Below are 72,089 nucleotides of genomic sequence, written 5' to 3'. Positions count from 1 at the left end.
TTCTATCACAGATCCGAAGGCAAGACATTCGCTGCTAAGAATGGATCCTTTCTAGAGAAGGAGTTTCTCTCGAAAGAAGTGAGTGGGAGGAAAGTAGAACTTGATGAGGTAACTGTACCTGCTCCCTTATTGGAAAGTAGTTCATCACAGAAATCTGTTCCTGTGACTTCTACACCAATTAGTGAGGAAGTTAATGATGATGATCATGTAACTTCAGATCAAGTTACTACAAACCTCGTAGGTAAACCAGAGTAAGATCCGCACCAGAGTGGTACGGTAATCCTGTTCTGGAGGTTATGTTACTAGACCATGACGAACCTACGAACTATGAAGAAGCGATGGTGAGCCCAGATTCCGCAAAATGGCTTGAGGCCATGAAATCTGAGATGAGATCCATGTATGAGAACAAAGTGTGGACTTTGGTTGACTTGCCCGACGATCGGCAAGCAATTGAGAATAAATGGATCTTCAAGAGGAAGACGGATGCTGATAGTAGTGTTACTATCTACAAAGCTAGAATTGTCGCAAAAAGGTTTTCGACAAGTTCAAAGTGTTGACTACGATGAGAGTTTCTCACTCGTATCTATGCTTAAGTCTGTCGAATCATGTTAGCAATTGCCGCATTTTATGAAATATGGCAAATGGATAAACAAAACTGCATTCCTTAATGGATTTATTAAAGAAGAGTTGTATATGATGCAACCAGAAGGTTTTGTCAATCCTAAAGGTGCTAACAAAATATGCAAGCTCCAGCGATCCATCTGTGGACTCGTGCAAGCATCTCGGAGTTGGAATATACGCTTTGATAAGTTGATCAAAGGATATAGTTTTATACAGACTTACGGTGAAGCCTGTATTTACAAGAAAGTGAGTGGGAGCACTACAACATTTCTGATAAGTATATGTGAATGACATATTGTTGATCGGAAATAATGTAGAATTATTCTGCAAAGCATAAAGGAGTGTTTGAAAGGAGTTTTTCAAAGAAAGACCTCGGTGAAGCTGCTTATATATTGAGCATCAAAATCTATAGAGATAGATCAAGACGCTTGATAAGTTTTTTTTCAATGAGTACATACCTTAACAAGATTTTGAAGTAGTTCAAAATAGAACAGTCAAAGAAAGAGTTCTTGCCTGTGTTACAAGGTGTGAAATTGAGTAAGACTCAAAGCCCGACCACGGCAGAAGATAGAAAGAGAATGAAAGTCATTCCCTATGCCTTGGCCATAGGTTCTATAAAGTATGCCATGCTGTGTACCAGATCTATTGTATACCCTACACTGATTTTGGCAAGGGAGTACAATAGTGATCTAGGAGTAGATCACTGGACAGCGGTCAAAATTATCCTTAGTGGAATAAGGATATGTTTCTCGATTATGGAAGTGACAAAAGGTTCGTCGTAAAGGGTTACGTCGATGCAAGTTTTGACACTAAATCTAGATGACTCTAAGTCTCGGTCTAGATACATATTGAAAGTGGGAGCAATTAGCTAGAGTAGCTCCGTGCAGAGCATTGTAGACATAGAAATTTGCAAAATACTTACGGATCTGAATGTGACAGACCCGTTGACTAAAATTATCTCACAATCAAAACATGATCACACCTTAGTACTCTTTGGGTGTTAATCACATAGCGATGTGAACTAGATTATTGACTCTAGTAAACCCTTTGAGTGTTGGTCACATAGAGATGTGAACTATGGGTGTTAATCACATGGTGATGTGAATTATTGATGTTAAATCACATGGCGATGTGAACTAGATTATTGACTCTAGTGCAAGTGGGAGACTGAAGGAAATATGCCCTAGAGGCAATAATAAAGTATTATTTATTTCCTTATATCATGATAAATGTTTATTATTCATGCTAGAATTGTATTAACCGGAAACATAATACATGTGTGAATATATAGACAAACAGAGTGTCACTAGTATGCCTCTACTTGACTAGCTCGTTAATCAAAGATGGTTATGTTTCCTAGCCATAGACATAAGTTGTCATTTGATTAACGAGATCACCTCATTAGGAGAATGACGTGATTGACTTGACCCATTCCGTTAGCTTAGCACTCGATCGTTTAGTATGTTGCTATTGCTTTCTTCATGACTTATACATGTTCCTATGACTATGAGATTATGCAACTCCCGTTTACCGGAGGAACACTTTGTGTGCTACCAAACGTCACAACGTAAATGGGTGATTATAAAGGTGCTCTACAGGTGTCTCCAAAGGTACTTGTTGGGTTGGCGTATTTCGAGATTAGGATTTGTCACTCCAATTGTCGGAGAGGTATCTCTGGGCCCACTCGGTAATGCACATCACTATAAGCCTTGCAAGCATTGTGACTAATGAGTTAGTTGCGGGATGATGTGTTACGGAACGAGTAAAGAGACTTGCCGGTAATGAGATTGAACTAGGTATCGAGATACCGACGATCAAATCTCGGGCAAGTAACATACCGGTGACAAAGGGAACAACGTATGTTGTTATGCGGTCTGACCGATAAAGATCTTTGTAGAATATGTAGGAGCCAATATGGGCATCCAGGACCCGCTATTGGTTATTGACCGGAGACGTGTCTCGGTCATGTCTACATAGTTCTCGAACCCGTAGGGTCCGCACGCTTAACGTTACGATGACAGTTTTATTGAGTTTTTATGTACCGAAGGAGTTCGGAGTCCCGGATGAGATCGGGGATATGACGAGGAGTCTCGAAATGGTCGAGACATAAAAATGATATATTGGACGACTATATTCGGACTTCGGAAAGGTTCCGAGTGATTCGGGTATTTTTCGGAGTACCGGAGAGTTACGGGAATTCGTATTGGGCCTTAATGGGCCATACGGGAAAGGAGAGAAAGGACTCAAAAGGTGGCCGCACCCCTCCCCATGGTCTGGTCCGAATTGGACTAGGGAAGGGGGGCGCACCCTTCCTTCTTTCTCCTTCCCCCTTCCCTTCTCCTACTCCCACAAGGAAAGGAGGAGTCCTACCCCCGGTGGGAGTAGGACTCCCCCCTATGGCGCGCCTCTCCCCTTGGCCGGCTGCCTCCCCCTTGCTCCTTTATATACGGGGGCAGGGGGGCACCCTAGAGACACAACAATTGATCCTTGAGATCTCTTAGCCGTGTGCGGTGCCCCCTCCACCATATTACACCTCGATAATACCGTTGCGGAGCTTAGGCGAAGCCCTGCGTCGGTGGAATATCATCATCGTCACCACGCCGTCGTGCTGACGAAACTCTCCCTCAACACTTGGCTGGATCGGAGTTCGAGGGACGTCATCGAGCTGAACGTGTGTAGAACTCGGAGGTGCCATACGTTCGGTACTTGATCGGTCGGATCGTGAAGACGTACGACTACATCAACCGCGTTGTGATAACGCTTCCGCTGTCGGTCTACGAGGGTTCGTGGACAACACTCTCCCCTCTCGTTCCTATGCATCACCATGATCTTGCGTGTGCGTAGGAAATTTTTTGAAATTACTACGTTCCCCAACACTTTTCATACCCAGTTTTTATGCATTAGTTCCAATCCTCAAAATTTGCATGATTAGGATGTGTTTAACTTGTGGGTATTGGGAAGTAGATGATGAGGTAGAACCTATTGCCCTGTTTATTATCAAACCTTGGGAGTTACTTCTACGTATGCTTATTTGCTATGTTATGCTCGTAGACGTGGTTTGGCTTGAGAGATCCATGACAGATGTGTGATTGTTAACTAATGGTTCAACTTAAGGTGGCAACTTTAATACACATCTGGGTGGATTGTTTGTGGGCACCTGAAGAATCCAGTGTTGTCCTAGGATATCCCGGAGTACCCGTATGATCATCCTACGGTTCGCCACCCAGGCTCAAAGGGATCATAAGATTATTCATGCCAGAAACTTCCGTGTGCAGCCACAAGCTATTATGTGCTCTAGCATAGTTGAGTATGTTGCATGACCTCTTCCAGTGGTGGGCTAGCAGATGTAGAGGGAAAGTAGGTGTAACTGTCTACCCGGGGTTAGAGTTAATGTTTCTGAAAGACTTTGTCTCGGTCATCCGTTTCTCAAACACCATGTAGTGCGAGAAATCCAACGGAGGAGATCGAGTCTTGTGGGGAAAAGTGCGCAAACCTCTGCAGAGTGTACAAACTAATCATGGTTAGCCGTGTCCTCGGTTATGGACATCTTGAGTATCTGGATTTTGGATTATCATATGGATCTCATCACTCTAAATTAACTTGTTGGGTTGATAATTACTTTTAATTTGGATTGAGTTGGAGGAACCTTCTCAATGATGTTTCAACTACCATGATAGTTAAATAAAATATATACCGTTGTTGTAGGAAAAAATTGGCTTTTCGCAAAAACAATATAGCCATAGAGCCTCCACCAGCCATATATGCATATAGTGGTAGCATTTGTCTGTTCATTACTCTACTGTGTTACATTGCCAGCATATTCCATGTGCTGACCCGTTTTCGGGCTGCAACGTATCATGTTGCAGACTTTTCAGACGAGGAATAAGGTTCGCTAGGCCGTTGTCGTGCACTCAGCTATGCCGTTGGAGTTGATGGACTCACTTTATCTTCCAAGCCTTCCGCTGTTACCATATTTAGATGGCCTTAAGCCATATTTATTGTAATAAGTTCTCTTTTGAAGACATTCGATGTAATAAGTGTGTGATTGCTACTCTGTTATAAATCCTTCGAGTACTGTGTGTGTCAGCATTACCGATCCAAGGATGACACTGAAGCACAGAGACTTGACCGTCTGAGGTCGGGTCACTACAAGATGGTATCAGAGCACACGCTGAATGTAGGACACCACCACTAAGAAAAACCATTGGTCACTCTTCTCTACTCATTTCCGACTCCTCTCCATTCTCTAATCTTTAGGATGGCGGACTCGAGGAACAAGTTTGCACAACCAGATGAAGACACACCTTTTGGACGACACTTGAAGGAAGTCACTAGGTACCTGAACATCGGAATACCAAGCTTCACCGGGACCTACACCGCCACTTTACCAGAAGAGGAGCGCTAGATGATTCGAGTTCAAGTTCCAGGAAGGACGTTTACGCCAGCCACTGAGCCCATAGAGTTTTCCTTTGATGCACCAACCTGGAGTCTAGGCAAAAGTATGGCAGCCCACATTGCTATGGGGCGTATTGGAGAAATCTACAAATAGGAGCTGAAGGACACTATCTACCAGATATGTGGGCGCCGAGATGAGCAATGGGAGATGATCAGCACCAGGAAGGACAGGTCCATTGCAACATTCATTCAGGAGTTAAACCAGCACATTCGACACCAGGAGAACCAGATGTGCGCTGGTATGATAGATTTGAAGAAGGCGATGACCAGGAACATGGAGCTAGAAGAGGAACTCAAGTCTACGCACGACGAATACGAGGAGGAAATCACAATACTATTGGAGAAGAATGACGACCTGATAAAGAAGATCGGAGTATTCATGGGAGATCCCGCGCCAGGAGAAGACGACGATCAGTCCAAAGACATTCGTTCTGAAGACTACATCATCATCGACGACACTGACCCCGACCCCGACAGTAGTGATGATGACTATGAAGACGAAGCTGGAGCAGATATCATGGAGTCTTCCACCGATCAAAATTTCTAGTAGACCACCGATCAAGTAGAATATTTCCCCCATGTATATAGTATAGTCTGAGCACTGTAACGATAGTTAGATTGATTGTATGCCCTTACTTGATTGATTGAGTGATATGATATGATTGTGTTTGTCTCATGTGCATATGGGTAGTGCTTTCTCATTAGACCCCATTCTATTCTAATATCTTCCCTCTAAACCCATCAGATGCCTCCGAGACATGATACCGGATTTGTCTTCCCACCGGAGCTCACTCAGTTGATCCAGCAGCAGAATGCCTTGATGCAGTTGTTAGTTCAGAACCAAGGCAACAACAACAACAACAACAACAACCCACCGCCACCACCTCCAGTTGACAACTTAGCCCGTTTTTTGAGGTTGCAGCCGCCGGTGTTTTCCAGTAGCACCGAGCCAATAGTTGCTGATGACTGGCTGCGTAGGATTGGAAGGGTGTTGACCACCGCAGGTTGCACAGATGCTGAGAAGGTGCATTTTGCCGCACACCAATTGGACGGACCAGCAGCCTCATGGTGGGAGAATTACACAACCACTTTCCCTATAGCCAATGTCACTTGGGAGCAGTTTCAGCAAGCATTCCGCACCGCCCACGTCTCAACTGGAGCTATGAGCATGAAGAAGCGTGAGTTTCCCAACTTACGCCAGGGGAACCGTACTATGGGGCAGTACGTGGATGAGTTTAGCAAGTTATCCCGCTATGCCCCAGATGATGTGGCCACAGATGCCATGAAGCAGGAGAAGTTTATGGAAGGACTGAATGATGAGATGAGTATGCAGTTAATGGTGGCAACATTTAACAACTACCAAGAGTTGGTAGATAAAGCTCTCATGATCGAAGGGAAGCAGCAGCAGATAGAGAGCCGCAAGAGGAAGTATGGACAAGGGAAGTATAATTCAGGAGCTCAGCAGAAGCCTCGTTTTACCCCGAACTCGGGAGGACTTACCCATAACCATGGAGGCCACACTCACAATGGAGGAAGTTCTCATAATAATAATGGCCCAAAGAATGGGAATGGGAATGGAGCAAGCAGCAATCAGAACCGCTCCAATCCAGCCACACCCGCCAAGAGGGACCTAAGTCACATTACTTGTTTCAAGTGCGGGAAGACTGGACACTATGCCACCGAGTGCCCTGAAGCGAAGAACGGAAATGGTAATGGGAGCTCTAGGAAGAAGCCCAATCCATTTAACAAAGGACAAGTGAACCACGTGAACGTGGAGGAGGTTGAAGAGCAGCCAGATGCAGTTATCGGTAAGTTTTTTTTGGTTAAGTCATTTACTGCAATCGTTCTTTTGATAGTGGTGCATCACATTCATACATATCAAGGGGATTTGTGGATAAGTATAAGTTGCCCACTAAAGTTCTTAGGACACCTATGCTAGTAACCTCACCCGGAGCTGAGTATATGGCAAGCAGTGGATGTTTTCAGATGCCATTAACCATAGGTAGTCATGTTTTCCCATCCGACTTGATAATTCTGGAGTCACAAGGATTGGATGTGATACTAGGCATGGATTGGCTATCGATGTATGGGGGAAACATCAATTGCGCCAGTAAGTCGATTTTGCTTACCACCCCGGAGGAAAAAATGATCAAGTATGTATCGAGGCATGCGCCAAGGAGAACCCATGTAAATTCCCTCTTAGGAGTTGTTCAGGAGGAAGTGCCTGTTGTAAAGGATTACCGAGATGTATTTCCAGAGGAGTTACCAGGCATGCCGCCAGATCGAGACATCGAGTTTTTGATAGAGCCGTTGCCAGGCACCCGGCCTATATCGAAGAGACCATACCGGATGCCCGCGAATGATCTGGAGGAGATCAAGAAACAGATTAAGGAGTTATTGGAGAAAGGTTACATTCGATGAAGTTCATCACCATGGGGAGCCCCAGTACTCTTGGTTGAGAAGAAGGATGGATCATTGAGAATGGTTGTAGATTATCGTGCGCTGAATGAAGTGACGATCAAGAACAAGTACCCGCTCCAATGATCAATGATTTGTTTGACCAGCTGCAAGGAGCTAAAGTGTTTTCGAAGATCGATCTGCGATCAGGATACCACCAATTGAGCTGCAAGGAGCTAAAGTGTTTTCGAAGATCGATCTGCGATCAGGATACCACCAGTTGAAGATTCGAGAGAAAGATATACCTAAAATAGCTTTTACCACGAGGTATGGGTTATATGAATATACAGTTATGTCATTCGGATTGACTAATGCCCCTGCCTATTTCATGAGTATGATGAACAAGGTGTTCATGGAGTTCTTAGATAAGTTTGTTGTGGTGTTCATTGATAATATCTTGGTATACTCAAAGAATGAAGAGGAACACAAGGAGCATTTGCATTTAGTTCTCGAGAAGCTCAGGGAGCATCAGTTGTATGCCAAGTTCAGCAAATGTGAGTTTTGGTTGAAGGAAGTTGGATTCCTTGGACATGTTATATCAGGAGAAGGTATAGCAGTAGACCCCACCAAGGTTAAATCAGTCACTGATTGGTTATCACCCACCTCAGTTGGAGAGATCCGCAGTTTTCTTGGACTAGTAGGATATTACCGGAGATTAATTGAGAATTTATCTAAAATTGCGAAACCCATGACGGAGTTGCTGAAGAAGGACACCAGGTTCAAATGGACAAAAGAATGTGAGGCCAGTTTTCAGGAGTTGAAGAAACGTTTGACTACAGCCCTAGTGCTAATTTTGCCGGATATACGCAAGGATTTCCAAGTGTATTGCGACGCATCTCGCTTAGGACTTGGAGGAGTACTTATGCAAGACGGAAGAGTTGTTTCATATGCCTCACGACAGCTTTGACCGCATGAGTTGAATTATGCCACGCATGACTTGGAGTTAGCAGCAGTAGTGCATGCGCTCAAAACCTGGAGACACTTTCTTATTGGAAACCGTTGTGATGTGTACACAGATCATAAGAGTTTGAAGTATATATTCACCCAGAAGGAGCTGAACCTCAGGCAGAGGGGATGGTTGGAGCTTATAAAGGATTATGACATGAAGATGCATTATCATCCAGGAAAAGCCAATGTCGTAGCAGACGCTTTGAGCCGAAAAAGTTATGTCAATACTCTCTTAATGGGAGGGATGCCAAAGGAGTTAGCCGAGGATCTCAGGGAACTTCGTTTGGAGATTGTTCCTAGAGGTTTTGTTGCAGCGATGGAAGTTCAGTCTACATTGTTGGGAAAGATTCGGGAGGCTCAGAAGGATGACAAGGAAATTGCCGAGATAAAGGAGAGAATGAGCAAAGGAAAGGCCAAAGGTTTTCGTGAGGATGAGCATGACACCTTGTGGTTTGAGGACCGCATTTATGTGCCCAATAATGCAGAGATCAGGAAGTTGATACTACAGGAAGCTCATGACTCACCATACTCGATACACCCCGGAAACACTAAGATGTATTTGGATTTGAAGGAGCGTTTCTGGTGGACCGGTATGAAGAAGGATATTGCCGAGTATGTAGCCGTATGTGATGTATGTCAGAGAGTGAAGGTAGAACATCAGAAGCCAGCAGGATTACTGCAGCCTATGCCGATACCCGAGTGGAAGTGGGATAAGCTTGGCATGGATTTTATCACCGGATTACCCAGGACCCGATCGGGATATGATTCTATCTAGGTAGTAGTGGATCGGTTGACCAAGGTAGCTCACTTTATCCCAGTGAAAACCACCTATACAAGTGCGAAGTTGGCAAAGATATACATGACCAGGATCGTATGTCTGCACGGAGTTCCGAGGACCATCGTATCAGATAGAGGAACACAATTTACTTCAAAGTTTTGGTATCAGTTGCACCAGACTTTGGGTACCAGGCTAGAGTTTAGTACAACTTTTCATCCACAGACAGATGGACAGACTGAGAGAGTCAATCAGATTCTGGAGGACATGTTGCAAGCTTGTGCACTATATTATGGATCTAGTTGAGATGACAACCTGCCCTACGCGGAGTTCTCATACAACAACAGCTATCAGGCCAGTTTGAAGATGGCACCGTTCGAAGCCCTGTATGGAAGAAGGTGCAGAACACCGTTGATGTGGGATGAAGTTGGAGACCGTCAGTTGTTTGGACCGGATTTGATTAAAGAGTCAGAAGAGAAGGTTAAGCTGATTTGAGATAGACTAAAGGTAGCTCAGTCCAGGCAGAAGAGTTATGCAGATTCAAAACGCAAGGAGGTAGTCTATGAAATCAGAGACAGAGCATATCTGCGAGTGTCGCCTCTGTGAGGAGTTAAGCATTTTGGAGTTAAGGGAAAGTTAGCCCCGAGATTTGTAGGACCATACCGAGTTTTGGAACGCATGAGAGAGGTTGCCTACAAGTTGGAGTTACCCGAAGGACTGTCAGGAGTTCATGATGTGTTTCACGTTTCCTAGTTGAAGAAGTGTCATGCAGAGATGGCCGATATTCCCCTGAGAGATACAGTGCCCCTGGAAGCAATTAAGTTGGACAGTGATTTGACATATGAGGAGAAACCTGTCAAGATCCTCGAGTTTGCCAGCCGAGTTACTCGCAGCAAGGTTATCAAGTTTTGCAAAGTTCAGTGGAGCCACCATACCGAGGATGAAGCCACCTGGGAACGAGAGGATGATCTACGGAAATACCACCCACACATGTTTTCTAGCCAACCCGAATCTCGAGGGCGAGATTCATCTTAAGGGGGTAGGTTTGTAACATCCCAAAATTTCAATTTGGAATGTTATACATAGGTCATTCATGCATATCATATTCTATTGCATTTCGTTTTGCGATCCTCGAAATTCTAAGCAACTCAAGGACCCACAGAGAGAGTTGGGGATCTCCTAGTTTTCATATTTGATTTTTTTCTCAAATATCGAAACAGGGATCATTTTGGTTTTAATAATTTTTCTCTCCGAAAATATTTCATACTAAAAGTATATGAGAGGAGATAATATGACTTCTCCAAAATAAATGAAATATTGGAGGAAAAATATTAAAATCAATTAATAAATTTTATTTGGATTTTATTGCAATTTTATTCGAATTAGGAAAAATTCACGTTTTCCAAAATTGCATTAGAGTCCCAAATAAATGTTCACTCTGTTCGGCATATTTTTAAAGGACGGGGAAAATTTATTTCGGGATTTTTGGAGTCCGTTTAGTATTTCTTTTCTTTGTTTTTCTCCGCGTTGGAATTTAAAAACAAAAAAAACAAACCGCCTTACCGGGCCGTGTCCGCCTGGGACACCGACCCGGCCGGCCCATTAAAAGGCCGAAGGCCCGAGGCGCCAGCCCCCACCCCCGAAAACCTAGCCGCCAGCCCCGCCGCCTGATCCGCCGCCGCCGCGACTCGCGCCCCGCCGCCGGACGCCGCCGCCCGCCAGAGTACACCGCCGCCGCCGTCCCGTTCCACGAGGTAGCCGCCGTTTTTTTAAACCGATCGGTTTTTATTTCGTAAACCTAGATCTCGTTTTCTTTAGAATCGGTTTTGTTTCGGTTTTCTCGGTTCGGTTAAATAGCGGACGTTCGTCCGTACGTTCGTTTTAATGAACATTGTTTGCCCGTTAGCCGCAGACAGCGAACGTTCGTTCGTTAGCCTGTTCGTCAGTTTTTCTTTTTCCAGGGTTTTTTCGCGATTATTTTCGATCGCGATTTCTGCCCTGATTTTCGTTTTAGTTTATCTTTTCGCTCGTTTATCGGAATCAGGCGATTCAAGCGCCTAGATCTTCGTCTCGAAGCCCTCTTTCTGTTTAACCAACTTGAACAAGATTTTGATACAGTAAAATTTGACTTTAGTCTAAATTAGTAATCGGATCTTGTTTCTTTTGTGGTTTGAGTTTCGTTGCTCCTTTTGATTTGATTCTTTTTGCAAACCGGAGTTCTTCAGTTGAATTTTCTGGTTAGATCTTCTTATTTGGGAGTTATCCGTGCGTCTTTGCTTGATTGCTTATGTATGCTATTGTTTGTTTGCGATAGAATTCCCGGAGTGCGAGGCGTGCTACTACGAGTCACTAGGTTTTGCAGATCGTTAGCAAGGCAAGTAACACATTGATCATACTCTTTTCATACCCAGTTTTTATGCATTAGTTCCAATCCTCAAACTTTGCATGATTAGGATGTGTTTAACTTGTGGGTATTGGGAAGTAGATGATGAGGTAGAACCTATTGCCCTGTTTATTATCAAACCCTTGGGAGTTACTTCTACGTATGCTTATTTGCTATGCTATGCTCGTAGACGTGGTTTGGCTTGAGAGATCCATGACAGATGTGTGATTGTTAACTAATGGTTCAACTTAAGGTGGCAACTTTAATACACATCTGGGTGGATTGCTTGTGGGCACTTGGAGAATCCAGTGTTGTCCTAGGATATCCCGGAGTACCTGTGTGATCATCCTACGGTTCGCCACCCAGGCTCAAAGAGATCATAAGATTATTCATGCTAGAAACTTCCGTGTGCAGCCACAAGATATTATGGGCTCTAGCATAGTTGAGTATGTTGCATGACCTCTTCCAGTGGTGGGCTAGCAGATGTAGAGGGAAAGTAGGTGTAACTGTCCACCCGGGGTTAGGGTTAATGTTTCTGAAAGACTGTGTCTCGGTCATCCGTTTCTCAAACACCATGTAGTGCGAGAAATCCAATGGAGGAGATCGAGTCTTGTGGGGAAAAGTGCGCAAACCTCTGCAGAGTGTACAAACTAATCATGGTTAGCCGTGTCCCCGATTATGGACATCTTGAGTATCTGGATTTGGATTATCATATGGATCTCATCACTCTAAATTAACTTGTTGGGTTGATAATTACTTTTAATTGGGATTGAGTTGGAGGAACCTTCTCAATGATGTTTCAACTACCATGATAGTTAAATAAAATATATACCGTTGTTGTAGGGAAAATTGGCTTTTCGCAAAAACAATATAACCATAGAGCCTCCACCAGCCATATATGCATATAGTGGTAGCATTTGTCTGTTCATTACTCTACTGTGTTACATTGCCAGCATATTCCATGTGCTGACCCGTTTTCGGGCTGCAACGTATCATGTTGCAGACTTTTCAGACGAGGAGTAAGGTTCGCTAGGCCGTTGTCGTGCACTCAGCTATGCCGTTGGAGTTGATGGACTCACTTTATTTTCCAAGCCTTTCGCTGTTACCATATTTAGATGGCCTTAAGCCATATTTATTGTAACAGGTTCTCTTTTGGAGACATTCGATGTAATAAGTGTGTGATTGCTACTCTGTTATAAATCCTTCGAGTACTGTGTGTGTCAGCATTACCGATCCAGGGATGACACTGAAGCACAGAGACTTGACCGTCTGAGGTCGGGTCGCTACACGTGTGTGCCTGCTGGGCACGCCGTGGATGCCGATCATACCACTTTTACATATTTTTGACAATAATTTATATTATTTTTATTTGTACTAACCTATTAACCCAGTACCAAAGGTTAGTTCTTGTTTATAATGTTTTGGCGGTTTTAGGTGAAAAATTCAAGGGGCTAGAATGCCCTAATTTTTTTGTGAAATTTTTGTTAGGATATCAGGTTTTTTGGCGCAAGAATCAATGCAAGACGAGGCCCATGGGCCCCACAAGGGCAGGCCGCACGGATATCCCATGGCCACGCCATGAGGGATTGTGTGGGATCCGTAAGTCGGATGGAGCCCTCCTTCGGCCGCAAGGAAGCTAATTTTGTGAAAAATAGTGTTAAAATTTCATCATGGTCGGAGTTAAGAAACTTCGGATATTTAGGAAACGGTGTTCAGCCAGAAAAAATACCGAAACAGAGAGAAAAACCTAGAGAAAAAGAGGAGGAGATATCCAATCTCGGAGGGGCTCCCGCCCTCCGGGGGCTATGGAGGCCAAGGACCAGAGGGGTGGATCCTTCTCCCATCTAGGGGGAAGGCCAAGCAAGGGCAATAAGGAGGGCCCCTCTCCCACCTCTCACCCGATGGCGCTGGAGTGCCGCCGGGGGAACCATCGTCACGGCGACAATCTCCATCAACACCGCCGTCGTCATCAACACCTCCATCACCTTCCTCTCTCTATAATCAGCGGTCAACTCTCCTGCAACCCGATGTAATCCCCTACTTGAACATGGTCTTTGGTGCTATGAATTATTATCCAATGATTTGTGTCATCATATTTTGTTTGAGTAGATCACTTTTGTCCTATGGATTGATTGGTGATCATGATTGGTTTGAGTTGCATGTTTTATTTTGTTGTTGTCCTTTGGTGCCCATTATATATGTGAGCGCACACGTATATGTATTATACTATAGGGTGGTGCAATATGTGATTAATTTGCTTATGATGGGTTACGGGAGTGATAGAAGCCTAAACACTAGTTGGTGAGTTATTTCATATGGGATGAAGGGGGACCAATTTTATCTTAATGATATGGTTGGGCTTGCCTTAATGGACTCGTTAGTAGTTGTGGATGCTTGCTAATAGTTACAATCACAAATGCATAAAATTTGGAGTAAGGGATGTCATGCTAGCAGATGCCTCTTTCACACATGTAACTGCAATGATGACGATCGGTCTAGTTATCAATTGACTAGGGACAATTTCACACATCCTACCACCACTTTTCCACACTTACTATATTTACTTTATTGTTCTTTATTAACATAACACTTAACTTTTATTTTTCACATTATTTATTATCTTGCAAACCTATCCTATTACACATATAGAGTAGTTTTATTTCTTGTTCTAGGTAAAGCAAATATTAAGTGTGCGTAGAGTTGTATCAGTGGTCGCTTGAACTTGAGGGAATAGTAATTCTACCTTTGCCTCATTGGGTTTGACACTCTTATTTATTGAAAGGACTACAACTGATTCCCTACATTGTGTGTTATCACCGACCACGATCGCATCAAGGTCGACGGCAATGGTCAGCCCGACGACCGACAAACTTCGTCCTCCCGTCCTCCAAGACCTCCCCTTAATTGGGCTCGATCCAAGCATAAGACAGCACCAGGCCCTGATACGTCCACTTTGCGTAATTATTTATTATTGTAATTTATCTTATTTTAGTGATATATTTCACATCATGGTGCAATTCTAATGCCTTTTCTTTCTTAAAATGCAAGCTATAGAAAGAGAGGGAGATTATTGGCAGCTGTAATTCTATATCTAAAATAGCAACAGAAGAGAAAGCAATTCTCCGGAGCTCAAAATGAAGCGTGAACTTTTGGAGAATTATTTTGAAATACATGAAGAATATTGGAGCAAAGAAGTACTAGAGGGGAACCACTTGCCAGCCACATGGACATGTGGCGCGACCTACCCCCCTGGCCGCGCCCCTTGTCCATGTGGGCCCCTGGAGGCTCTTCTCCCGATGCCCTTTGGCCATAAAAGTCCTATTTACCCTAGAAAAAATGACATACTTTTTGTGTGACTTTTCGCCGACGCCTGGGGGATGGAACTTGGGCGGAACACTTTTGCTCTCCGATGGAGCGATTATGTGGGAGAAAATTCCCTCCGGGAGAGGGAAATCAATGCCTTCTTCACTACCAACACTTCGTTCATCATGAGGATCATCATCTCCATCAACATCTTCATCAGCACCATGTCATCTCCAAATCCTAGTTTATCTCTTGTGCTCAATCTTTGTATCCAACCTCAGATTGGTACCTGAGGGTGCTAGTAGTGTTGATTACATCTTATAGTTGATGCTTGTTGGTTTAATTGGTGGAAGATTATTATGTTCAGAATGGTAATCATATATTTGTAACCACTAATCATGATCAATATGATGAGTTGTGAGTAGTTCCATTTGTTCTTGAGGACATGAGAGAAGTCTTGTTACTCGTGTGAAGTTGATGATCGTTCAATCTTTTGATAATATGTTGTGCAGTTCTTCCTCTAGTGGTGTCATGTGAACGTCAACTACATGACATTCGTCATCTTTAGTCCTTGGGGCATGAATTATGAAATTAGTTTGTGAATCATGGTTTGCGGGAGTGATAGAAACCTAAACCCTAATTTATGAATTACTCCGTAAGGGGTTATTTTGGATCCAACTCTTTATTGCTATGGTTAGATTTATCTTAATTACCTCTTGTAGATGCGGATGCTTGCATAGAGAGTATAATCATAAGTAGGTATTTGTTCAAGTTAGGACAATACCTTAGCTCCGGTCTAGCCACATAACACTTATCAAGGCAATGAATGTAAGTCGATGAATCAGGTTGAATGTAACTTGGCGATATTCCCGTGTGTCCTCAAGAGCGTCTTAATCACTATAAGAAGTATCGCCGGCTTGTCCTTAGCACAATTAAGGATTGGGACACTTGCTGCATCTTGCTACCTTGTTACTTGTTACCTTGTTATAAATTATCTTGCTATCAAACTATCTACCAAAACTATCTTACAACATTTGCAGTGAAATCCTTGCTAAAAATGCCTATCAATTGCTTCTACTCCTCGTTGGGTTCAAAACTCTTACTTATTAAAAGAACCATGATCGATCCCCTATACTAGTGGGTCATAATGCCCTCCTCGTCGAACACGCACCAGCGAGGCTGCTGAGAGGTGCGAGTCGGTCCCTTCGAGCTTCTCGCCAGGCTGCATGTGCTCTGGCTCGTGCATGTCCTCCTGGCCGCGTTTCTCTCAGCCGACGTGGCCACTTTGTACCTGATGACGTGACTGAAGGAAATATGCCCTAGAGGCAATAATAAAGTTGTTATTTATATTTCCTTATATCATGATAAATGTTTATTATTCATGCTAGAATTGTATTAACCGAAAACTTAGTACATGTGTGGATACATAGACAAACAGAGTGTCCCTAGTATGCCTCTACTTGACTAACTCGTTAATCAAAGATGGTTAAGTTTCCTAGCCATAGACATGTGTTGTCATTTGATGAACGGGATCACATCATTAGGGAATGATGTGATGGATAAGACCCATCCGTTAGCTTAGCACTATGATCGTTTAGTTTATTGCTATTGCTTTCTTCATGACTTATACATGTTCCTATGACTATGAGGTTATGCAACTCCCGAATACTGGAGGAACACTTAGTGTGCTATCAAACGTCACAACGTAACTGGGTGATTATAAAGATGCTCTACAGGTGTCTCCGATGGTGTTTGTTGAGTTGACATAGATCAAGATTAGGATTTGTCACTCCGTGTATCGGAGAGGTATCTCTGGACCCTCTCGGTAATGCACATCACTATAAGCCTTGCAAGCAATGTGACTAATGAGTTAGTTACGGGATGATGCATTACGGAACGAGTAAAGAGACTTGCCGATAACGAGATTGAACTAGGTATGAGGATACGGACGATCGAATCTCGGGCAAGTAACATACCGATGACAAAGGGAACAACGTATGTTGTTATGCGGTTTGACCGATAAAGATCTTCGTAGAATATGTAGTAGCCAATATGAGCATCCAGGTTCCGCTATTGGTTATTGACCGGAGATGTGTCTCGGTCATGTCTACATAGTTCTCGAACCCGTATGGTCTGCACGCTTACCGTTCAATGACGATTTGTATTATGAGTTATATGATTTGATGCCGAAGTTTGTTCGGAGTCCCGGATGAGATCACAGACATGACGAGGAGTCTCGAAATGGCCGAGAGGTAAAGATTCATATATTGGAAGGTTGCATTCGGACATTGGAATGGTTCCGAGTGATTCAGGCATTTTTTCGGAGTACTGGGAGGTTACCGGAACCCCCCGGGGAAAGATTGGGCCTACATGGGCCATAGGGAAGAGGGGAGGCAGCCCACAAGGGGCAGCCGCGCCCCCTCCCTATAGGGAGTCCGAATTGAACTAGGGAAGGGGGACTAGGGAAGGGGGCGCGCCCCCCTTTCCTTCTCCTCCTCCTCTCCCTTCCCTCTTTCCCCCTCTCCGGAAAAGGAAAGGGAGTCCAACTAGGATTGGGAGTCCTAGTTGGACTCCCCTCTATGGCGCGCCCCCTAGGCCGGCCGCCTCCTCCTCCCCTCCTTTATATACGAGGGAGGGGGGCACCCCAATGGCACAACAAGCTTCTCTTAGCCGTGTGCGGTGCCCCCCTCCACAGTTACACACCTCGGTCATATCGTCGTAGTGCTTAGGCGAAGCCCTGCGCCGGTAACTTCATCATCACCGTTCCCACGCCGTCATGCTGACGGAACTCTCCCTTGGCCTCAACTAGATCAAGAGCTCGAGGGACGTCATCGAGCTGAACGTGTGCTGAACGCGGAGGTGCCATACGTTCGGTACTTGGATCGGTTGGATCGCAAAGATGTTCGACTACATCAACTGCGTTACTTAACGCTTCCGCTTTCAGTCTACGAGGGTACGTGGACACACTCACCCCTCTCGTTGCTATGCATCTCCTAGATATATCTTGCGTGATCGTAGCAATTTTTTGAAATACTGCGTTCCCCTACAGTGGCATCCGCGCCAGGTCTATGCGTAGATGTTATATGCACGAGTAGAACACAATGAGTTATGTGCGATAATAGTCATACTGCTTAGCAGCAACGTCTTACTTTGATTCGGCGGTATTGTTGGATGAAGCGGCCTAGACGGACATTACATGACCGCGTTCATGAGACTGGTTCTACCGCCGTGCTTCGCACACAGGTGGCTAGTGGGTGTCTGTTTCTCCAACTTTAGTTGAATCGAGTTTGACTATGCCCGGTCCTTGTTGAAGGTTAAAACAACACATTTGACGAAAAATGTTGTGGTTTTTGATGCGTAGGTAAGAACGGTTCTTGCTAGAAGTCCGTAGCAGCCACGTAAAACTTGCAACAACAAAGTAGAGGACGTCTAACTTATTTTTGCAGGGCTTGCTGTGATGTGATATGGTCAAGACGTGATGATATATAAATTTTTGTATGAGATGATCATGTTTTGTAAAAGTTATCGGCAACTGGCAGGAGCCTTGTGGTTGTCGCTTTATTGTATGAAATGCAATCGCCATGTAATTACTTTACTTTATCACTAAGCGGTAGCGATAGTCGTAGAAGCAATAGTTGGCGAGACGACAACGATGCTACGATGGAGATCAAGGTGTCAAGCCGGTGACGATGGTGATCATGACGGTGCTTTGGAGATGGAGATCAAAGGCACAAGATGATGATGGCCATATCATATCACTTATTTTGATTGCATGTGATGTTTATCCTTTATGCATCTTATTTTGCTTAGTACGGCGGTAGCATAAAGATGACCCCTCACTAAATTTCAAGGTACAAGTGTTCTCCCTGAGTATGCACTGTTGCTACAGTTCGTCGTGCCGAGACACCACGTGATGATCGGGTGTGATAAGCTCTACGTTCACATACAACGGGTGCAAGCCAGTTTTGCACACGCAGAATACTCGGGTTAAAATTGACGAGCCTAGCATATGCAGATATGGCCTCGGAACACTGAGACCGAAAGGTCGAGCGTGAATCATATAGTAGATATGATCAACATAGTGATGTTCACCATTCAAAACTACTCCATCTCACGTGATGATCGGACATGGTTTAGTTGATATGGATCACGTGATCATTTAGATGACTAGAGGGATGTCTATCTAAGTGGGAGTTCTTAAGTAATATGTGTTGGAAATATGCCCTAGAGGCAATAATAAATGGTTATTATTATATTTCTTTGTTCATGGTAATTGTCTATTATTTATGCTATAATTGTATTGTCCGGAAATCGTAATACATGTGTGAATACATAGACCACAACGTGTCCCTAGTAAGCCTCTAGTTGACTAGCTCGTTGATCAACAGATAGTCATGGTTTCCTGACTATGGACATTAGATGTCATTGATAACGGGATCACATCATTAGGAGAATGATGTGATGGACAAGACCCAATCCTAAGCATAGCATAAAAGATCGTGTAGTTTCGTTTGCTAGAGCTTTTCCAATGTCAAGTATCTTTTCCTTAGACCATGAGATCGTGCAACTCCCGGATACCGTAGGAGTGCTTTGGGTGTGCCAAACGTCACAACGTAACTGGGTGACTATAAAGGTGCACTACGGGTATCTCCGAAAGTGTCTGTTGGGTTGGCACGGATCGAGACTGGGATTTGTCACTCCGTGTGACGGAGAGGTATCTCTGGGCCCACTCGGTAATGCATCATCATAATGAGCTCTATGTGACTAAGGCGTTAGTCACGGGATCATGCATTGCGGTACGAGTAAAGAGACTTGCCGGTAACGAGATTGAACAAGGTATTGGGATACCGACGATCGAATCTCGGGCAAGTAACATACCGATTGACAAAGGGAATTGTATACGGGATTGATTGAATCCTCGACACCGTGGTTCATCCGATGAGATCATCGTGGAACATGTGGGAGCCAACATGGGTATCCAGATCCCGCTGTTGGTTATTGACCGGAGAGGCGTCTCGGTCATGTCTGCATGTCTCCCGAACCCGTAGGGTCTACACACTTAAGGTTCGGTGACGCTAGGGTTGTAGAGATATGTGTATGCGGAAACCCGAAAGTTGTTCGCAGTCCCGGATGAGATCCCGGACGTCACGAGGAGTTCCAGAATGGTCCGGAGGTGAAGAATTATATATAGGAAGTCAAGTTTCGGCCACCGGGAAAGTTTCGGGGGTTACCGGTATTGTACCGGGACCACCGGAAGGGTCCCGGGGGTCCACCGGGTGGGGCCACCTACCCCGGAGGGCCCCATGGGCTGAAGTGGGAGGATAACCAGCCCCTAGTGGGCTGGGGCACCCCCCATGGGCCTCCCCCCTGCGCCTAGGGTTGGAAACCCTAGGGTGGGGGGGGGGGCGCCCCACTTGCCTTGGGGGGCAAGTTCCCTCCCTTGGCCGCCGCCCCTTGCCCTAGATGGGTTGTGGCCGGCGCCCCCCCTCCCAGGGGGCCTATATAAAGGGGGGGGGGAGGGAGGGCAGTAGGAACACAGCCTTGGGCGCCTCCCTCCTCCCCTTCAACACCTCTCTCTCTCGTATAAGCTCGGCGAAGCCCTGCCGACATCCCGCTGCATCCACCACCACGCCGTCGTGCTGCTGGATCTCCATCAACCTCTCCTTCCCCCTTGCTGGATCAAGAAGGAGGAGACGTCGCTGCACCGTACGTGTGTTGAACGCGGAGGTGCCGTCCGTTCAGCACTCGGTCATCGGTGATTTGGATCACGGCGAGTACGACTCCGTCATCCACGTTCATTGGAACGCTTCCGCTCGCGATCTACAAGGGTATGTAGATGCACTCCTTTCCCCTCGTTGCTAGTATACTCCATAGATGCATCTTGGTGAGCGTAGGAAAATTTTAAATTATGCTACGATTCCCAATAGTGGCATCATGAGCCAGGCCTATGCGTAGTTACTATGCACGAGTAGAACACAAAGCAGTTGTGGGCGTTGATGTTGCAAATTCTTCTTGCCGCTACTAGTCATTTCTTGTTTCGGCGGCATTGTAGGATGAAGCGGCCCGGACCGACCTTACACGTATGCTTACGTGAGACAGGTTCCACCGACTGACATGCACTAGTTGCATAAGGTGGCTAGCGGGTGTCTGTCTCTCCTACTTTAGTCGGAACGGATTCGATGAAAAAGGTCCTTATGAAGGGTAAATAGAAATTGGCAAATCACGTTGTGGTCTTACGTAGGTAAGAAACGTTCTTGCTAGAAACCTACAAACCACGTAAAAATTTGCAACAACAATTAGAGGACGTCTAACTTGTTTTTGCAGCAAGTGCTATGTGATGTGATATGGCCAGAAGATGTGATGAATGATATATGTGATGTATGAGCTTGATCATATTCTTGTAATAGGAATCACGACTTGCATGTCGATGAGTATGACAACCGGCAGGAGCCATAGGAGTTGTCTTTATTATTTTGCATGACCTGCGTGTCATTGAATAACGCCAGGTAAATTATTTTACTTTGTTGCTAAACGCGTTAGCCATAGAAGTAGAAGTAATCGTTGGCGTGACGACTTCATGAAGACACAATGATGGAGATCATGATGATGGAGATCATGGTGTCATGCCGGTGACGAAGATGATCATGGTGCCCCGAAGATGGAGATCAAAGGAGCATAATGATATTGGCCATATCATGTCACTATTTGATTGCATGTGATGTTTATCATGTTTTTGCATCTTATTTACTTAGAACGACGGTAGTAAGTAAGATGATCCCTTATAATAATTTCAAGAAAGTGTTCACCCTAACTGTGCACCGTTGCGAAGGTTCGTTGTTTCGAAGCACCACGTGATGATCGGGTGTGATAGATTCTAACGTTCGAATACAACGGGTGTTGACGAGCCTAGCATGTACAGACATGGCCTCGGAACACACGCAATACACTTAGGTTGACTTGACGAGCCTAGCATGTACAGACATGGCCTCGGAACACGGAGGACCGAAAGGTCGAGCATGAGTCGTATAGAAGATACGATCAACATGGAGATGTTCACCGATCTTGACTAGTCCGTCTCACGTGATGATCGGACACGGCCTAGTTAAATTCGGATCATGTATCACTTAGATGACTAGAGGGATGTCTATCTGAGTGGGAGTTCATTAAATAATTTGATTAGATGAACTTAATTATCATGAACTTAGTCTAAAATCTTTACACTATGTCTTGTAGATCAAATGGCCAACGTTGTCCTCAATTTCAACGCGTTCCTAGAGAAAACCAAGCTGAAAGATGATGGCAGAAACTATACGGACTGGGTCCGGAACCTGAGGATCATCCTCATAGTAGCCAAGAAAGATTATGTCTTAGAAGCACCGCTAGGTGAAGCACCAATCCCAGAGAACCAAGACGTTATGAACGCTTGGCATCACGTGCTGATGATTACTCCCTCGTTCAGTGCGGCATGCTTTACAGCTTAGAACCGGGTCTCCAAAAGCGTTTTGAGAAACATGGAGCATATGAGATGTTCGAGGAGCTGAAATTGGTTTTCCAAGCTCATGCCCGGGTCGAGAGATATGATGTCTCCGACAAGTTCTTCAGCTGTAAAATGGAGGAGAATAGTTCTGTTAGTGAGCACATACTCAGAATGTCTGGGTTGCACAACCGCTTGTCTCAGCTGGGAGTTAATCTCCCGGATGACGCGGTCATTGACAGAATCCTTCAGTCGCTTCCACCAAGCTACAAGAGCTTTGTGATGAACTTCAATATGCAAGGGATGGAAAAGACCATTCCTGAGGTATATTCGATGCTGAAATCAGCGGAGGTGGAGATCAGAAAAGAACATCAAGTGTTGATGGTGAATAAAACCACTAAGTTCAAGAAGGGCAAGGGTAAGAAAAACTTCAAGAAGGACGGCAATGGAGTTGCCGCGCCCGGTAAACCAGTTACTGGGAAGAAGTCAAAGAATGGACCCAAGCCTGAGACTGAGTGCTTTTATTGCAAGGGAAGTGGTCACTGGAAGCGGAACTGCCCCAAATACTTAGCGGACAAGAAGAAGGCTGTCAACACCAAAGGTATATGTGATATACATGTAATTGATGTGTACCTTACCAGTACTCGTAGTAGCTCCTGGGTATTTGATACCGGTGCGGTTGCTCATATTTGTAACTCAAAACAGGAACTACGGAATAAACGGAGACTGGCGAAGGACGAGGTGACGATGCGCGTCGGGAATGGTTCCAAGGTCGATGTGATCGCCGTCGGCACGCTACCTCTGCATCTACCCACGGGATTAGTTTTAAACCTCAATAATTGTTATTTAGTGCCAGCTTTGAGCATGAACATTGTATCTGGATCTCGTTTAATTCGAGATGGCTACTCATTTAAATCCGAGAATAATGGTTGTTCTATTTATTTGAGAGATATGTTTTATGGTCATGCCCCGCTGGTCAATGGTTTATTCTTGATGAATCTCGAACGTGATGTTACACATGTTCATAGTGTGAATACCAAAAGATGTAAAGTTGATAACGATAGTCCCACATATCTGTGGCACTGCCGCCTTGGTCACATTGGTGTCAAGCGCATGAAGAAGCTCCATGCAGATGGACTTTTGGAGTCTCTTGATTACGAATCATTTGACACATGCGAACCATGCCTCATGGGTAAGATGACCAAGACTCCGTTCTCCGGAACAATGGAGCGAGCAACCAACTTATTGGAAATCATACATACCGATGTGTGCGGTCCAATGAGTGTTGAGGCTCGCGGAGGATATCGTTATGTTCTCACTCTCACTGATGATTTAAGTAGATATGGGTATGTCTACCTAATGAAACACAAGTCTGAAACCTTTGAAAAGTTCAAGGAATTTCAGAGTGAAGTTGAGAATCAACGTGACAGGAAAATAAAATTCTTACGATCAGATCGTGGTGGAGAATATTTAAGTCACGAATTTGGTACACACTTAAGGAAATGTGGAATAGTTTCACAACTCACGCCGCCTGGAACACCTCAGAGAAATGGTGTGTCCGAACGTCGTAATCGCACTCTATTGGATATGGTGCGATCTATGATGTCTCTTACCGATTTACCGCTCTCATTTTGGGGCTATGCTTTAGAGACTGCCGCATTCACTTTAAATAGGGCTCCGTCGAAATCCGTTGAGACGACACCGTATGAATTATGGTTTGGGAAGAAACCTAAGCTGTCGTTTCTAAAAGTTTGGGGATGCGATGCTTATGTCAAGAAACTTCAACCTAAAAAGCTCGAACCCAAGTCGGAAAAATGCGTCTTCATAGGATGCCCTAAGGAAACTATTGGGTATACCTTCTACCTCAGATCCGAAGGCAAGATCTTCGTTGCCAAGAACGGGTCCTTTCTGGAGAAGGAGTTTCTCTCGAAAGAATTGAGTGGGAGGAAAGTGGAACTTGATGAGGTGATAGTCACCCCTTCTGAACCGGAAAGTAGCGCAGCGCGGGAAAATGTTCCTGTGGTGCCTACACCGACTGGGGAGGAAGTTAATGATGATGATCATGAAGCTTCAGCTCAAGTTACTGAACTTCGTAGGTCCACAAGGACACGTTCCGCACCAGAGTGGTACGGCAACCCTGTCCTGGAAATCATGTTGTTAGACAACGGTGAACCTTCGAACTATGAAGAAGCGATGGCGGGCCCGGATTTCGACAAATGGCTAGAAGCCATGAAATCCGAGATAGGATCCATGTATGAAAACGAAGTATGGACTTTGACTGACTTGCCCAATGATCGGCGAGCCATAGAAAATAAATGGATCTTTAAGAAGAAGACAGACGCGGATGGTAATGTGACCATCTACAAAGCTCGACTTGTCGCTAAGGGTTATCAACAAGTTCAAGGGGTTGACTACGATGAGACTTTCTCACCCGTAGCGAAGCTGAAGTCCGTCCGAATCATGTTAGCAATTGCCGCATACTATGATTATGAGATATGGCAGATGGACGTCAAAACGGCATTCCTTAACGGCTTCCTTAAGGAAGAGTTGTATATGATGCAGCCGGAAGGTTTTGTCGATCCTAAGAATGCTAACAAAGTATGCAAGCTCCAGCGCTCAATCTATGGGCTGGTGCAAGCATCTCGGAGTTGGAACATTCGCTTTGATGAGATGATCAAAGCGTTTGGGTTTACACAGACTTATGGAGAAGCCTGTGTTTACAAGAAAGTGAGTGGGAGCTCTGTAGCATTTCTCATATTATATGTGGATGACATACTATTGATGGGAAATGATATAGAATTCTTGGAAAGTATAAAGGCCTATTTGAATAAGTGTTTTTCAATGAAGGACCTTGGAGAAGCTGCTTATATATTAGGCATCAAGATCTATAGAGATAGATCAAGGCGCCTCATTGGTCTTTCACAGAGTACATACCTTGACAAGATATTGAAGAAGTTCAATATGGATCAGTCCAAGAAGGGGTTCTTGCCTGTATTGCAAGGTGTGCAATTGAGCACGGCTCAATGCCCGACCATGGCAGAAGATAGAGAAAAGATGAGTGTCATCCCCTATGCCTCGACCATAGGGTCTATTATGTATGCCATGCTGTGTACCAGACCTGATGTAAACCTTGCCGTAAGTTTGGTAGGAAGGTACCAAAGTAATCCCGGCATGGAACACTGGACAGCGGTCAAGAATATCCTGAAGTACCTGAAGAGGACTAAGGATATGTTTCTCGTTTATGGAGGTGACGAAGAGCTCGTCGTAAAGGGTTACGTCGACGCTAGCTTCGACACAGATCTGGATGACTCGAAGTCACAAACCGGATACGTGTATATTTTGAATGGAGGAGCAGTAAGCTGGTGCAGTTGCAAGCAAAGCGTCGTGGCGGGATCTACATGTGAAGCAGAGTACATGGCAGCCTCGGAGGCAGCACATGAAGCAGTCTGGATGAAGAGTTCATTACCGACCTAGGGGTGATTCCCAATGCGTCGGGCCCGATGACTCTCTTCTGTGACAACACTGGAGCTATTGCCCTTGCGAAGGAGCCCAGGTTTCACAGGAAGACCACGCATATCAAGCGTCGCTTCAACTCCATTCGTGAAAGTGTTCAAAATGGAGACATAGATATTTGTAAAGTACATACGGACCTGAATGTAGCAGATCCGTTGACTAAACCTCTCCCTAGAGCAAAACATGATCAACACCAGGACGCAATGGGTGTTCGATTCATCACAATGTAACTAGATTATTGACTCTAGTGCAAGTGGGAGACTGTTGGAAATATGCCCTAGAGGCAATAATAAATGGTTATTATTATATTTCTTTGTTCATGGTAATTGTCTATTATTTATGCTATAATTGTATTGTCCGAAAATCGTAATACATGTGTGAATACATAGACCATAACGTGTCCCTAGTAAGCCTCTAGTTGACTAGCTCGTTGATCAACAGATAGTCATGGTTTCCTGACTATGGACATTAGATGTCATTGATAACGGGATCACATCATTAGGAGAATGATGTGATGGACAAGACCCAATCCTAAGCATAGCATAAAAGATCGTGTAGTTTCGTTTGCTAGAGCTTTTCCAATGTCAAGTATCTTTTCCTTAGACCATGAGATCGTGCAACTCCCGGATACCGTAGGAGTGCTTTGGTTGTGCCAAACGTCACAACGTAACTGGGTGACTATAAAGGTGCACTACGGGTATCTCCGAAAGTGTCTGTTGGGTTGGCACGGATCGAGACTGGGATTTGTCACTCCGTGTGACGGAGAGGTATCTCTGGGCCCACTCGGTAATGCATCATCATAATGAGCTCTATGTGACTAAGGCGTTAGTCACGGGATCATGCATTGCGGTACGAGTAAAGAGACTTGCCGGTAACGAGATTGAACAAGGTATTGGGATACCGACGATCGAATCTCGGGCAAGTAACATACCGATTGACAAAGGGAATTGTATACGGGATTGATTGAATCCTCGACACCGTGGTTCATCCGATGAGATCATCGTGGAACATGTGGGAGCCAACATGGGTATCCAGATCCCGCTGTTGGTTATTGACCGGAGAGGCGTCTCGGTCATGTCTGCATGTCTCCCGAACCCGTAGGGTCTACACACTTAAGGTTCGGTGACGCTAGGGTTGTAGAGATATGTGTATGCGGAAACCCGAAAGTTGTTCGGAGTCCCGGATGAGATCCCGGACGTCACGAGGAGTTCCGGAATGGTCCGGAGGTGAAGAATTATATATAGGAAGTCAAGTTTCGGCCACCGGGAAAGTTTCGGGGTTACCGGTATTGTACCGGGACCACCGGAAGGGTCCCGGGGGTCCACCGGGTGGGGCCACCTATCCCGGAGGGCCCCATGGGCTGAAGTGGGAGGGTAACCAACCCCTAGTGGGCTGGGGCACCCCCCATGGGCCTCCCCCTGCGCCTAGGGTTGGAAACCCTAGGGTGGGGGGGGGCGCCCCACTTGCCTTGGGGGGCAAGTTCCCCCCCTTGGCCGCCGCCCCTTGCCCTAGATGGGTTGTGGCCGGCGCCCCCCCTCCCAGGGGGCCTATATAAAGGGGGGGAGGGAGGGCAGTAGGAACACAGCCTTGGGCGCCTCCCTCCTCCCCTGCAACACCTCTCTCTCTCGTATAAGCTCGGCGAAGCCCTGCCGACATCCCGCTGCATCCACCACCACGCCGTCGTGCTGCTGGATCTCCATCAACCTCTCCTTCCCCCTTGCTGGATCAAGAAGGAGGAGACGTCGCTGCACCGTACGTGTGTTGAACGCGGAGGTGCCGTCCGTTCGGCACTCGGTCATCGGTGATTTGGATCACGGCGAGTACGACTCCGTCATCCACGTTCATTGGAACGCTTCCGCTCGCGATCTACAAGGGTATGTAGATGCACTCCTTTCCCCTCGTTGCTAGTATACTCCATAGATGCATCTTGGTGAGCGTAGGAAAATTTTAAAGTATGCTACGATTCCCAACAATATGATTAATTGAACTTTAATTTACCATGAACTTAGTACCTGATAGTATTTTGCATGTCTATGTTGTTGTAGATCAATGGCCCGTGCTACTGTTCCTTTGAATTTTAATGCGTTCCTAGATAAAGCTAAGTTGAAAGATGATGGTAGCAACTACACGGACTGGGTCCATAACTTGAGGATTATCCTCATTGCTGCACAAAGGAATTACGTCCTGGAAGCACCGCTAGGTGCAAGACCCGCTGCAGGAGCAACACCGGACGTTGTGAACGTCTGGCAGAGCAAAGCTGATGACTACTCGATAGTTTAGTGTGCCATGCTTTACGGCTTAGAATCGGGACTTCAACGACGTTTTGAACGTCATGGAGCATATGAGATGTTCCAGGAGTTGAAGTTAATATTTCAAGCAAATGCCCAGATTGAGAGATATGAAGTCTCCAATAAGTTCTATAGCGATGGAGGAGAATAGTTCTGTCAGTGAACATATACTCAGAATGTCTGGGTACCACAACCACTTGACTCAACTGGGAGTTAATCTTCCTGATGATAGTGTCATTGACAGAGTTCTTCAATCACTGCCACCAAGCTACAAAAGCTTTGTGATGAACTATAATATGCAAGGGATGGATAAGACAATTCCCGAGCTCTTCGCGGTGCTAAAGGCTGCGGAGGTAGAAATCAAGAAGGAGCATCAAGTGTTGATGGTTAACAAGACCACTAGTTTCAAGAAAAAGGGTAAAGGGAAGAAGGGGAACTTCAAGAAGAACAGCAAGCAAGTTGCTGCTCAAGTGAAGAAGCCCAAGTCTGGACCTAAGCCTGAGACTGAGTGCTTCTACTGCAAAGGGACTGATCACTGGAAGCGGAACTGCCCCAAGTATTTGGCGGATAAGAAGGATGGCAAAGTGAAAGGTATATTTGATATACATGTTATTGATGTGTACCTTACTAATGCTCGTAGTAGCGCCTGGGTATTTGATACTAGTTCTGTTGCTCACATTTGCAACTCGAAACAGGGGCTACAGATTAAATGAAGTTTGCCTAAGGATGAGGTGACGATGCGCATGGGAAATGGTTCCAAAGTCGATGTGATCGCCGTCGGCACGCTACCTTTACATCTACCTTCGAGATTAGTTTTAGACCTGAATAATTATCATTTGGTGCAAGCGTTAAGCATGAACATTGTATCTGGATCTTTTTTTATGCGAGACGGTTATTCATTTAAATCAGAGAATAATGGTTGTTCTATTTATATGAGTAATATCTTTTATGGTCATGCACCCTTGATGAGTGGTCTATTTTTGTTGAATCTCGATAGTAGAGACACACATATTCATAGTATTGAAGCCAAAATATATAAGTTTAATAATGATAGTGCAACTTATTTGTGGCACTGCCGTTTAGGTCATATTGGTGTAAAGCGCATGAAGAAACTCCATGCTGATGGGCTTTTGGAATCACTTGATTATGAATCACTTGATACTTGCGAACCGCCTCATGGGCAAGATGACTAAGACTCCGTTCTCCGGAACAATGCAGCGAGCAACAGACTTGTTGGAAATAATACATACTTATGTATGCGGTCCGATGAGTGTTGAGGCTCGCGGCGGGTATCGTTATTTTCTGACCTTCACAGATGATTTGAGCAGGTATGGGTATATCTACTTGATGAAACATAAGTCTGCAACATTTGAAATGTTCAAAGAATTTCAGAGTGAAGTGGAAAATCATCGTAACAAGAAAATAAAGTTTCTACGATCTGATCGTGGAGGTGAATATTTGAGTTACGAGTTTGGTCTTCATTTGAAACAATGCGGAATAGTTTCGCAACTCATGCCACCCGGAACACCACAGCGTAATGGTGTGTCCGAACGTCGTAACCACACTTTATTAGATATGGTGCGATCTATGATGTCTCTTACTGATTTACCGCTATCGTTTTGGGGTTATGCTTTAGAGACAGCTGCATTCACATTAAATAGGGCACCATCTAAATCCGTTGAGACGACACCATATGAACTGTGGTTTGGCAAGAAACCCAAGTTGACATTTCTTAAAGTTTGGGGCTGCGATGCTTATGTGAAAAAGCTTCAACCTGATAAGCTCGAACCCAAATCGAAGAAATGTGTCTTCATAGGATACCCAAAGGAGACTGTTGGGTACACCTTCTATTACAGATCCGAAGGCAAGATATTCGTTGCTAAGAATGGATCCTTTCTAGAGAAGGAGTTTCTCTCGAAAGAAGCGAGTGGGAGGAAAGTAGAACTTGATGAGGTAACTGTACCTGCTCCCTCATTGGAAAAGTAGTTCATCATAGAAATCAGTTCCTGTGACTCCTACACCAATTAGTGAGGAAGCTAATGATGATGATCGTATAACTTCAGATCAAGTTAGTACTGAACCTCGTAGGTCAACCAGAGTAAGATCCGCACCAGAGGGGTACGGTAATCCTGTTCTGGAGGTCATGTTAATTACTTGACCATGACGAACCTACGAACTATGAGGAAGCGATGATGAGCCCAGATTCCGCAAAATGGCTTGAGGCCATGAAATCTGAGATGGGATCCATGTATGAGAACAAAGTGTGGACTTTGGTTGACTTGCCCGATGATCGGCAAGCCATCGAGAATAAATTAATCTTCAAGAATAAGACTGACGCTGACGGTAATGTTACTGTCTACAAAGCTCGACTTGTTGCGAAAGGTTTTCGACAAGTTCAAGGAGTTGACTACGATGAGACTTTCTCACCCGTAGCGATGCTTAAGTCCGTTCGAATCATGTTAACAATTGCTGCATTTTATGATTATGAAATTTGGCAAATGGATGTAAAGACTGCATTCCTGAATGAAGCCTGTATTTACAAGAAAGTGAGTGGGAGCTCTGTAGCATTTCTGATATTATATGTGGATGACATATTGTTGATCGAAAATTATATGGAATTTCTGGATAGCATAAAAAGATACTTGAATAAGAAATTTTCAATGAAAGACCTCGGTGAAGCTGCTTATATATTGGGCATCAAGATCTATATAGATAGATCAAGACGCTTAATTGGACTTTCACAAAGCACATACCTTGATAAAGTTTTGAAGAAGTTCAAAATGGATCAAGCAAAGAAATGGTTCTTGCCTGTGTTACAAGGTGTGAAGTTGAGTCAGACTCAATGCCCGACCACTGCAGAAGATAGAGAGAAAATGAAAGTCATTCCCTATGCTTCAGCCATAAGTTCTATCATGTATGTAATGCTGTTTACCAGACCTGATGTGTTCCTTGCTATTAGTTTAGCAGGGAGGTACCAAAATAATCCAGGAGTGGATCACTGGACAGCGGTAAAAACATCCTGAAATACTTGAAGAGTAAAATACACTCGTGGTCATTGGACTTATCGTATAAGCTCACTTTGGTCACTGTACTAAAAAATACGGTCAATATGGTCACTATATACGTGTTGAGATGATTATACGGTCACCGCAGATCGTATCGATCTGTATTTCATCTATTTGACTGGTCAAACTATCCGCATGTTGCCTCATCAGCTCATTTTCTCCGCGGGTCCTACCTGTCAGTGGGTGGGAGAAAGAAGTAGAGCGAAAAATAAAATGATGCACAAGCGTGGATTCGAGAACGCGAGACCACATGCTCGAGTGCCAATAGCCTAACTAGCTGCACCAGTGTCACTTTGTGGTTACCTAGTTTTAAGTTCCCTGTCAACGTGTACATGTATGCTCGCATCGATCAATCAACGGCCGGCCGGACCGGCGGAGCTTAGTTAGATGCCGATCCAACGATGGCAGCTATACGATGATTTACAGTTTGGATGGACCGGCTCGCGCCTCACGCAGGAGTCTAAACAAGGGGAGTACTTTTGAACTGATTAACAGCTAGCTCTTCTTATTAAGTACTAGCAGTATCTCTGAATCTGAGACGGAGCGGGTCCGTCCACCCCCATTGATCCATCTCGTTCGTCACATGCCATGCGCATAGCTGCTTCCCAATGCCTCGTCTGTTTGTTGAAATGGAATGAAAAAATGGAATCTCGTCAAGTAGCAGCTAGGTAGCTGCATCGCTGCACGACTGATCCACGCATGCATCACGCGCTTAACCGCGGTACTTAGTTCATTATTCAACTACTTCAACAGAAGCTGGAAGTTGTCATGTGAGTAGTGAACTACTGGGAGCATTTAACTCAACACGTATATAAAAAAACCTCAACACCTATATACTGGAAGCTTTTAACTCAACACGTATATATTTCAACTACTGGAAGCTTTTAACTCAACACCTATATATTTCAACTACTGGAAGCTTTTAACTCAACACCTATATATTTCAACTACTGGAAGCTTTTAACTCACGTGACAGTTTCCACGCAACAGGTAAAAGTTTTCACTAGCTAAAGGACAACCCGAGAGCAGTGCAGCTGGTTAGGCGGCTTGCACATATGCGAGAGCTCTGGGGTTCGAATCTCTATTCTTGCTTAATTTTATTTTCGCTCTGCTTATTTCTCCCACCCACTGACAAGTAGGACCCACATAGGGCTGAGAGAAAAAAAATGAGCTGACGAGATTGTTTGACTGGTCAAATATATGAAATACGGAGCTATACTATTTGACAGTGACCGTATAATCATCTCAACATGTATATAGTGACCGTATTGACCGTATTCTTAAGTATAGTGACCAAAGTGAGCGTATACGATAAGTCCAATGACCATCAGTGCATTTTGCTCATTCCTGAAAAGGACTAAGGATATGTTTCTCGTTTATGGAGGTGACAAAGAGCTCGTCGTAAATGGTTACGTCGATGCAAGCTTTGACACTGATCCGGATGACTCTAAGTCACAAACCAGATGTGTAATTATATTGAATGGTGGAGCTGTTAGTTGGTGCAGTTCCAAGCAAAGCGTCGTGGCGGGATCTACGTGTGAAGCGGAGTACATAGCCGCTTCGGAAGCAGCACACGAAGGAGTCCGTATGAAGGAGTTCATATCCGATCTAGGTGTCATACCTAGTGCATCGGGTCCAATAAAAATCTTTTGTGACAATACTGGAGCAATAGCCTTGGCAAAGGAATCCAGATTTCACAAGAGAACCAAACACATCAAGAGACGCTTCAATTCCATCCGTGATCAAGTCAAGGAGGGAGACATAGAAATTTGTAAAATACATACGAATTTGAATGTTGCAGACTCGTTGACTAAGCCTCTCTCACGAGCAAAACATGATCAGCACCAAGACTCCATGGATGTTAGAATCATTACTATGTAATCTAGATTATTGACTCTATTGCAAGTGGGAGACTGAAGGAAATATGCCCTAGAGGCAATAATAAAATTGTTATTTATATTTCCTTATATCATGATAAATGTTTATTATTCATGTTAGATTTGTATTAACCGGAAACTTAGTACATGTGTGGATACATAGACAAACAGAGTGTCCCTAGTATGCCTCTACTTGACTAGCTCGTTAATCAAAGATGGTTAAGTTTCCTAACAATAGACATGTGTTCTCATTTGATGAACGGGATCACATCACTAGAGAATGATGTGATGGATAAGACCCATCCGTTAGCTTAGCAGTTTATTGCTATTGCTTTCTTCATGACTTAAACATGTTCCTATGACTATGAGATTATGCAACTCCCGAATACCGGAGGAACACTTAGTGTGCTATCAAACGTCACAACGTAACTGGGTGATTATAAAGATGCTCTACAGGTGTCTCCGATGGTGTTTGTTGAGTTGGCATAGATCAAGATTAGGATTTGTCACTCCGTGTATCGGAGATGTATCTCTGGGCCCTCTCGGTAATGCACATCACTATAAGCCTTGCAAGCAATGTGACTAATGAGTTAGTTACGGGATGATGCATTACGGAACGAGTAAAGAGACTTGCCGATAACGAGATTGAACTAGGTATGAGGATACCGACGATCGAATCTCGGGCAAGTAACATACCGATGGCAAAGGGAACAACGTATGTTGTTATGCGGTTTGACCGATAAAGATCTTCGTAGAATATGTAGGAGCCAATATGAGCATCCAGGTTCCGCTATTGGTTATTGACCGGAGATGTGTCTCGGTCATGTCTACATAGTTCTCGAACCCGTAGGGTCCGCACGCTTAACGTTCAATGACGATTTGTATTATGAGATCACAGACATGACGAGGAGTCTTGAAATGGCCGAGAGGTAAAGATTCATATATTGGAAGGTTGCATTCGGACATCGGAATGGTTCCGAGTGATTCGAGCATTTTTTCGGAGTACCGGGAGGTTACCGGAACCCCCCGGGGAAAGATTGGGCCTATATGGGCCATAGGGAAGAGGGGAGGCAGCCCACAAGGGGCAGCCGCGCCCCCTCCCTATAGGGAGTCCGACTTGAACTAGGGAAGGGGGCGCGCCCCCCCTTTCCTTCTCCTCCTCCTCTCCCTTCCCTCTTTCCCCCTCTCCGGAAAAGGAAAGGGAGTCCAACTAGGATTGGGAGTCCTAGTTGGACTCCCCTCTATGGCGCCCCCCTAGGCCGGCCGCCTCCTCCTCCCCTCCTTTATATACGGGGGAGGGGGGCACCCCAAAGGCACAACAAGCCTTCTCCTAGCCGTGTGCGGTGCCCCACTCCACAGTTACACACCTCGGTCATATCGTCTTAGTGCTTAGGCGAAGCCCTGCGCCGTTAACTTCATCATCACCGTCGCCACACCGTCGTGCTGACGGAACTCTCCCTCGGCCTCAACTGGATCAAGAGCTCGAGGGACGTCATCGAGCTGAACGTGTGCTGAACGCGGAGGTGCCGTATGTTCGGTACTTGGATCGGCTGGATCGCAAAGACGTTCGACTACATCAGCCGCGTTACTTAACGCTTCCGCTTTCGGTCTACGAGGGTACGTGGACACACTCTCCCCTCTCGTTGCTATGCATCTTCTAGATAGATCTTGCGTGATCGTAGGAATTTTTTTGAAATATTGCGTTCCCCTACAGTGACCGTGCACCGTGTACCTCGTCGACTACGCCTGCTTCCGCACCAAACCCTGCCACCGCGCTCATCCCAGACTTCCGCATGGTGTTCGAGCACTCTTGCAAGTTCGCCTGCTCATGGGAGGGCTATAAGGATAGAAGCCCACCTCAAGCCCAACAACACCACCGCTAGGCTCCACCGTGCCACCGCCATTGTATCCATGGTAGACGGCAGGACCGGCCACAACACCCACAGGCTTGCCGCCACGTCGCTCGGAAGCTGCTCAAGAAAATGCCCAATGGGAAGAAGATAAACATTCACTCATTGACAAGTACCCCTCTGTAAAGAAATATAAAAGCTTTTAGATCACTAAAGTAGTAATCTAAACGCTCTTATATTTCTTTACAGAGGGAGTAGGACACACCTCTCATTTGCCACCTCAGTTGGTCAAAGTATTTGTGTTTGGTCTTTGTCACATCAGCCCAACAGGTGGGCCATACCTGGCGGATTCGCTGTTTTCACGAGCTCAAACGCAGTGGCGTTGCCAGGATCAGAAATCCGTGACGTCATTTCAAATCTATGATGTCAAATACCTGTGTTTTTATCAATTTTATATAAAAAGTTACATGATTTCTACTTATGTACTCCCTCCGTAAACTAATATAAAAGCGTTTAGAATACTAAAATAGTGATCTAAACACTCTTATATTAGTTTACAGAGGGAGTACAAAGGATTTGCCAAAAACCTGTGTAGTCAATTGACCACCCTCCTCTCAACGTGGCTTCGCCACTGCTCAAACGGCCATCATTGCTTTGATTAGCCTAAGAAATAGTGGTTCGCTGTGAGTTAACACAAAAGCGGCACCAATCTGTTATCCTAACCTCAACTATAATGGTTTTGAGTGATTACCTCGTCCAATGATAAAGAGCGGAGAAAATAATAACATGATAAAACAAAGTGCTGCGCTCGACCGGCACTAAACCTTGGTGACGTATGATTAATGCGCATATGTTTATTTTCTTTGTTCGTCGGCCAAAAGAAGAATATTCAGATATCAACATTGAATGGTTGGTGTACATTCAAGGGTCCATCAGCGGCGTTCCTTCCAACAGAAAACGACATATATAACAAAATAAGTGTGAAGAACCATCGTCGATCCAAAAAATTGAGAAGTATGTTGTATACTATACCAACATCCAGAGAACCTGTTGCATGCAGTTTTTCCCTCTAATTATAAATAAACCGGCCGCCCAGGCCAGGCATGCATTGCATGCATACTGGTTCAACTCATCTCAAAATATACAATTTCTTCTTGGACGCCAATATATAGCCAGCGACCGAGTTCGTCAACCATGATGGCATTTGCGAACGGCGAGATGGCAATTTCCAAAGCTGCCATGGCAGTTTATTTAACAGTTTAAATCGCGGGAGTTTTAGTTGTAAAACCGCCACCGTCCGACGGCTCTGGCGGCGAACGTTCACCGTAGCTATTCCGTTGTTTAATTAATCACAATTGGCACCGTGCTACGTACCATTGAACCCAGCGATGATTGATCAATTAATCGATGAGACCAAGCGGCAGGTGTTAGTTGGAATCCAATCCACATAAACAACGTCAGATCACCGGCAAGAAGCCGCCGTCCATGCAACCGCGTCGTGAACCGCCGGTTCCAGTGCCTACAAGAATAAGAAGCAAACCCACTCCAGCTGCATCTTCCATTGATTCCTGCTCCTCCTTCCATCGCTTCCTTGTTGTGCTAGCTATTACGTACTACCATATATCTTCTTGACTGGGAGATCACACGCTCGGTTTATTCGTTAGCAGGTTCGGTACAATCGATGTCGTCTGCCGTCTCATTGCAGTCGACGATGCGGCCGGCAGCCCCAGGACTTGGGCGCCAGCTCCACGGGTCGCCGCCCTGCCATGGTCCGGTGCTGCGACCGAGGAGTCCGCGGGCGGTGCCGACGGCGACGGTGCGTTGCAGCGCGTTCCGCCGGGACCACTACGGGGGCGCGCTGGCGGACGAGGGCATGACGGTGCTCCGGCGGAGGATCCGGGAGGCGCGGATGGCCGAGACCAACTACGAGGCGCCGCCGGGGTGGGCCGCCTGGGAGAAGCGCTACTACCGGGCGTATGTCTCCGATGTGTCCACGCTCGCCGGCGCTCTGCAGTTGCTGGCCATGGATACCAGGCCCGGCGTCGCGGCTGCTGTTGCCGCGCTGGTGCTCGCCGGAGTGCCGGTGTCCGCCGTCTTCGCGCTGCACCTCCTCGGGCAGGCGGCGGGTTCCGTTTTGCACCTCGTTTCTTGATTGACTATCATTCATTCGCCCGCAGTGTGTGCTATCTGTGTCTATAGATAATTAGATACACAGTGCAATGGAGATATGTAATTCTTTTGGCTTTAGCTTAGTCGATTACGCATACATGCAGATTAATAGTACTAGTACTTTTTTCTTGTTGCACTGGTTTCAGCGAGCTAATAAAGTCAATGAGACAGCTTGTCAAATGGCCTGCTTCAACGACCCAAAGTCTAATGCTTTGTGGAATGTGATAACAACACCAGGCTGATCACTGACTATTGGCTCGCTGAAACCAGTGCAAAGTATATAATGACCCATATATAGTGATTTCAGTGATTCCTATTTCATATTTTGTAAAAGATTGAGACCGATTATTTCAAAGGAGTGTCATACACATTTTTGTAAGTGATTCCAGTTTCATATTTCACAAATTTCAGTGAAACTAGGTATTTTAAGAGAGTGACTAGTCTAAAAAATTCAAATTATATCACATATTTGAAAAGAAAAATGATTTCAAAAGTGGTTATTTCCAGTATTTCATAGATTGAATTGCTAACTTCAGCAATTGTAGTAGGTTATTTCAATTATTTCACAGATTGGATCACCAATTTCACAAATTGAAATAACATTTTCGCACACTGCAAAACAAATTCCATCACATTCAATTTCACGAATTGTACTCCATCCATTCCCTTATATAAGCCCACTTCGTTTTTCGTGTCAAACATTGACTTATAATTTTGGTCAACAAAATATGGATTATATGTCATAAAAAATATAGCATCGGAAAGTTCTTTGAAATGTGCATTCAATGAAATAATTTTTGTGACACATAACTCACTTTTTGTTGGTAAAATTACTGGTTAAAGTTAGACATAAAAATATGAAGTGGCCTTGTAGATCTCCTCGACTATAGTCGCAAACCTCTTAGATGTGTTGACCGCCATGCTTTCTACACCGATGATCAGTGTATGACACATTAGTAGTATCATCATATTCCACAGATATTTTGTGCACTTGATATGCCCAACTGATTATCTTGTCACAAAGTGTAAGAATGCACACTTTCAATGATCACAACTTTATTTGTGAGTGCACAAACAATGCATTTTGGAAAGCTTCATTGACACATGTGATGCAACTTGAATTGATAATATAGCCTCGGCACTTCACTGCGGCGTATGTGATCTGTGGTGACACAATGGTGCCTTTGGCAAACATTTTAGTAGAGGTGGACACCTTCCGATGCAGTGTCATGGGCAACAACCTCAACGTTTCTGGTTAGTCTCCCTCCGTTCTGAAATATAGGTCGCTGGGGACCTTGTTCCGACTTGGTGAAAACATGCAAATTGACCTTAATACCAATCCGCCCCCATCTTCTTCCTTAGCCCGTCTTCTACCTCCGCCTCCGCCCTCCACCTCTAGTAGATGCATGTGTATGTAAAAAATCACACCAATATTTTACCGATCACAATGACACCTCACGCTATGATAAAAGTCTTACAAAATATATTTTGAGGCCATGGTTGAGCAAGAACAAGGAGGGGACAACATCAAAACATGCAAACATTTAGTAATATAGAAAGTTTTTTGGAAACTACACCGGTTAAAACTAGTCTCACACAGTTGCAAAAATTATTTTCTTTGTTGGGGGGGGGGGGGGGGGGGGGGGGGGGGGGCATTGCCCCCTAGGTTGAATGAAAGTTGTAGGTTATATAATAGTGCTAAAAAAATTCTCTCGTTGCTAGGTTTATATAATAGTGTTGGTCTTGAATGTGGGCAGTTTCTACATTGAGTCACCGGAAAAAAAGTGTGCAGGTGTAAGCCGTGAAACGGCTGATAGACCTCACGTCCTCGAGGCAATAGGCACAATTGGCATGTGCCAACCCTGCTATGCAGTCCGCTGGACCGTAAGCCGTGTAGGCAGTTGGAACGATCCCCGATCTCCTCAACTGCAGTGGCGAACTCCCGACATGTTCACCGCATGCTTGCTGAACAAGTAATGAGTGCACCGCACGATAACAATATCAGCCTATTCCGCTAATATCTTGTGGGCATGTGATGCCCGATTAATTATCTTGTCAAAAAGTTTAAGATTGCACACCATGTCAATGATGATCACTTATTTACGTGCCCACGGACAACATATGCCTCTTGGAGAGCTTCATTGATGCATGTGCTGCAAACTGGAAGTGTTCGTATCGCCTCTGCAACAACACTAGGGCGTATGTGATCTTTTCTGCCACAACGGTGTTCGTCCACCAATCTCTCTCCTTCCTCTGTTTTCAACCATGGGCCTCCTGATTTCCAATTAGCTGATGCCATGTTAGCCTGTAGGTTCTAATCCGTGACATTGAGTCCGTAAGTGTAGCATCTCTCTTACAGAATTTACAGAGGATACAATCCTCTGTAAGTCAAAATTTCTATTCCCATGTCTAGTAAATGTCATTTCTCTTCCCTTTTTCAAGAACCCCGTGAATCGGAATTTCTCCTTAAACCGTCCATACATATACCACGTACTTGCAGTATATCACGTTGGGTGGAAACCGTCTGGCTAAATGGCGCGTGAATTACTCACACAACGCGTCACACTTATTCACACCATGTGATCATCGTCAGAGGTGATCAAGTGGATATGAGAGCTGCAAATGGATGACTCGATTGATAGCAGCTGGTCGATATGGACGTCTCTGCTTGCCGGTGCTAGCTATATATCCCTAGTAGCATTAGACTTTTCGAGAGCTCTTTTTGGGCCGAGGACTAATTCGTGGATTGATCAATTAAAAAACCTAGAAAAGAGCCTCGAGGTAGCTGGGCGATGAGACGGTGACATATAATCAGAGAAAGAAAAATGATAAACCCACGTACAGTAGGTGATCGCTGGTTCCACCGGCGGCCAGCACACGATTTCTCGTGATGTACGCGATGATTAATTAATGTGCACGTGTTTATTGATATCTTCGTTGGCTGAAAAAAGAATTCACATCGATCCAGAATGCATAGCATCTTCTTCCAACAGTGCATCATATGAAGTCAAAATTGATCACTGAAAAAGCGTCGATAAATCGACGGGTTGGTATATATAGACGTCTCCGATGTGTTATCCTATGGTAGCTAGAAGCATTATACTCTCCCTCTATATCAAAATGTAAGATGTTTTTGATTTTGCATAGGGCATAAAAAACGTCGTGGTACATTTTGTTATAGAGAGCGTACTTTGCAATGCATGGATGAATGAACTAATTAGCCTTTTCTAGTAGGATACTTGGATGAATTATGATTTAATTAAATTCGAGGTACTACTGTACTTGTAGGATACTTGGATGAACTATGATTTAATTAAATTCGAGGTACCCTGTACCTCCGTCCTGGTTTATTAGTCTCACCCGTATCTAGGGTCATATTTTGACTATGATTTTAATTAATAAAATATAAGTTATACATAAAAAAAATAATATTGTCAAAAACTACGTTCAAATATAAATCCAACGATATATTTTTTGATGACATGTATTAATATTTTGATAGTTAAATATATGGTCAAATTTTGACATAAAATACGAAGAGACCAATAAACTAGGGTGAAGAAAATGACAGAATAGTTCAACCCAAGTGTTGCGACTCGACAGGCCCTATACGTTGGTGACGTATGCGATGATTATGATCATCTGCGCATGTATTCTTAGTCAATGAAATTTAGAATTCAGGTCGATGCAAAAAAAAAAAAGTTGGTGTATTCAGCATGTCCGGTCAACGGCGTTCCTTCCAACAGAAAGTGATAAAGGAAAAAAAATAATCAATCTTACTCTATATGAAGTCCGAAATCCATTGCGGAAGACCGGCGTCGTTGATCATACAAATTAATTTAGTAAGTGTATATACCCATCCAGAGAACATGTTGCTTGGACTTTTTTCTTAAAATTATTATCCCGCCGCCCAGGCCCCAGGGTGTCGAGGCACTACCAGTTCAACTCATATCAAAATGATATATACTCTTTTTAATTATCGAGGCCCTACCAGTTCAACTCATCGATGATTGATCATTTAATCGATGAAACTGAGAGGTGCGCGGTAGGCAGGCAGGTGTTAGTTGGAATCCTTCGTGGTTGCCGTGTTGTTGCTTAACGAGCTAGCTACGTGATTACCACAATTAAACAACGAGATTCCAAATCACCGGACAAAACCCGCCAAGGATAACCGTCCATGAAACCGCGTGAATTCTCTGTACCACTACCTATAAGACGCAACACCCACTCGACCTGCATCTCTCGCCATTATTCATTACTCACCTCCATTGCTTCCTGCTCCTAGCTCCCTCCGTCTCTTTCTTGGTGTCTCATCTTCTTGTGCGAGAGATCACACGTTCCTTTCATTCTTCAACCAATTCGATTCCATCGATGTCGTCTGCCCTCTCCTTACCGGCGACGGTGCGGCCGGCATCCTCCGGGCTTGGGCGCCAGCTCTACGGGTCGCCGCCGCGCCACGGTCCAGTGCTGCGACCGAGGAGGCCGCAGGCGGAGCCATGCCACGGTCTGCTGGCGCTGCGACCGAGGACGAGGCGCTGCGGCGCTTTCGGGCAGGACCACTACGGTGGCGCGCTGGTGGACGAGGGCATGGCGGTGCTCCGGCGGAGGATCCGAGAGGCGCGGATGGCCGAGACCAACTACGAGGCGCCGGCGGGATGGGCGGACTGGGAGAAGCGCTACTACCCGGCCTACGTCTCCGACGTGTCCGCGCTCGCCGGAGCGCTGCAGCTGCTGGCCATGGGCACCAGGCCTGGCGTCGCTGCGGCCGTAGCCGCGCTGCTGTTCGCCGGCGTGCCGGTCTCCGCTCTCGCAGTCCTGCACTTCCTCGGTCAGGCGGCGGAATCCGTTCTGCACCATGTTTCTTGATTGATTCATCATTCATTCGTACGCAGTGTGTGCTCTACGTGTCTCTATAGTTTATACATAGACAATGGAAAGGAGATACCCAATTCTCTAGGTCTATGGACCAAACTGACCATCCGCGTAAGTTTTGTGACCCTATTTATCCTCTTTTTTTGGCAGTGTGTAGTACCACTTTTTTTTTGAGACGATGTTTGACGCATGATTGGCCCCTACGATGCTGGGCTGGAGTACAGAAGTGGGCCGAACCCGAGGTACCACGACTTTCAGGCACTACGAGCAATATATTATATATATATCAGAAATCGCTAGTTAGAGGGTATTCCTCACAAACGTCACTCACACCTTCTATGATTGTGACAAGTGGCGCACTGCATGTGCGTCACTTGTGGCAACCTAGGAGTTTTGTCCATTTTCGTGTATTCATTTTTAAACATTTAATCTCTTGAACCACGTGTTCAAATCAGGAACCTTTTTCACTATTCAGTTTCCCGTGTCGAGATCTTCGAAACTATATCTCGTATTTTCTCGCAAAAAAAAACTATATCTGATGTTAATAAGTTTCGATGACTTTTTTGACAAAAAAAAAATAAATTAGAAAAAAAGAAAACCTGATTTTTTTTACAAAAAACTGAAGAAAAGAAAAACATAAAACAAAAGCCGTTGTGCTTTTCACTTTTTTGAGGAAGCAGAGACTGTGCTTCTCACGGAAGTATAGATTGTGTCTTTTCATTTTCGGGAAGCATGTTACTATGGGAATTGGTTCAGATATATTTTATTTTTTTTAAGTTAAAGATATATTTTAATTGATAATATCTTATGGAATATGGATGTTTAAATCAATAATATGTAGACAAAAATTGAAAATACATGCAATTCATTGTATTGTACTCACTCCGTCCCATAATATAAGATCGTTTTTACGCTAGTGTAGTGTCAAAAACGCTCTTATATTATGGGACGGAGGGAGTATTATTTTATAGGTGTAAACTATTTATTGAATATACCAAATATAATACTAGGGTGCATGTTGAGTTGTGGAGGTCATCCCTCATTTTTTTCCTTTAGTGGCTACTGTGGTTGTGCCAGAGAGAGACATATGACGGGCGTTGGGGTCAAACTCAGATGATTCTTCAATCTTCTTTGTATTTCTATTTCTTGGCTGGTGATCAGATGTGCAAAGGCTAAAGTCATGTTTTTTTTCAGTTTTGGCAGGTCGGTATGTACGTGACTTGTACAATGATCATTATGAAAAAATAATAATGAAATAAGGCCAATCGTTCCTGGCCCGTTGGGCCATTATTTTCAGGTTGTCTATCTGTGGTTGCAATACGTCATTATACCTCTAAGGCCATTTCTTGCCCGCTGTAAAACTTAACTCGTCCTTGCTTATTGGACCGGCCCAACACTGTAGTTTCGTGTGAGTTTTATTTCTATATGTTTTTCCTTTTTATGGGGTTTGCACTGCTTGCATAGGTTTTCTTCTGTTTATTTTTGGTTCCTTAGTTTTACTTTTTCTTTGATTTCCATGGTTTCTCCTTTTTTCAACACATGTCTACTTTTTTCATGCACATTGTACATTTTCCATAAAAATATGGAACATTTTCTATACACATTTCATATATTTCAAATACATAATTTATATTATTTCAAATATATGTTTGGATATCTACAGATATTGTACATTTTTCATATACATCTGAATCTTTATTTATGTACATATTTTTGGACATTTTTATGAATAGGCGTTAAACATTTTTCCGATATACATTGAAACAATTTTCTGAATAGTAAGATGTTTTTATAGCTACACAAACAATTTCGTACATTTTACAATTTTTAAAAAAAATCATGAACATATTATTTGAAATATGTGAATATTTTTAAATTTTAACATGCTTTTTCTAAGGGTATGCTTTTTAATTCCACTAAAAAATTCTTACATTGTGTAAGCATTTTTTTTAGTGCCACGTACAATTTTTTAAGTGCGTGAACATTATTTTCAACTGGACGATGAGCTCGGAGCAGATTGGGAGTGGAAGGCAAGCTAGGAGCGTATTGGGAGTGGTGGCACGGATGGGAGGGAGAGGGTGAAAATAGGAGTGGTTAGGGTTGAGGATCGCCGTTTGGCTTAAATAGACGGATTTGGCCCCTCAGGTGGCGTGCTGGAGCGGTAGCATGAATGCGTCCTCACCGGATTGATGAGTTTCGATGTGTGTATTGGTGGGCCTGCGATACGTCTCAAATTTATGTATAAATTTTTATTGTTGCCATATTTATATTAAATTAGCATACTTTTGGCATTAATTTAAAATTATTTTTTATTATTTTTCTGAACTAATCTTTTAATCCAGTGCTCAATGCCAGTTACTATTTTCTGTTGTTTTTGGATATGGCGGAGCAGCAGGTGTTGTGAGTCGGGCAGGCGTAGACATGAGAGATGGTGTGTCCGATCGTGGCTAGGAGTGCGTCGATGGGTGCGACAGGAGCAGAGGGCCGTCGATGAATGGTACGTGAGGTCGAGTGAGGAGCGACATGCAATGGGAGAGAGCCGGGCAGGCGCGGGGCACCAGCGCAGGTTTGTGGGTGGCGAAGTTAGAATGGGGAGACGGTGCACTTGAAGTTCTTTTTCACGTTAGTGGAGGCAGTTTTGCACGTGGAGCTACGGTGGTGGGAGAGGCGTGACGCGTGATTTTTGGCTAATGTGTTTTTTCAATTACGTGGTATATAGTGTGACGATTTGTTTTCTTATAAGGCGTAATTAAGGTGCAATAATTCCTACTTAAGGTGTTGTGAAGGTGATTAAAATTAATTAGTAATATGTGGATATGTGACCGAGATCCAATGTTTCTGCCTCAACTCACTCGTTTAATAGTAGTGGAGATGGAGATGGAGAAAAGTGGGTTAAACAGGTGCATTGGAGATAGACTACATGCTAGCTCACAATAACAGTTTAACCAATACTAATTTCCACACAAAATGGATATATAAGTGTATCACTAAATGGCTAATAGTCAATGGAGAGAGGGAAGTGTATGAAGTAGCAGTTTTAGGGTATCTAACTTTCCACATAATCTCTTCAGTCTTCAATTTTTTTTGATGGAAAGTCTTAATTACTTTTAAGGGCTGCCTTTTCGACAAGAATGTTTTCTAAGAAAAAGAAAAGGTGACCATCAGAAAAGAAAATAAATCCCTTGACTATAAGCAGGCACCAGAATTTTCCTTATTTGTCAATGGATTGAGCAATGGTCACACCTGAAAAGCCTAGAGATGAGCTTAAGAGGGTGACAACAAATTGTTTTTCATAACTTTGCCAATGGTACTTAGCCAAAATGTTTACAATGATCTTGAACTGCCCACATCACGCATGATGGAACAACGACCCCAAATAAAGGCACATCAGCTTTTATGCAAACCATACTGTTCTTCGAAAATTGCATTATAGTATGAGTGTTCTTAATTCATTCTTCTTTCGAATAATTTATGTTTTTGCATTTGTTTTACTTTGTCGAGTTCTTTTAATTTATGTTCTCATTTATTAATAAAAAATAAAAAAAATAATGATCTGAAAAGGAAATTCAGTCCTTTGAGTATTTGTCTACCGCAGGATTTTTCTTATTTCTTGCTCGATCAAGGAATAATAGTCACAGCGAAAAGCCTAGAGCTGAGTTTAAGATAGTGACAACAAATAGAGTGCGGACCTTTGGTACTCGACCACCATAGTGGATGGTATTTTCAAAAAATAAGAAAGCACATTTAAAAGTTTCAAGGAAATAAAAAAAAATCCGTGGAAACATATATGTGTTACGCTGTAGGCTGTACAAAAAAAATATTCTGGCCCAATAACATAAAATCCCGGCCCATTCAGAAATACGTATTTTATCTTTTTTTGTGTACGCCACGTGTGAAAATATAATGTTATGAAATTTTGCGTATACGTCATATACATGTGTATGTGTGTTAAAAAAATCTAAAATTTTCGCTTTGTGAAAATTTGTATTTTGAAATCGTCCACCATGGTGGTCGGTCACCGTTGGCATTTTCCTCAACAAATAGCCTTTTCATTACTTACCCATAATATTTACAGTGGTCAGGAATCACCCACGTAGCGGGACTGGACAACCCCATATAACAAACCATCAGCTTTTACATTGGAACCATACAGTCACTGAAGATAGTGACAACAAGTTAAGTAGACACGACCTTGCATATAAGCCAGCCAAAAATGCCTAGAGTCGTTGCCACTTAGTTTTGAGATTCCTATTGGAAAATGAGCGTAATCGTAACCAAGTCTAGGCCGTTGCTGGTCCGCCCGTCGACGGAGCAGTCGACGCCGACGACGCCCGACCACATCAAAGTCTCCTCCTTCGACAAGGCTCTCGCCTTCTCCGCGTTCTCGTCGTTCCACGTCTTCGACGGCGCCATCCACGAGCCCGCCGAGACCATAAAGAGGGCGCTGTCTCGAGCTCTGGACCACTTCCGGCTCATCGCCGGCCGCGTCGTCGTGGGAGACAACGGCAGCGAGCTCTACATCGCATGCACCGGCGAGGGCGTGGAGTTCGTGGCCGCGACGGCCAGCCGCGCCTTAGAGGACGTCAAGGTCTTCGACCCGCCGTTCGCGGGGCTGCTTAAAGACCTCGCCGTCGACTACCCGGAGGCCAGGTGCCGCGTGACCGACCCCTTGCTGCTCATGCAGGTGACCGAGTTCTCCTGCGGCGCGTTCGTCCTCGGTGTCACGTGGAACCACGTCGTCGCCGACGGCACGGGGATCGCGCTGCTCCTGCGGGCAGTGGGCGAGCTCGCGCGCGGGCTGGCTCGGCCGTCCGTCTCCCCGGTCACCTGCGCCGACCAGTTCATGCCGGACTTCCCGCCGTTGGCCGCCTCTATAGTGAAGGCCATGCTTGGCCAGCTGGAGCCCCAGGATTACCCCTACCTCGACATCACCGTGCCGATGAGCACCATCGGCCGCATCAAAGCGAAAATCGGCGACGAGCTAGGCGCGCCGTGCACCGTATTTGAGGCGGCCACGGCTGTCCTGTGGCAGTGTCGCTCCCGCGCCATCATGCCCGACGGCGACCCGGACAGCGCGGCGCCTCTCGTCTTCGCGGCGAACGCGCGCAGGCACGTCGGCGCCGGGGACGGCTACTACAGCAACTGCGTCACGACGCACGTAGTCGCCCCGCCACCGACGATCCGTGAGGCGGCACAAGGGGACATGAAAGACCTCGTTAAGCTGATCAGGAGCGGCAAGGATCAGGTACCTGGCACCTTGGCCGGAGAAGAAGTAGAAGGCGTGCCAGGCATGGAGACGCTGTTCGGGTACAATGCGCTGTTCGTGACGAGCTGGCGGAACCTGGGCTTCGAGGCGACGGACTTTGGCGGCGGGACGCCGGCGAGGGTGATGGGCCACGTGGGGCCGCGGTCGGTGCCGGCCTGTGTGGCGTGCCTGCCGTGCAGGGACAAGGACGGGGCAAACATGCTGTCGCGCTTCGTCAAGGAGGAGCACCGCGGCGCCTTCCTTACCGAGCTGGCCAAGTTCACCTGACCGCGCCGCGCAAAGCTAGCTAGCTGCTGCATGCTCTGGGGCATGTACACTCGAAGTTGCATTTTAGAGGATCCAAGTAGTACTTATTAGTATAAATAAACAAAACATAGCTTTGAGTTTGTAGTGAAGAGAATATTTATTGTAGTATGTGAGCACATTCACGTATTAGTCAGGTCAGGCGTCTGAAAAAAAAATCTTTTGCATCAATCAAATTTTGGGCCGTTGGATGGTGATCCAATGACCACTATGTATGTTCAACCTCAACCGCCAGCCCGCCCGATCGACCACACCTGCCGTCGCCGCCGGCAACCACCGCACCGCCGTACCCTCCACATCATCGTGTTGTTGCCGCCCCAGGCGATGACTCTGCACATGCCTCCGCCAACAAAACCACGACCCACGGCCAAACACAATCACTCCGTTTTGAGATAGTTTTTTTCTTAAACTCGATTGACACTCACATACATGTATATAAACTCCGCCTTGAGCTACTCTCACTTCTCACGAGTAAAGTCTGTTTTAAACCATAAGGTTGTAGAATTGGTAGCAAACAAACCCTTACCTTCAAATCCCTGAAGTTTGTACCCTGTATTCATTGATCCCGGTCAATCTCAACCCTGAATCTGTCTAGACCAGTTTGACGCTAGGAAACCAACTATCCTGGACGGGATCACACTCTAATGTCACTGGCTTCACGGGTCCACATGTCATATTCATCTTCTCTTCCCCAATCACTCTATGGGCGTGTTTGGTTGCCTACATATGGCCCAGCCTGGCCCGCGCGGGAAGAACTTGGCCCGTTTGCTTGCCTGCGTTTACTGTGCAGCCCGCATCGCACGAAACTTAAAGCACGTTCAGGCCAGGTGCAGGGGAAACGCCCGAATCGGCAGTAGCTCGCGAGCCTGGCTCGGGCAAGGTAGGGGAGGGCGACGCGCATCTCTCCTCGTGCGACCAGGGAGATGTCGCGAGCTCGCCCGCGTCGGCCAAAAATCGGCGGGAGGATTGCGGCTCACCTCCCGCCGAGTCCACCTCTATTTAGCCCCCTCCCTCACCACCCCAACTCCCGCCACCATTCCCCCTCCGTTCAAACTTTCCAGCTGACGCGCATCGGCACCGACGAGCAGGTAAGCGGCGCATCTTCATCGGCCGGCGGTCCACAGCGTCGGCGCTCCTTCACCGGCCGGCGTTGATCTTCCACGACCGGCAAATGGACGTACGGTTCGAAGGATAGTGGCTGGTCGACATGGACGTTTATGGTAAATTGTGTTATACTATCGACGAACTCATCTTTTGATGGAGCTACAACCCATGAATGGATTAATTACATAACCTAAAATAGCCTTGAGGTGGACGATATGGTTGTGTATATAAGTGTATTATGATGACGTAGAGGGTGTGATCAACCCTTTTTTTAAAAATATCGATGAGACGGTGACAGATAATTAGTTATAGACAAAGAAAAAAAAAAGATAAACCCAACTACGCGTGTGCTGCGCTTGATCAACCTGCCGGCGCACGTTCCAGAATTCGCCACTGCCATCTTCTACCATCCCAGTTTTAGGAGCGATCCATGCATTGGCCTTTCTAGGCCTTACCGATGATGACGCTGCCATGCCGCCATACCGTGCCACCGCCAGCGCTCTTCATGAAGTCGCAACCGTCGCCGCAACTCCTCTGCACCATGTTGTCAAGATCCGCTGTCGTCAACGCGGTATATATGACGCCACTCCACCTCCAACGGTCCAACCCAACACATGCCCAATCAATTCCTCCGCCGGAAACACCACCATCCAAGCTCCCCCAACAACATGACACTCCTTGATAAAAGTCATCAAGCACTCCACAAATGACGCCTCGAGGGAGGTAGTGATGTCGAGGGCAACACCGCCATCCAATCTGGCATGGCCCGATCTAAGGTTTTCACCCGGAGTCACAAGACATGAGGTCAGCATGTGCGATAGATAGATGACGACACCTCCAAGGAGGGATACGACATCTACGGACGTCGTTGCCGCCGACACACTAACAAGCTCAATGCTTGGTTTTCACCTGGATTTGCAACCCACCTCCATTGTATTCTAGGCAGCCGGAGCTCTGAGAGAAGTCACCCAGCCAACCAGCACCACCGAGCACACGACTGGGAGGAACCGAGCCGAACACAGGGACCGAGGAGGCCTGCATCACCGCTCACCAAAGCTTTTATAAAGGAGGAACAATACCAGCTTCCGCCATCCTCCGCAGCCCGAGCCGAGTTCAACAGGAAGCCCTGCCGCCGCCTCCGAGATCGAGGCGCCCGGGCGCTGCACCACCGAAAACCGCTCAACACTCCACTATCACGTGCATCGCCATGGGAAAATGAAGCCCCTGCCACTCTGCTCGTGCGCGCCGCCCATATACAACAGTCGATGCTCTTGTGGATGAGAGCTAGGAGGACACAGCTGCTGACCGAGGACCACGCCGAACCGCCGTCCCCGGCTGTTCGAGCTTTGCTGGTGGGTGCCTTAGGCAGCGGCGAGGGAAGGGGTGAGATGAGGGGAGGCGGTGACAGGGTTATGGTTGCGCCCCCGAGTCACCAGAACAGGTGGCCTAGGGGTACCGTTTTGATCCATCGATCTTTTTTAAACCCTCTTGATCGAGAGGTTCAGTCCAATCAAGAGTCAGTCCAATGAGAGGTAATTGCTGAAAACCACCACATATGAGACTGCGATATCCGATTGGTATCAATTTTGAGACAACTCACAACGCATCACCATTTTCGAGGCTAATAATTAGTAACAGAAAGCACTAATGACCGTTTGAGATCATGAAGACAGTGGATCCCAGTTGTTGGGATGAGTTGGCCTGCCAATGTGGACAATATGCTGAGGAGGATGAGGGACCCATGTGTTAGCCTCACATCTTCCCCCCTTCTTTTTTTCCTCCTCCTCATCTCTCTCTCTCTCTCCGTATCCCATGCCACCGCACGACTATCTAGACTATTGACGGTCGCCATGCTGCTCGTGCTCACAATGTCTAGGTCCCACGAGGCTGCGCTACAGATGGCCATGGTGCGTCGTGGCTAGTCCGTTCACGAGACGATGATGTCGGACACTAGGAAGGCGCGCATGACCCGCAAGCCCCACACCTCGCCCCCCGTTCCCGCACCCCACACCTCGCCTCACACTCCCGCAACCCCCACACCCCACTGCGCCCAATACCCGTACTGAACGCTCACCACAATGGCCCGACGCATAAAACCATTGGAGAGGGAAATGTGAGGAGATTGCAGAGGACAAGACGATTAGTGCCATGAAGGCGAAGTCGGAGGCGCTACTAACGCCTACTCCTCCTACCTGTGCACATACGCGTGCGCCTGCTGGGCACACCGTGGACGCCGATCATACCACTTTTACATATTTTTGACAACAATTTATATTATTTTTATTTGTACTAACCTATTAACCCAGTCCAAAGGTTAGTTCCTGTTTATAGTGTTTTGGGGGTTTTAGGTGAAAAATTCACAGAGCTAGAGCGCCCTAATTTTTTTTGTGAAATTTTTATTGGGATATCAGGTTTTTTGGCGCAAGAATCAATGCAAGACGAGGCCCATGGGCCCCACAAGGGCAGGCCGCACGGATATCCCATGGCCGTGCCATGAGGGACTGTGGGGGATCCGTAAGTCGGATGGAGCCCTCCTTTGGCGGCAAGGAAGCTAATTTTGTGAAAAAATAGTGTTAAAATTTCATCCCGATTGAAGTTAAGAAACTTCGGATATTTAGGAAACGGTGTTCAACCAGAAAACAGTATCGAAACAGAGAGAAAAACTGAGAGAAAAAGAGGAGGAGAATCCAATCTCGGAGGGCCTCCCGCATGTGGTAGGCTAGATTAGTAGTAGAGTTTGAAGTTCAACCTTGTTCTTGTGTTGATTCGTGCTTAGATCTGTGATTTGTAGCTATTGGTGGTTCATTTGTAGCATGTTGTTTGTTGTAGATGTATGTTCGTGCTCATAGATTGTCTGTTATGCTTAGTATGATAGCGATGAACCATATGTGCTTAGTATGATAGTGATGAAGCATGTGCTTGTTGTAGATGTATGCTCCTGCTTTCATGGATTGTCCGGTATGTTGTGTGCTATGCTTATTGTCAATGCGTGCTATGATTGTAGGACATGACCACGCAGACGCAAGATCTTAGTCAGGCCCTTGTCCTGTCCGACAGCCAGTTTGCTCCATATTTTGTCAAGGACTCGCAGCCTATGTCCGAGATGGCACCTGATTCAGAGGTGTTCGCGTCTGATTCCCTCTATGTGCCAGTAGTGCTCGTTGAGCCAACTCCTTCTGCTGCTGCTGCTGCCGCTGCACTCAAGATAGCAACAGCAAAGGCAAAGAAGGATGGTAGGTCGAACAACATGAAGTGGCAGCCGTTCATGCCCACGTTCGTGTTGAACAAGATGTGTGAGCTCATTTCTAGTGGAGTTAGGACCGTTGCGAAGAAGGTGTTCGAGTTCTGTGGGCAGGAGGTGCCTGCCACCCAGGTGTACAACCACCTGAGGAAGTGGAGAGGTCGATGGATCCAAGTGTCCAAGCTGAGAGACCTTAGCGGCGCCTCATGGGATGAGAACACTACGCCGGCCATGTCGCGGTTAGCTCACAACCCTCTTCCTTTTCATACTGTCCACCATTTCCTACTCCTAATCGCAACTAACAACACTTGTGTTTCATTCTTAGGACCACCCAAGGGACGCTAAGTTCCTCAACACACCCATACAGAACTACAGCCAGATGCAACACATCTTCTTCTTCGGGCTGGCAACTGGGAAGCACGCCATGGGCTCGGGGGAGCCTCTTGGTTCTCCCATGCCATACTTCCCTGCGACCCCGAACGTCGAGGTCTTTGATGGCCCTGACAAGCCCTTCGACAAGCCCTTTGCCCCGTCCATGATAGGAAGAGGAAGAGAGGAGGCCTGATGGAGGAGGAGATCAATGTCTTTTGCAGCATGACTGAGGCGGTGAAGGAGGTGGCAACAACCATCAGGGAGTGCAAGCCCCTCGACATCCACCCTGACCTGTATGGCGCTGTCATGACCCATGGTGGCTTCAGCGACGAGGCTCTCATGGCAGCTCTCAGCCACCTGCTTGACAACAAGGCCCAGGGTGTTGGGTTCATTGCCATGGCAGACGCTCACAGGGTGATGTGGCTCAGGAGCTGGCTGGGCAAGCACTACTACTAGAGTAGTGTTGCCTGTGAGCGTGCATGATCCCCGACGGCGATGGCGTTGGCGGTGGCGACGACGACGACGACGATGACATACATTTTGTGTAGCTAGGGGTGAAAAAGAATTTGATGGTCCGTATATTTTGGTGAGGTGGTATATACTAACCCCTGACGCTGATGGTGAACTTGCGGTGGTAGGACGACACCCTCTTTTGGATGTGGTGGTAGGTTAACACCAAGGTAGTGCTAGGTAGAACTTGCTATGCCGTATGATCATGCATGCTTTACTTCTTCTCTTCTGCTCCATTATTGTTTGTGTGCTACTTTGCTTGCTACTTGTCTGCTCCATTGATTTGCTGCTTGAACTCTTGCTCTTGTGCATTGCTAGGGCAAGTGGCATGTCGTGTTCATCGGTAAGGCTCCAGGGGTTTACAGTTCATGGGAAGAAGCCAGTGCACAAGTGGCATCGTATAGCAACAGCAGCCATAGAGGGTTCAAGACTAGGCAGGCAGCAAAACAAGCTTACTCCGACTGGGTGCGAAAGCACGGAGGCAACAGTGTTGACAGTGGCAAGGTTGGAGGTGTCAAGGTGGATCGTCAGTTTGGGCTGAAGCTGAAAAACTTCATCATCTTCGTCTAGTTCATCGTCATTGCTTTGTTGTGGCGTTGGTGTGCTAGGTGTGATCATTGTGGGTAAGCTCACAACTAGGGTACAAGGTAAGCACAACATGTACGCCGTATGCAACCAAACACCGTGTTCATGTGCCGCTTGGGCCAATGCAGGCGACTAAACAAAGTGCACTTGTGTATTACCTAATGCAGGGACACTAGATGCAGGCAACCAAACAACTTACAGATGGCGTATTAGGGCCTGTTTTTGCTCAACCAGACTGGGTTGAGAAGTGTATGCAATGCAGGAACTATTCACAACAGGCAACCAAACATGCCGTATCTCTCTCCCGAGAAACCGCAGCAGCTCTGTCTTCGAGCATCGTGATGGGCTAGCTGCAGGTCATGCTGTGGTGCATCTGCCTCTTGAGCCGCCGCGGTTGAGACGAGGCCATCCGCGAGGAGCGCGTATAGGACAACCTCGCGGCCTGCCGTAGTAGGTAATGGGGAGGACAAGCTCCAACTCGAACGCGGGCACGCGGAGTTTAGGACCGGTTTGCCGCCCTGGACGCCGCGGCAACCTACGTCCGGTGCCACCACGAATAGCTCAATTGCTTCGGCTGCGTGAGAGCAACTCCAGTGGGGCGACCCATTTCGTCCGCCTGCGTCCGTTTGGGTCGGCGCTGACAAAAGTGGAGGCCCAATGCGCCGACCCAAACGCAAATCTCGTCCGCTTGGCATCCGCGCCGACCCATTTTCGGCCCAAAATTGCGCCTGAAATGCGTCACGGACGCGCCGCGCGTCTCCTCTGTGTCCGCCGCGGCCCCACCTGTAAGCCAGCCAACTACCACCCGTCGTCTTATTTATGACGACCACCGACAACGGGCCCACTAGTCAACCAGTGGAAGCGTCCTTTCATAAGCACGCGTGCGGCGGGGCCCGACCTCATCCACTTCCTTCCACATCTGGCCGCCCACCACTCCCTTTGCTTCCTCGCCGGCAACAACAAACCCTAGCATTTCCGCCCAGGTCGTCGGTACCTGAACATCCCGGTCGCTTCGGTGGCAGCAGCAGCTGCAAGGGCAAGGGCAAGGGCACCCCGGCGCCTCGTCGTCCCGTACTCCTCCCCCCCTTCCTCCTCCGTTGCCGGCGCATTTCCGCCCAGGTCGCCGGTACCTGCACATCCCGGTGCACCAAGCGCGGTGGCACTGGGAGTACAGGCAGCCACTGCCCTACCCTGACGTCACGCTGCCGCACCACTGAAACCTGGATCCGCAGCGGATCCCGGAGCCGGCGGTTCCGCGGAGCCAGCGGGCGCACGACGAGGAGGTGCACAGGCGCCACACGCAGCTCACGCTGGGGCAGCAACGAATGCCTGAGTACACCGCCGACTCTCCCAACTGGGAGGCTTGGTTCGCCCTTGAACACGAGGAGCAACAACGTGTAGGCGTCAACGCCGTCCCGCCGCCTTTCCCACCGCTGCCCCCGCAAGTAGAGCCGGAGGACATGGAGGCCCTACAGCACGCGCTGGAGGCTAGCCGCCTCGAGAAGGATGCGCACTTGGATGGGCTGGAGCAAGCCCTTGCCCTATCGGCGGCGAGGGACTCCGTCCACACCCCGCTCTTCGTGCCGCCACCGCCCGTCGAGCCCAAGCCGAAGCCGGAGCCAGAGCCGACAAGGAAGCGCTCCCCGCCTCCACCCACTTTGCCGGAGGAGTCCTACACGTGGACGGGCCAGTACCGCGAGTGGGTGAGCACGCCTCATGTCCACTTCGCCGCGACACCAGCGCAGGAGGTGGCCCACCTTGAGCGCTGGAAGGCGCACTGGCTCCGCCAGGAGCAGGCCGACGGCGAGCGGCAGATGCGCTACGAGGCGATGCTCCAACGCGACGCGGAGGCGCTCCAGCTCGAGGAGGAGGAGGAGGTGGAGCGCGCGCGGCTAGTCACAATGTCGCCGCCCCAGCAGACGCCGGAGGAGGCTGCCCTGGCAGCCTACCAGGCGGCGTTCGAGTGGGCTGGCCCTGCTCCCGTCTTCATCGACCTCACCGACGGCGATGGCGACGACGGCATCGACATCAAGGGCAAGGGCAGGGCCGACGACGTCTAGGGCAGCGTGCGGGGCGGCGCAGACTTTTTTTAATGTTTTAATTAATGTTTAATTAGGTTTAAGTGGACTTTGGCCGGAGGTTGATGATACGTCTCCAACGTATCTATAATTTTTGATTGCTCCATGCTATATTATCTTCTGTTTTGGACATTATTGGGCTTTATTATTCACTTTTATATTATTTTTGGGACTAACCTATTAACCGGAGGCCCAGCCCAGAATTGCTGTTTTTTGCCTATTTCAGAGGTTCGCATAAAAAGAATATCAAACGGAGTCCAAACGGAATGAAACCTTCGGGAACGTGATTTTTGGAACAAACATGATCCAGGAGACTTGGACCCTACGCCAAGGAAGCTTCCAGGAAGCCACGAGGTAGGGGGGCGCGCCTACCCCCCAGGCGCGCCCTCCACCCTCGTGGGCCCCACGTTGCTCCACCGACGTACTCCTTCCTCCTATATATACCTACGTACCCCCAAACAATCAGATACGGAGCCAAAAACCTAATTCCACCGCCGCAACCTTCTGTACCCACGAGATCCCATCTTGGGGCCTGTTCCGGAGCTCCGCCGGAGGGGGCATCGATCACGGAGGGCTTCTACATCAACACCATAGCCTCTCCGATGAAGTGTGAGTAGTTTACCTCAGACCTTCGGGTCCATAGTTATTAGCTAGATGGCTTCTTCTATCTTTTTGGATCTCAATACAATGTTCTCCCCCTCTCTCGTGGAGATCTATTCGATGTAATCTTCTTTTGCGGTGTGTTTGTTGAGACTGATGAATTGTGGGCTTATGATCAAGTTTATCTATGAACAATATTTGAATCTTCTGAATTCTTTTATGTATGATTGGTTATCTTTGCAAGTCCCTTCGAATTATCAGTTTGGTTTGGCCTACTAGATTGATCTTTCTTGCAATGGGAGAAGTGCTTAGCTTTGGGTTCAATCTTGCGGTGTCCTTTCCCAGTGACAGTAGGGGCAGCAAGGCACGTATTGTATTGTTGCCATCGAGGATAACAAGATAGGGTTTATATCATATTGCATGAGTTTATCCCTCTACATCATGTCATCTTGCTTAAGGCGTTACTCTGTTCTTATGAACTTAATACTCTAGATGCATGCTAGATAGCGGTCGATGTGTGGAGTAATAGTAGTAGATGCAGGCAGGAGTCGGTCTACTTGTCTCAGACGTGATGCCTATATACATGATCATACCTAGATATTCTCATAACTATGCTCAATTCTGTCAATTGCTCAACAGTAATTTGTTCACCCACCGTAAAATACTTATGCTCTTGAGAGAAGCCACTAGTGAAACCTATGGCCCCCGGGTCTATCTTCATCATATTAATCTTCCAACACTTAGTTATTTCCGTTGCTTTTTACTTTGCTTTTATTTTACTTTGCATCTTTATCACAAAAATACCAAAAATATTATCTTATCATATCTATCAGATCTCACTCTCGTAAGTGACCGTGTAGGGATTGACAACCCCTTATCGCGTTGGTTGCGAGGATTTATTTGTTTTGTGTAGGTGCGAGGGACTCGCGCGTAGCCTCCTACTGGATTGATACCTTGGTTCTCAAAAACTGAGGGAAATACTTACGCTACTTTGCTGCATCACCCTTTCCTCTTCAAGGGAAAACCAACGCAGTGCTCAAGAGGTAGCAGTTGACCGACCATCTATGTTAAATTATGTTTATTTTGTGTGAGCTGTTTTTTTTCACGCCGTCACATTTGGGTCAGCCTCCCGTTGGGCGGTCAAGCCGGCCCATTTGAAAATACGGATGCGCACATCCGCCTGGCCGACCCAGATGGACGAAAAGCGCACAAAGCACGCGTCCGATTGGGTCACCCCGTTGGAGTTGCTTTGATGTGCCTGGATAAGTAGTAGCTAAGCAATCTAGCACCAAACGCTCATATATTTGATAAGCAAAGCAACTTATTCGATCTTGGCCTGATTGATATGCTCGAATCTGTGCACAACGCAACACACAAGAATTCGTATGTGTTATTTCTCAGTGAGGCACTCCGGCGAAGCCACCATCACCTGCCACGCTTGTTGCGGGCACATCACGGGTATTGAATTTATGCTCCAACCAACTCATCCAAAAGTCTGAACTGATGGAGGGAGGTGGGCAATATATTTCAACACTTCCCCTCACGTCCAGACTATTTTATTCGTTATACGTGGGTTCGATGTAGGCCGCAGAATCATTTTTATAATACTGCGTTGGTGATGTCTACTACACAACCTTCTTCTTGTAGACGTTGTTGGGCCTCCAAGTGCAGAGGTTTGTAGGACAGTAGCAAATTTTCCTCAAGTGGATGACCTAAGGTTTATCAATCCGTGGGAGGTGTAGGATGAAGATGGTCTCTCTCAAACAACCCTGCAACTAAATAACAAAGAGTCTCTTGTGTCCCCAACACACCCAATACAATGGTAAATTGTATAGGTGCACTAGTTCGGCGAAGAGATGGTGATACAAGTGCAATATGGATGGTAGATATAGGTTTTTGTAATCTGAAAATATAAAAACAGCAAGGTAACTAATGATAAAAGTGAGCGAAAACGATATTGCAATGCGTTGAAACAAGGCCTAGGGTTCATACTTTCACTAGTGCAAGTTCTCTCAACAATAATAACATAACTGGATCATATAACTAGCCCTCAACATCCAACAAAGAGTCACTCCAAAGTCACTAATAGCTGAGAACAAACGAAGAGATTATGGTAGGGTACGAAACCACCTCAAAGTTATCCTTTCTGATCGATCTATTCAAGAGTCCGTAGTAAAATAACACGAAGCTATTCTTTCCGTTCGATCTATCATAGAGTTCATACTAGAATAACACCTTATGACACAAATCAACCAAAACCCTAATGTCACCTAGATACTCCAATGTCACCTCAAGTATCCGTGGGTATGATTATACGATATGCATCACACAATCTCAGATTCATCTATTCAACCAACACAAAGAACTTTAAAGAGTGCCCCAAAGTTTCTACCGGAGAGTCAAGACGAAAACGTGTGCCAACCCCAATGCATAAGTTCACGAGGTCACGGAACCCGCAAGTTGATCACCAAAACATACATCAAGTAGATCACGTGAATATCCCATTGTCACCACAGATAAGCACATGCAAGACATACATCAAGTGTTCTCAAATCCTTAAAGACTCAATCCGATAAGATAACTTCAAAGGGAAAACTCAATCCATTACAAGAGAGTAGAGGGGGAGAAACATCATAAGATCCAACTATAATAGCAAAGCTCGCGATACATCAAGATCGTGTCGAATCAAGAACACGAGAGAGAGAGAGATCAAACACATAGCTACTGGTACATACCCTTAGCCCCGAGGGTGAAGTACTCCCTCCTCGTCATGGAGAGCGCCGGGATGATGAAGATGGCCACCGGTGAGGGATCCCCCCTCCGGCAGGGTGCCGGAACAGGGTCCCGGTTGGTTTTTTGTGGCTACAGAGGCTTGAGGCGGCGGAACTCCCGATCTAGGTTATGTTCTGGAAGTTTGGGTATATATAAGAGGTTTTGGCGTTGGGAACAAGTCAGGGGGTCCCCGAGGCGGCCACGAGGCAGGGGGCGCGCCCAGGGGGGTAGGGCACCCCCACCCTCATGGTGGCCTCGGAACTCTTCTGGCCCACCTCCGGTACTTCGTGGGCTTCTTCTGGTCCAAAAATAATCTCCGTCAAATTTCAGGTCAATTGGACTCCGTTTGGTTTTCCTTTTTTGCGATACTCAAAAACAAGGAAAAAACAGAAACTGGCACTGGGCTCTAGGTTAATAGGTTAGTCCCAAAAATCATATAAAATAGCATATAAATGCATATAAAACATCCTAGATGGATAATATAATAGCATGGAACAATAAAAAATTATAGATACGTTGGAGACGTATCAGTTGGCAGGGTCTTGAACTTAACATCTCTTGGCTCTAATACCATGTTAGATGGGAAGCGTTCCTACTCCTCGATGAGGAGCCGCGTTGGTTCATATTGATATGAGGCAGAAACAACCTCCGCCGTGGCGTACAAGATTGGACCGATCTGTTAGATGGGAAGCGTTCCTACTCCTCGATGAGGAGCCGCGTTGGTTTATATTGATATGAGGCAGAAACAACCTCTGCCGTGGCGTACAAGATGGGACCGATCGCTAGGATTCAATCGTTACATGAGATCGTTAGGAAAGAGGATAAATACGGGAGAGATAGAGAATAAGGAGTTTGTTGAGATTACACTGATATTTATCTCTAATTCTAACACCCTCCCTTAATCTCAACTATCCTACATTAAGATTCTTCTTGAATTCTTCAAATGGTCTGACTGATAAAGCCTTGGTGAAACCATCTGCCACCTGATCCTTGGATGGTATGAACCTGATGTCTAGCTTCTTCTCTGCAACTCTTCCTCGCACAAAATGAAAGTCAATTTCAATGTGTTTAGTTCTGCCATGAAAAACAGGATTGGCAGAGAGATAGGTGGCTCCCAAATTATCACACCATAAACATGACCTTTGGCGGTGCTTAACACCCAACTCATTTAGAAGTGATTCCACCCAAATAATCTCAGCAGTTGCATTTGCCAATGACTTGTATTCAGCCTCAGTACTTGATCTTGACACTGTAGCATGTTTCCTAGCACTCCAAGAAATAATATTAGAACCAAAGAATATTGCAAATCCTCCAGTCGACCTCCTGCCATCACTCCATCATGCCCAGTCTGCATCAGAAAAGGCACTAACTAGAGTAGAGCTAGAACATCTGAATTGAAGTCCTAGACTTATAGTGTGTTTTATATATCGTATAATTCTTTTAACAGATGTCCAATGTGCAGTAGTAGGTGCATGTAGATACTGACAAACCTTGTTAACAGCAAATGATATGACTGGTCTTGTCAGCGTCAAGTACTGTAAAGCTCCCACAACACTTCTATATCTTGTGCTCTCTTCTTCCTTAAGTGGCTCTCCTTCAAAATCTAAAAGTTTTTCTGAAGAGGACAATGGTGTAGGTGAAGGCTTACAGTCCTTCATTCTCATACGGGCTAGAAGCTCAGTAGCATGCTTCTCCTGGTTCAACATTATGCCATCTGAAATCTTCTTAACTTCAATGCCTAGGAAGAAGTGTAGATCACCAAGATCTTCCAAGGCAAACTCTGAACTCAAATCATGCAAGAGAGCATTAGTAGCACTTTGTGAAGAACTTGCAACTGTAATGTCATCAACGTATATCAAAAAAAAATATGATTGTGTTTGCTTTGTTATAAATAAAGAGCGATGTGTCAGCTTTAGATGCAACAAAACCAAGGCACCTCAACTGAGAGCTCAACCTTGAATACCATGCTCGTGGTGCCTGTTTTAGGCCATAAAGAGCCTTATCAAGCTTGCACACATAATGAGGTGTTTTCTTATCTGCATACCCAGGTGGTTGTCTGATGTAAACCTCCTCTTCCAAAACACCATGCAAAAACGCGTTCTGAACATCTAGCTGCCTCAAGCTCCATCCCCTAGAAACATCAATAGCTAGCACAAGCCTAATAGTTGCAGCTTTAACAACAGGACTAAATGTGTCCTCATAATCCAAACCATACCGTTGTTTAAATCCTTTTGCAACTAGACGTGCTTTATACCTGTCAATTGAGCCGTTTGCCTTTTATTTTATTTTGTACACCCATTTACAATCAATGATATTTTTACCTCTCTTCTCAGGCACAAGATGCCAGGTCTTGTTTCTCATGAGCACAGAGTACTCTTCATCCATTGCCTTTTCCTGTCTCGAATCTCCAAGTGCATCTTCTAACCTTGTTGGCTCTCCTGCAACACACAACATTCTATACGGTATAGTACCATCAGTTTGGACTTTTGGATGAGTTGGCTGGAGCATAAATTCAATATGGTATCAGAGCTAAGAGGTCTTGAGTTCAAGACCCTGCCAACGTAGTATTATAAAAACAATTCTGTGGCCTACATCGAACCCACGTCTAAGGACTAAAATAGTCTAGACATGAGGGGAAATGTTGAAATATATTTCCCACCTCCCTCCATCAGTTCGGACTTTTGGGTTTCTTATAACTTTTTGTAGATGAGTTGTGACACGTGGAGCTGCCACTAGTTGAGGTTGAACAAGAGGTAAATCTTGCTGCACAGGAGATGGCGTAGGAGAGGGCGCCACAGAGGATCCAGGGAAGCTACCGGATCCACTTTGCGCACTTGATCCGGATCCAAAATATGTGGTCTGCTGTGTATCTCCATCTGCACTGTAGGGACCAGTGGCCATCGAAAATTCTGCCGCAGACGATCCTGTGGGCGGCATCGCTGTCACACCCACGCGCATGGGCTGTGGGGCGACCGGGAGCAGTCGCCCGCGCGTGGGGCGTGGGGTCCGCGTGCTGCCGGGTGACGCGGCACTTCACGGTTGGCTGGGCGCTTGATCCGGAGAGGATCTCCGTGCGGATCCCATGGGAGCCTGACGTGCTGGAGTTGCAGGCTGCTCCAGATCCGCCTCGTGCTCCGCGCCTGCCTCTTCTTCTTCTAACACATGCAATATTGGACCATTGTGTGCCAAATTTTGATCATTTTCAATTCCGTTTTCTCCATGGACAAAATTTCGAAGGTTGGGAGGAAGAAGAATAATTTCTTTTCTAAGAAGGGCGCGAGCGTTTGGATGGAGAGACTGAAACAGAATAACAGATTCGTCGAAGATAACATCATGCGAGATGTAGACCCTACCAGAGGTGGCATCTAGGCACTTGACTCCCTTGTGAATAGGGATGTAACCTAGAAAAACACACCTTTTTGAACGAAACGCAAGTTTGCGTGTATTGAATGGTCTTAGGTTGGGCCAGCATGCACAACCAAATACTCGAACAGATTTGTAATCTGGAACAGTATCAAAAAGGTGTGTGATGGGTGTTTTGAATTTGATGACTTTGCTCGGGAGCAAGTTAATGAGATATGTGGCAGTTAAGAATGCTTCATCCCAGAATTTTAATGGCATAGATGCATTTGCGAGGAGAGCTAGGCCTACTTCGACAACGCGACGATGTTTCCTTTCTGCTGGTGTGCATGTGGACATGCGACATGATGAGAGATACCAAGTTGTTGAAAGAAGGAATTCAATTTCCTGTATTCACCTCCCCAGTCGGTTTGCATGGCAATGATCTTAGTGTCCAGTTTTCTTTCAAAAAGATTTTTAAAGTTTGTGAAAACTTGAAACACTTCAGACCGTTTCTTAAGAAGGTAGATCCACGTAAACTTGCTATAATCATCGATAAAGCGTACATAGTATGAGTATCTACCAACTGAAGTAGGAGCTGGCCCCCAAACATTTGAGAAAACAAGTTGTAAGGGTGCAGTAGACATGCTAGTAGATACATGGTATGGAAGTTGATGGCTTTTAGCCTGTTGACACGGATCACAAACTGACTCACTTATCTCATGAGAGTAGGGGAGTTTATTTTTACTAAGAACAAATTTAACAATGACTAATGAAGGGTGACCTAATCTGCTATGCCACTTTGAAGATGAAGGGTTGATAGCGACAAACACTTGTTTATTAAATGATGACGATTGTTGGGGATATAACTATTGGGTATGACCCGCCCAGGAGGGGCCGGGTCATACCACTGATGGCTTATACATTGAAGATGGCAGATTATGGATGGCGCCTATTGACGGCCCAAGACCCAGTGGCGACTTGAGGCCCAAGAGGATGAACCGCCATAAAGTATAACTTGTATTGTAAGGAAAGCATAGCTAGTCACCGAGCCGGACACATAGTGTATGAGCCGGCCGGGACTATGTAAGCCGTCGGGCATCAACCTATTTATATAAAGGGGTGACCCGGCGGCGAGTTAAGGGCAAGAAAGAAGAGATCGAGAACTAGGTCAAACGTATTCGCTCCCTGGTAATCGAAACCCAAGCAATACAATCCCAAACTGGAGTAAGCCTTTACCTCCACCGCGAGGTGCCGAACCAGTATAAACTCTCTGTGTCCTTTGTCCCGATTAACCCCTTTAATCTAACCTAGTTGCGATGGCTCCACGACTAAGTCCTTACGCTAGGACATCTGCCGTGTCAAGTCCACGGCAACAATGATGAAGATATGAGTGGGTAGAGACCTCCCACGCACTTGCCCCTAAGCAGGATTCTCCTCATGTCCAAGTCCTTTACCAAAAAGAAATAAGGGTAAAATTCAATAAGGTCACGATTACCTAAAGTAAATCGATGAACGGAGAGAAGATTCTGTGAAGCTTAAGGTACATGAAGAACTTTGTTTAGGTGCAAGTTTTTTTAGGGGTTTTAACAATTGAATGACCAATGTGAGCAACTATCATACCAGAACCGCTTGCGGTGTGCACTTGATCATGTCCATGGCCCTTGTCCTTGAACGTCAGCTTGTCCAGTTCGCCGGTGATGTGATGTGTAGCACTGGTATCCGCATACCAGTTCGTGTCAACGCCATAGGAGTCGGTGACCATGTTGGCACTCTTCTCCTCGTGTTCATCTTCATCATACCGATGCCAACAATCACCAGCACCTCCTTGATGATGCTTGTAACAGATTTGACATTCTGGATAATCACGAGTTTGCTGCTGTCGTTGTTGCTGTGGGCGACCGCGGCCATCTCCGCCGCCGCCGTTGCCACTAGATGGATTCGGGGAGGGGCGCCCGCCTCGGCCGCGACCCCTGTTGTTGCTGCGCCCGCGACCTCTGCTGTAGCCGCGCCCGCGCCCCCTGTAGACCATGTTCGCAGAGGACTTGAATCCCCCGTCAGGACCATCGCCGAGCATCTCCACTCGCTGGTCAAACGCTGCGATCTGAGCGAACAAATCATCAACTGTGATCTAGTTTTTAACTGCACCAATGGCTGCCACAACAGGATCATAATCTCTGTCGAGGCCGGCAAGAACATAATCCACCATCTCTGGATCTGAGACAGGGCGACCTGCCGCTGCGAGCTCGTCTCCCAGGTTCTTCATCCTGGAGATATAGGCGTTGCTGGACATGGCTCCTTTCTTCGTGTTGGTGATGGCAATCCGCAGATTGGTGATGCGGGATTGGGACTGTCAGGAAAACAAGGTGGTGATGGTAGTCCAGATATCAAAAGTTGTCTCCTTACTCGCAACTTGGGCGAGTATCTCCATTGACAGAGAATTCAGGAGATGACTAAGGACTTGCTAGTCCTTTGATATCCACTGTACATACAGAGGATTGGATTCCATTGTGATGGTTTTGTCTGCCTGTTGCTGCTGCACCGTCTTCGGTGGCGCAGCATCTGATCCGCCCAGGAGGCCGGTGACCTGTGCTCCTCACAGGACCGGCATGACCTGTGCCTTCCATAGGCTGACGTTGGTCTTGGTGAGCTTCTCGGATGGTAGAGCTCCAAGGTTGAGGGCGACGGTGGATGAGGACGACATAGCTGTAGGGGAACGCAGCAGAAAACAAAAATTTTCCGACCTACGCACCAGCCCAGGACCACTATGGAGACTGCATACATGGTTTGATCTTTTTCGTTACCGACTCGTAGCGCAGCGGGAAGTAGAGTCGATGACGATCGGCGGTGCAGATCCCCGCAGCTAGGATTTACAACCTCCCAACCGCGAGGATGTATACCCTCATCTGCTCCTCAGACAGCCCTCCGGGAGGCGGTCGAACAGCCCCCCGGACGGTGTCGCGGACAGCCCTTCGGGAGGACCTTCGAAACTCGAACGGTCACTCGGACAGCCCTTCGGGAGGACCTTTGAAACTCGGACGGTCACACGGACAGCCCTTCGGGAGGCACTCACGAACTAAGACCGAAACTACGATCTCTCTACAGAGTTGCACACATATGGTGTCATCTATCCGGCAGGGCTTCGCCGTCCAGAACTAGTTCCTGCCGGAACCTAGACAGCCTTACGGCTCTACGAAACTCTTTTCGTGGGAGGGAGAGAAGAAGCCAGATAATGCATGGCATGTGTATGAGAGCAAGGGATGAGTGTGGAGGGCTGCCCCTCCACCTCTATTTATAGGAAATCCCAAGGGGGTAGGGTAGTTTCACAAAAAACCCAAAATGCACATGAATGAAGTCCTTCCACAAGGACCTAGGAGTGAAACCAAGGAACAAGAGGGTCCCCAAGGGGGGATACCCCATGTGGCCGGCCACACCCCCATGAGGGGCCCAAAAAATGGCTCCTATCCATCCATGTCATCCCCAAGATCTTTTGGAGCAAAGCCCCAAAAGGTGGCTTTCCATAAAGTAACCATAAAGCTGATTTTCACTATTCACGACGACATTTTTCAGCGTCTGATCGAACTGAAAATATTTATGTGGGCTAAGAACATTTCCAGTACCCACTAAAATGATTCTCAACGCGTTCCGAAACAATTCCGGTTTTAGTGATTTTCATCTGCGAAACGCATCTGAAGTGGCTCCGGCAGCTCCGGAACATTTCCGGTTTTTATCTCAGAAAATTCCAAAAAGCTTCCAGAATGATTCTGGCATCCTCCAAGAATTATCAGGCATGTGCCGAAACCAATTTGACTTAATGGTGTATCCCGAAACAACTTTTCGGTATCATCAAAACTTATTCGATGACCTCTCTCTGCGGTACGATTCCGCTGTCCGAAACTTTTCGGTGTCCGAAACTTTTTCGGTGATTTTCTCTCAGACTCCCTGTCTAGTATTCAGCAGATAGATGACCCTTAAGCGTGTGACCCTATAGGTTCGGTGAAGTATAGACATGACCCGGAACCCCTTCCGATCAATGATCAACATCGGAGCCGTGGACACCCATATTGACCCCTATACCCACACGGATAAATATTCGAGTGAACCTCCAGTTGCCGTGTGCTATTCCTGTTGCTTCGCGATATGTTACAAATACCCGAGGTGAGACATGTTGGCATTCCTGTGGATCAACAACTTGTCCACTATGCTAGTTACCTCGTTACCGGTATTGTTCTCTTTTCTCGTTATCATGTTCCGGCATCCCCATGATCAAATCACAAAGTGTCTGGCCAGACGATGATGGATACCGTAACACCGAGAGGGCCCAGAGATATCTCTCCATCGTCGGAGGAGCAAATCCCAATCTTGAGCTATCAAGTTACTTGACACACTTTTCCATGAACCCGTAAGCCGCCGTAATAGCCACCCATTTACGGATGACGTTTAACAAACCCCAAAGTTCATGAAGCAAGCATGAAGAAACTCGATACTCTCATGGTCTAAGGAATCATGCAAACGTTAACCATCTCTGTGTTATGTACCAATAAACTTGTGACGAATGAATCTCATAGCATAACATCAATCCGGGTCGATTCAACACAAATGTTCTCTTAACATTGTGCCCTCAAAGTTGCTGGCATAGACATGCCCATGACCAGGAAAACAGAATCATCATGCAACACTTGAGCTAGTCTTAGAGGCCAGACTAGGAATACTTCTTACCGTTTATTATTCCGCACGTGCATATGAGTCTTCCTCCGAGCCTCGTGGATAATGCAGACTCGAGAATCATTGCAGTTATAGCATGGAATATAAACATAATTATGAACTTGGAGATAAATAATATCATTTATTATTGCCTCTAGGGCATATCTCCTACAATAGCGAGGCTAATCGAGGAAGAAGCCTTCTGGCTAGATCGATGGGAAGAGGATGGCTCTATATACCATGTTAGATGGGAAGCGTTCCTACTCCTCGATGAGGAGCCGCGTTGGTTTATAGTGATATGAGGCAGAAACAACCTCTGTTATGGCGTACAAGATTGGACCGATCACTAGGATTCAGTCGTTACATGATATCGCTAGGAAAGAGGATAGATATGGGAGAGATAGAGAATAAGGAGTTTGTTGATATTACAATTGATATTTATCTCTAATTCTAACACTTCCCCTCACGTCTAGACTATTTTAGTCCTTAGACGTGGGTTCAATGTAGGCCGCAAAATCGTTTTTATAGTACTGCATTGGCAGGGTCTTGAACTCAAGACCTCTTGGCTCTGATACCATATTGAATTTATGCTCCATCCAACTCATCCAAAAGTCCGAACTGATGGAGGGAGGTGGGCAATATATTTCAACAACGGGGACCAGCGTGTGGCCGCTCAGGATGGGCTGAGCGCGTCTGTGGTGCTCTGCGTCTATAGCTTCCCGCCTCTTGGCCGCCAACGGCACCGCGCCACGGACTGCGGCCGCTCATGCACAGTGAGGTTGAGGCCCCGAACGGCGAGGACGACGCTGTGGGACCTGCTGCACCAGCGAGGGTGCGACTGCAAGGTCGTCTTTACGGGACACTCGTTCGGCTCCAGCACCACAATGCCCATGACAGTGCTGATAGTGAACGCCTGCCGCGGCGCCCGGGGCGCGTGCGGGCACTGCACGCCCTATACATCGATGACCCCCGAGGCGCGCATCGCTGTTCCGCCGTGTTGGTGCCGTCCAGGCGCCTGCGCTGATTTCAGGAGAGAGAGGACGGGTTGGGGCCTGGAGGATGGATCTGACATGTGGGGTAGGCATGTAAGTGAGAGGTAGACTTCTTTTAGGAGAGTGAGAGGTAGACTTTAATCCCGGGCGGGATGCATCTTTTCCCGGTGTGCCAAACAGAATCAGGGTTGAGATTGACCAGGATAAGTGAGTACAAGGTACAAACTTCAGGGATTTGAAGGTGAGGGTTTATTTCAGACGAGATCTACAACTTCAAGGTTTAAAAGAGACTATACTCCACTTTTGACCGATGATACCACACCAAAGTTCCCATGCAGGGGCAGACTCACGTTGAGCTCAATGGGGCAAGTGCAAAATCAAGGTGTACCCCTTGCAAAGGTTACTCCCACCTTGTTTGATCCGTGCCATCGTAATCTGTTAGTTTTTTCTTTTTTTTGTTGATTAGTTTTTTCAAAATGGTTTATCTATTGAACTGTGTGTACAAATCATGAACCATTTTTACTGTCGGATTACCCGCGTCGAGATCTTCAAAACTAGATTCCATGTTAATATGTTTCAATGATTTTTTTCACGAAAAAATAGGAAAAGCCGGAAACAAAAAACGAAAGCCATAAAACAAAAGCTGAGAAAACAGAAAAAGAAACCAAAAAAAAACAAAGTCAGTAAAAATCCAGAAGCATAGTTGTGCTTTTTACTTTTTTCAGAAGCATGGCTGTGCTTTTCTATTTTTGGGAAGCGCAATTGTGCCTCTACTGGATCCACAAGTTATGCTTTTCCATTTTCGGGAAGCACAAATTTGCTTCTCATGAAAGAACGATTGTGCCTCTTTTTCCTTTTCGAGAAGACAATTGTGCTTCTCGTGAAAGAGTAGTTGTGCTTCGTTTCCAAAGTATAGTTGTTAGATTGTAGAGCGTCTATATTGTATTGCAACGATAGGATTTAAAAACTATTTACAAGCATTGATATTGTTGCTTTGTTATCTCACAGTGAAAGAGCATAAATAACATCACTCCTGTTTTCTTTCCTGGTCATTTTCATTAGGGTTTTTCTTATTACATTTCTTGATGCGCAGGCCTTGTGCATATCAAAAGCTCATTTGTCCAATCATAGAAACATATCGACATAGTAATTGTATAAACTCTCCTATAGTAGCTCACCACCATAGAAACATAACGTTCCAAAAATAACTGTCTAATTCTTATATGAAATCGTATTACTTCAAAAAGTCATAACAATTATGTAGATATTACTTCATGCCAATTTGACTACAAAGTAACAAGGCTTCTCTTTTCATATACTTGCATTACTTTCGGCAATACAACGTTAAAATTAACGGTCGCGGCAACGCGCATCATCAATGATGTACTGATTCATTGCCCTTTGTTTTTCAAAGTAAAGGGTTTCGTTTTTGGAATTTTCTAATTGTTACAAACTTTCAAGACGCCTTGATGGTGAAATGGTAGACACGCGAGATCAAAATCTTGTGCTAAAGAGCGTGGAGGTTTGAGTCCTCTTCAAGGCACAATATGGAGAATGTTCATTGGAGGCAGCGGGTTTTGGTCTCGTTACTCGGAGGTTCGAATCCTTCCGTCCCAGATTGTGTCTGATGAAACAAACGGTGAAATCATATAGTACTCCGTACGAGACCAAAAATAAGAAATGACACGAGGGTTCTATATATAGATAGAGAAACAATAAGAAAATTATGATTTGCAAAAGGAGACAGGAATTGTGTACAATGGCATTGTACACCAATTTAATTTGGAAAAGGGATGTAGTGCAGCTTGGTAGCGCGTTTCTTTTTTGAGTTTCCATTTCTTCATTTGAAATCTAGGCTCTTCTATCTTCGACTTATTTTTTGGCTTTATTCGTTATTTATTTCATTTTGATTTTTCCCTCTTCCTCTATGCCTATCCTCTAGCTACAACTTCTCGGTCAATTATTTTGAAGGTATCTTTTTCCCCATTCGAGAGTCTATGCCCTTCTTCCACTCCATCCTGAAGACTAACTAAGAGGGATCAAAAACTGCTAATTCGTATAAAGCCATTGAGCCAGCCCAACTAGGCTTGAATCGGACTGAACCGATTGTTTTTCAGACTATTGTTCTCCTATTCTCTTGAATCTATGAAGTAAGCCAACCCAAATACAAAATAAGAAAATGAACATAAAAAGTTAATGGATTTTATAGGAAAAATGTCCTATTTTAACGAGTCGCACGTGGAGATATTGCTAGCACACAAAAAATATTTGCGGAAAAAAAGTTAATGGTATTTCATAACTAATGGATTAAGTAGCACCTCGTAGACCGCCTGTAGAAGAATATTTATTATTTGATCTCATCCTTATAGTATAATTAATTGTTTTTCTTTGTTCAGTAATAATTCATTCTTGGAATAGAACACTTGTTACTTGTTATAGAATTCAATTAATAAATGGAAAGAGTTGGGTATTAGTTCATGAGCAATTTTGCATGAATAATGATAGAGGAAGGAAATAATGACAAGAAAATCTAGTGCAAGGAGATTCCCCAAAATCATGCTTAGAATAGCTAGGATTTCTAGATGAAGGTGCCATTCGTTTGATGAGAAATAAAAAGGAACATCAAGAATTTGCGTGGCTGAAGCTGAACAGCTACTTTCGCGGTAACAGAAAGAAACGCAACGGCTGGAGTGGGGGAGTCAGAGTCAAAAAGAGGTTCTTGGATTATTTACAAGCGGTATTCACGCTCTTATTTTTGCAACATTTGCCGCAGCCTATATAGGTGAATCCATGGAGGGTCATCATTGAATTAACTAGTTTTGGAAATAGTATTTCTTTTGCAGCAATGAAGATCTTTACATTGGAGATTTTTTTCTATTATTTTTTCTACGTTGTCCTTAATAGTGGGTTGGCTACATCTACAATCCAAATGGAAACCAAGCTTTTCGTGATTCAAAAACACGGAATCTCGTCCCAATCATCATTTTTCAGAACTTTTCGGGCAAGTTCTTTGGCTTGGACATGACATTTAGTTCCGAAAAAAATTATGTTGAGAAGAAAAAATTATAGATCAAATGCTACATTCCGTAAAAATTTACGATACATGTATAGGATGCACTCAATGTGTACGAGCTAGTCCCACAGATGTATTAGAAATGATACCCTAGGATGAATGTAAAGCCAAGCAAATTGCTTCCGCGCCGAGAATCGAAGATTGTGTGAGTTGTAAGAGATGTGAATCTGCCTGCCCGACAGATATTTTAAGTGGATTTCTCTGGGAAAAAAAAGACCTAGTGACAGATTAATACAATTCCCTGTATGAGTGTATGCAATAACAACATAACAGCTCAATGAACATCAGACACCAAGTATTACCGTGTACTAAATATTCCTGAACACTCTTTTACAACCAATTGGGCAAACACAAAATCACAGCTAGCTATATATCCCTCACGAGTCAAAACAAATGTTCATACATATCTGTAAAAAGAATGTTCACATTTATTTGAAAAAAAAAGCGAAGACCGTAGATATGTGATGTCACGGGCTCACGGCTGCATAGTCGATAGTGAACTCACTTCATCATGTCACTGATCGTCTTCCTGATGAGCTCCCAAGCGCTCAAAATGTGCCTCTCCTCCTGAAGTGACGATCCCACAGCGAAGCGCAGCACGAGCTTGCCACCTACCACTGTGTGCGTAAGGTACGCCTTGCCGGTCTTGTTCACGTTTGCCATGAGCAAACGGTTCACCTCGTCATCCGCCCTAACTCCAGCCGCCTTGATCCTGAAGCAGACCAGAGCAAAGTTTCTCGGCACGACAATCTCGAACCGATTATCAGCATGGACCAAGTCCTCAAACATCTTGGCCATGGCGACGTCTCTGCGGATGTGTTCTTGGAGATTGGCGGTGCCGTAGGTGCGCATGACCATCCAAAGTTTGAGGCCACGGAAGCGGCGGCCGACTCCGACCTGCATGTCCTTGAGGTCAGTGACGTCGCCGGACACGCTGGCATCGTTCTTGAGGTACTCGGGGTCAGTCTCCAGCGACTGGCTGAGGCGGCGCGCATCACGCACGTAGAGGCAAGTGCAGTCCAGACACGTGAGCAGCCACTTGTGCGGGCTCATGCTGATGGAGTCCACGTGCTCGACGCCATTCAGGTGGTGCCGAAACT

The 72,089-nt window shown here is 45.9% G+C and overlaps 4 protein-coding genes across 4 annotated transcripts in view; 3 read left to right on the top strand and 1 right to left on the bottom strand.

Annotated features, from left to right (window-relative positions):
* Positions 1-36,507: 36,507 nt before the first annotated feature.
* Positions 36,508-37,406, top strand: LOC123073664 (uncharacterized). The gene has a single exon (XM_044496726.1). It carries the CDS (start codon positions 36,691-36,693, stop codon positions 37,159-37,161), a length of 471 nt encoding a protein of 156 aa, XP_044352661.1. The 5' UTR covers positions 36,508-36,690; the 3' UTR covers positions 37,162-37,406.
* A 4,023-nt stretch (positions 37,407-41,429) lies between these two features.
* LOC123073663 (uncharacterized) lies at positions 41,430-42,199 on the top strand. Its single transcript, XM_044496725.1, has one exon. The coding sequence runs from the start codon at positions 41,550-41,552 to the stop codon at positions 42,042-42,044; it is 495 nt and encodes a 164-aa protein (XP_044352660.1). The 5' UTR covers positions 41,430-41,549; the 3' UTR covers positions 42,045-42,199.
* A 4,082-nt stretch (positions 42,200-46,281) lies between these two features.
* On the top strand, positions 46,282-47,693 carry LOC123073662 (acyl transferase 15). The gene has a single exon (XM_044496724.1). It carries the CDS (start codon positions 46,309-46,311, stop codon positions 47,581-47,583), a length of 1,275 nt encoding a protein of 424 aa, XP_044352659.1. The 5' UTR covers positions 46,282-46,308; the 3' UTR covers positions 47,584-47,693.
* Positions 47,694-71,490: 23,797 nt separating this feature from the next.
* LOC123073661 (tryptophan decarboxylase 1-like) overlaps positions 71,491-72,089 on the bottom strand; it is a 1,509-nt gene continuing 910 nt past the window's right edge. The window contains exon 1 of the mRNA XM_044496723.1: positions 71,491-72,089. This exon is cut by the window's right edge and continues 910 nt beyond it. Within this exon, the coding sequence (XP_044352658.1) occupies positions 71,491-72,089 (599 nt within the window).

The sequence above is a fragment of the Triticum aestivum genome, chromosome 3D, assembly GCF_018294505.1.
Source record: "Triticum aestivum cultivar Chinese Spring chromosome 3D, IWGSC CS RefSeq v2.1, whole genome shotgun sequence".
In the NCBI taxonomy this organism is placed as follows: Eukaryota; Viridiplantae; Streptophyta; class Magnoliopsida; order Poales; family Poaceae; genus Triticum; species Triticum aestivum.
Note: the sequence above shows the minus strand (reverse complement) of the source record. Positions and strands in the feature narration are given on the sequence as shown.

Coding starts and splice junctions, on each gene's coding strand:
- LOC123073664 (XM_044496726.1), top strand. CDS start 36,691: ATGTCGTCTGCCGTCTCATTGCAGTCGACGATGCGGCCGGCAGCCCCA.
- LOC123073663 (XM_044496725.1), top strand. CDS start 41,550: ATGTCGTCTGCCCTCTCCTTACCGGCGACGGTGCGGCCGGCATCCTCC.
- LOC123073662 (XM_044496724.1), top strand. CDS start 46,309: ATGAGCGTAATCGTAACCAAGTCTAGGCCGTTGCTGGTCCGCCCGTCG.